The 72,089-nt window shown below is 41.8% G+C and overlaps 3 protein-coding genes across 3 annotated transcripts; 2 read left to right on the forward strand and 1 right to left on the reverse strand.

Moving 5' to 3' along the window:
• The first annotated feature begins 3,736 nt into the window (after positions 1–3,736).
• Positions 3,737–9,150, forward strand: LOC139422410 (E3 ubiquitin-protein ligase NEURL3-like). The gene is made up of 4 exons (XM_071173600.1): positions 3,737–3,758; positions 7,964–8,467; positions 8,583–8,756; positions 8,999–9,150. The coding sequence occupies exons 1-4, from the start codon at positions 3,737–3,739 to the stop codon at positions 9,148–9,150; spliced, it is 852 nt and encodes a 283-aa protein (XP_071029701.1).
• Positions 9,151–17,778: 8,628 nt separating this feature from the next.
• LOC139422901 (uncharacterized) lies at positions 17,779–53,185 on the forward strand. Its single transcript, XM_071174363.1, has 6 exons — positions 17,779–18,204; positions 28,436–28,866; positions 28,986–31,350; positions 42,379–43,776; positions 44,848–44,962; positions 52,441–53,185. Exons 1-6 carry the CDS (start codon positions 17,855–17,857, stop codon positions 52,636–52,638), a joined length of 4,857 nt encoding a protein of 1,618 aa, XP_071030464.1. The 5' UTR covers positions 17,779–17,854; the 3' UTR covers positions 52,639–53,185.
• Positions 53,186–68,766: 15,581 nt separating this feature from the next.
• On the reverse strand, positions 68,767–70,036 carry LOC139421938 (prolactin-releasing peptide receptor-like). Its single transcript, XM_071173077.1, has 2 exons — positions 69,585–70,036; positions 68,767–69,403 (listed from the first exon to the last, which is right to left on the reverse strand). The coding sequence occupies exons 1-2, from the start codon at positions 70,034–70,036 to the stop codon at positions 68,767–68,769; spliced, it is 1,089 nt and encodes a 362-aa protein (XP_071029178.1).
• Between the last annotated feature and the right edge of the window lie 2,053 nt (positions 70,037–72,089).

A 72,089-nucleotide genomic window follows, 5' to 3' on the forward strand; every position in this document is an offset into this window, starting at 1 on the left:
TGGAGCTGAGTTTACCTTTTTGCCCAAAATTTAATTTAAAGGTGCTATCATTCTTTATATAATTTATATTTGTGTCATACTATAGATTCTACTTATTTTTATTCAGCTTAGTCACATGATTTCTCAATTTGCAGTATGTTTTCCAACCAGTTGTGCAGCCAGACTTATTTCCTTTTTCCTCATCCCTCTCAACCAGCCATTTTTTAAATTTCTCATCAATCTAAGGGGATATTTAAAAAATTACAGTCATTTTCTCAATGGGTGCATGCTTATTTGTAACTGGAATAAGCAATTTCATAAATATGTCAAGTGCAGTGTCTGGTTTCTCCTCATTACACACCACAGACTAGCACATATTATTTTCATAACCAACATGGGAATCACTACAAAACTTATTGTATTACCTCTTATACACTATATTTGGACCAGCCTTTGGAATTTGGTTTTCCTAGATATGGCTACTGTCATTGTGATCACTACATCCGATGGATTTGGATACTGCTTTTAATCAAATCCCAGCAGCATTAGTAAAGATGTGATCAGTGCATGTTGATGATTTAATTCCTGTGCTGTTTCTAACTACCATGGTAGGTTGACTGATAACCTGGTTGCAGGCACTGGTTACAGTTTGAAGCTTTTTCTTGAGTGGGCAGCTTAATGAAAGCCAGTCAATATTGAAATCATACCTCTCTGTTGGTATCACATACATTACCAAGCATTTCACACATATATCCAGATAATGACTGTTAGCACTTGGTGGTCTATAGCAGCTTCCCACAAGAATGGACTTTAGGTGAGGCATATTAATCTGTAGCCATATTACTTCAACAGTATTTAGCAATCTTTACAGGAATGTGGTTCTGAACATAGACAGCAAAGCACTGCTAGAATTTCTGTCTTTCTGTAGATGTTATAACCATGTATTGCTGCCACTGTATCATCAAAGGTATTATCTAAGTGAGTTTCAGAGATTGTCAGAATGTGAATGTCATCTGTTACTAGCAAGTTATTGATTTCATTAACCTTGTTTCTTAAGCTACATATGTTAATGTGGGCCCTTTTTAGGACTTTTCTGGGATGCTTGATTGTTTTCATTGCTTTATTGGGAAGCTTAGCAGAAGTAGACATGCTCATGTTATTTATGTTTGAGCTGATAGTGCAGGGTGAGTTGCACACAGTGGACTTCTTACTAGGGCACACCGCCTCAGTGCTAACTGTATAACTCTGGTTCATAGGCACATGATTACTGCATACAATAGCTGTAGGATCAATAGAGACATTCAGGGCAGTTAGAGGGACATAAATTAAGTTACTTACATTGTGTCTGCTAACACCCCTGGGACAATGTACTTTTGCAGCTGGGCTTGGGTCATTAATAAGTCATTGTCTCAATGCAGCCTTGAAATGTGTGGACAGAGTCCAGAAGCCAAGATGATTTGGATGGACTCTGTCATTCCTGTAGAGCATCTTCTGTTTCCAGAAGGTGATAAGGTTATCTATAAAAGTGATTCCAGCAGAGCTACAGTAATCTTTTAGCTAGGTGTGTAATGCCAGTAACCTGCTGAATCTTTCACACCCGGGGCCGAACAATGGTACTGGACCTGAAATAATTGGCAGCTTTTTGGAATCTTTCAATGCTAGAATCAGTTCTTTAAAATTAATTTTCAGAGGTTCCCAGCTAGCCCTCCTAATGTCATTTGACCCCACATGGACTACGACAGCGTCAGTTCCTGGCAGCTGTCGTAGAATGGTCGGAAGCAGCCTTGTAATGTCCTGTACTCGTGCTCTAGAAAAGCAAATGTTTTTTTTGCACCGGGAACCCTGATGTTTCTTAACATAGAACTGCCAATGACGACAGCTGGTGCAATAGCTGAGGAGGTCCTTACCGTTCTTACGCCTTGAGTGGTTTCGTAAACACCTTGAGGGCTTAAGGGAGTGGGGCTGATGGACCCGAGACAGCTGTAGTATCCATCTTGGATGATGAATGGGCTGAAGTCTCGGACAGCCTCACAGTCTGATGAGGATGGGAGCTCTGAGGATCTGAACATGAGGTAGAAGCCACCAAAGAGGGAGACAGAACAGAGGATGAAGGTGCAGGTACCTTCGGATTTGATCTCGAATCGGAAGCCCCCAGGGAAGGTAAGCCTACACCAATCACACAATTAATTGGATTTTTTATACATTTCACGATGTGGAAAATTAATGACGGTGTAGAGTATTATAACTCAGGCTAGTGAAACACGTTTCATCAACAACATACTCAGTGGTGCACTGAGCATGGTTAGGGTAGGGACTGACCATTCGCGCGGACAAGCATACACATGCCAACCCGCCTAGACACATGTCCATGTGGACGCATATCTCAATGCATCCACAAGACACTGGAAAAAAATGGCTGGCCTGAGCCATCTGAGTTGCCCAAACCATCCACCCGCAACGAAGATCCTTTGTTTTGTATACAGAGTGACCAGTAGATTGGCCAGACCACTCAGCCAGCACGAGCTGCCTGCACGTCCCAACACCCAGCCAGTATAGCTAGTAGCTCTCACCCCGACACTGTTTCATTCCCTCCTCTTATTTTTGTTTTTTTTCTACAGTTTCTCAAGAGGCCATGCAACAAACCTGTTCCATAGGCTCTGAAACTATTTCTGGGGATAAAATGATTGTAAGTGTGACAAGACTAAATGATGTTAGGCCATGCAGCAAACAGATTTACTTGAACTGAAGTACTTAGGCTTTTATATCACTAAAGCCAACTGATGTTTTATGGATCTATCTATTGGCACTGTTGCTTTCGTCATGCTGAGTGAATTCGAAAATGAAAATGAAAGGTTGAATCAACGTTGTATCAAGGTCATTTCAACCTAAAAATATATGTAAGGATTGTTGAATAAACGTGGAAACTGATTGGATTTGCAAAAAGTCATCAACATTTTTTTACCCAACTTTTAATTCCAATGACATGGTGAAACTATACTTTTTTTCACTTTGAATTCACGTTAAATGTAAATCAAAACTAGACATTGAAATTACTTCTGTGCCCAGTGGGATGTTTGATTATCATTCATTAATGACTCTGTAAGTGTTGATGCCATCTACAGTACAATACCTTCACCTGGCTTTGTGTCATGTTCAGTGAGGGGGCAAGCTTGGCTCTTTCATCTGAAGACAGGTACTTATTCTGTTGAACGGTTGTCTCAGGGTTCAAGATTTGATAGCCACTGAAGGTTGGTCTGGTGTGTTGAACTTTTCTGTCTGTATTGCTTCTGTCTCAGGTTAGAGAACAGAACACAGTAAACACATCATAATGGCCATTCATAGCTCCATTTACATTCTGTATCGCCCCATTTTATCTAAATAATGTATGCATTAAGATAAAACAAGTGAATTAAAAAATTATGTAAAAAATTGTTTAAAAAACAAAACAATTATTGTGGTATTCATAAACATTAATCCATGATACAACTCCTCTTCTTTACTGAATAAATAATAAACAAATTAACAGCATACATTTTGCAAAGTAATTTTGCTGAGCGGAGAAGAGTGGGTAGGTGAGGCTGTGTTTTCATACCCCTCCCCCAACCTTAAACTGAAGAGGTTGTTCTGTCTCAAAACAAAACTAGACACCTGTCACACTAACACAAGTCAACGTCACTGCTGCCCTGCTACTGTATCAGTCCAGTCTGTAGACTCCATAGATAATAACCACACCTCAAGACAGGCAAACCTGAAGAGAATGGGGAACAGTAAGAGCATTGGTAAGAATACAATATTAATATTATTCACATTCTGATGTGTTCAACAACAGATGTGTAGACAGATATAACACATGTACAGAAATGAAATATAATATAATTTAAACATAAGCATTAAGGTGTCTGTAATAGAATATACTTGTGAAAAACGTGTGAACACATTATTGAATACATTTTTATAGCTTCCCAATTTTTTTTTACAATGGCTTACTAAATTGCTCGGTGGCTTCAAAAGCCCCCTGTCTGTCATCTAGGGGGCATACACATTATTGGTAAAAACATAGCAAAAATTGCTATTCTAAAATGAAATGGTAATCTATTAATAACAAGCAAGGTTGGGGAGTAACGGATTACATGAAGGGATAAAAAAAACTGTAATCCGTTACCAGCAAAACTATTGTTATCAGATTACAGATACTTTTGAAAAACTAGAGATTACTTCGAGGATTACTTTTAAATTCAGAAAGGATGTTTGCGGAATTTTTTTTTTACACTTCTCAGTTTTTTTCAATGACATTCAATTCAGCATTGAAAAAAGGCGTTTACAACTGGATCGCGGGAAAAGAGCAGGAATAGGCTTTCGTAGGCTACAGTCCAAGCTATGTCTTCCAAATGTGCGACTGCTGTCGGTATCCAAAGATTATACAACTTGAATAAACGCTTGGAGGTAAGGATGACAGCAGTGGTGTAGTCTACGGCGATACGTTTATGATTTATTTTTTAAATCTACACCGCGCATTGATGTGAAGCACAATGTTGCTCTCTCATTGAACTATTTTCGGTTTACGGATTGTGGTTGTTATGGATGTCTGTTCACAAATCTAAATGTGTATTTGAACCCAATAATGGTTAAACTCAAGAAGTTTAAAACTGCCAATCAATCATTATTTTTTAAACCAGTGGACGGCCTGTGAAAAATGCACTCTTGTAACAGCTGCATAGTGCGGATCCAAGCCTATGGAATAATTTTTTTTTTATTGCTCAGTCTAATTCATGCTGATATATATTTTTTTTAATCCATAGGCCTAATGGACACATGCGCAAACTTGCACACTTTTGATAGACTTAAAAATAGGCCATCTGTAGTTGCTACATCCATTTGTGATTTCTAAATTATATACATATATACATATATGTATCCATTGATTCTGGTCAGTCCTTGCATCCATAGCTCTGTCTATTAATCTGAGAGTGGTTACATTTTTCCAGGGCCATTCCTCAGCTTTTTACCAAAACAGAGGCTGGGCGGCTGTTTTGTTATTGTTTCATCAATGGATTTGCCCTTTAAACAGCTGCATATTATCAAGATATCAAAGTGTCACCAAAAAAAAGGTAAACAATTGGCCTATAGCAAATGCAGCATATGGCATAATTTTTTAACATGTAAATAGCACTTTTCAGTAGTGCTCAAAGCTTGCCATTCCATGAGCGCAGCATTTATTTTTCAACTGGAATCAATGAGCCCAATCAGTCCTCCATGACAACAAAATCATAAACAACAGATTAGGGCTGGCTATTAAGTCCTTAGTTCTGGGGTCATGCTCAGGTAAAACAATTTGGCTAATCTATATTTCCAAGTCCTATTATTGAAGATCAAGGGGTATAACATGTATTGGAATGACTGGAATTCTGATAGACTTTGGTTTCTAATGTAAATGTATATTTTAATCATATTATTTATTATATGTAGTAGAAAGCGATGGGTTAGAAGAAGCCTACATAACCAACCCATAAAGTAACATTTTACAATTATATATGACCAACTTTAACATTAATTTATCCTGCAATAGCTGTCATTCAATTGGTAACATTCATTTTTGTCTTCTTCTAATGGGGAAAGTAATCTAAAAGTAATGGAATGTAATCAGGTTACTTTACTGACTTTGGCTAATCCAAAAGTTACGTTACTGATTACAATTCTGGACAGGTAACTAGTAACTGTAATGGATTACATGTAAAAAGTAACCTACCCAACCCTGATAACAAGACAGATTTCCATTGTTGTTTGTATATAGTTGGTGCAGGTATGAAAATGAACATCCAATTCTAAATCTGCAAATATAAATATATAAAGAGACCAATTATCAGCAAGTATCTAACAAATTATTTAATGAAAGCCAATGTGAAATGCACCCAGGTAATACCATACAAGCACAGACATTGGAATGTTTGTGGAGTCATAAAATGCCGTACACTAATTATAGGAGTTTAACATCCATTTCTGTAGGCCTATAGAAAACTTTCTTCCCACGGGATCTTCTTAATCATGTGCAGCAGGGTACCAGGAGGATGTTTCCTAGAAATGGTTTGCATACAACAATGTCAATAATCACAAAGAGATGCCTTCAAGACCGCTTAGCGGAACACAAGTATGTCAGAGGTAGGCAATGAAGACTAGGCAAGGCACTACAAGTCCCTACACCATGGTGACACTGCCTCCCTACAAGCTATGGGTGTTGATCGTGTTCCGGCCTGACATAGAAAAGGACATCATCTTAAACAGCTAAATCCAAGGGAAAGTTTTGGGATTTACAAACTACAAGCCACTAAGTACCCTGGTTTAAATGAAGATATGGATTTCTCACCTTTCCTGTAGAGTCTTAAGAAGTCCCTTTGCTGTCATCTAGCAGTAGACCTATTGTTTTTTTGCCCTCTGCTGTGTTTAGTCTCCTGCCTCCATGTTTGCTGTGATCTAGTGTACTGTAAAATATATTTTTCCCAGTCATTCAAGGTTAGAACTACTTTTCTAAGGATTCTGATGCTTCTAGCTTTGATTTGCATTTTGATAAAATACTGTATCTATACTGAACAAAAATATAAACGCAACATGCAACAATTTCAACGATTTTACTGATTTACAGTTCATATAATGGAATCAGTCAATTGAAAAAAATTAATTGGGCCCGAATCTATGGATTTCACATAATTGGGGATGGGAACAGCAATCGGTAGGCTTTGGAGGGCATATGTCCACCGACTTAGGAGCCAGGCGCACCCAATGGGAGCCAGGCCCAGCCAATCAGAATGAATTTTTCCCCACAAAAGTGCAGTTTCATCAACTGTCCAGGTGGCTGGCCTCAGACGATCCCGCAGGTGAAGAAGATGGATGTGGAGGTCCCGGGCTGGCGTGTTTACACATGTTCTGTGGTTGTGAGGCCATTAGGGTGTACCTCCAAATTTTCTAAAATGGCGTTGGAGGCGGCTTATAGTAGAGAAATTAACATTCAATTCTCAAACAGCTCTGGTGGACATTCATGCAGTCAACATGCCAATTGCACACTTCCTCAACACTTGAGACATCTGTGGCATTGTGTGTTGACAAAACTGCACATTGTAGAGTGACCTTTTATTGTTCCCAGCACAACGTGCACCTGTGTACTGATCATGCTGTTTAATCAGCTTTTTGATTTGCATCACCTGTCAGGATTATCTTGGCAAAGGAGAAATGCTCACTAACAGGGATGTAAACACATTTGTTAGAGAAACAAGCTTTTAATGCATATGGAACATTTCTGGGATCTTATATTTCAACTCATGAAACATGGGACCAACACTTTACATTTTGTGTTTATAGTTTTGTTCAGTATATTTAACTTTTTGATGTGTATAGCATTGCTTACTAGGTGTTGTCCTCTGATTTCTGTAACTAATCTCCCCTTCAAATCAGGGTTGATTGGAAAATGCTGTCAAAAAGAGGACATCATATTATCGTATCTTTGTACTCCCTGACTAAGGCCATGCAGCCAAAACGCGTCTGCGTTTGTAATCTTTGTTTCCATTAAACATGCCATACAAATAAAGCCATTTTAATGAACTATGTGAAGAGTGCCTTGGTCCTTCATTTTTGATGACCAATTTACCCCTTTTACTAAAGACGTTAATAATTAATATGTCATTTGGACTTTAGCAAGAGATAATGAAACTAAAGGATCAGTGAGATCTTTGCTATAAAACCATAAACTCAAGGACATTGAGGCTTAAGTGTAGTCAAGACCATAATATGAATAACAAAGTTCACTAATATTTTTTTATGGTACATGAAATGTGATGAAGGTATTAAGCACAGGAAACCCATAAACTTCATCTTCACACTTGTCTTGACTTGTCTGCAAACTGCGAGAATGTTTACACTTATCTTAAAGTTTTCTGAAGGAAAGTAGACTTGCCATTAGACCACCATTAAAAATAATCTTCCTCCCTCTCTTTAGAATTTTGTCCAAAACATGGGCGTCACTGTCTGGGGCCCCTGTTCTTCCATAAAGGGGTATTGGGGACCCAGGTGTGTTTGAGTCTGGGAGGTAGGCGTGTGGAGAGGAACAGGGAGACCTTCCGGAATGGTCTGACCTTCAGCAGTCGTCCAGTCAGGGTCCAGGAGAAGATACATCTGCGGGTGGAGCTTTGTGACCAGCACTGGAATGGAGCTTTGCGGCTGGGATTCACCTCCATACCCCCCTCCTCCTGTGGGCCACTCTTCCCCCCTGCCATGGCCATCCCTGACCTCACCACCACCGACCGGTACTGGGCATCCCCCGTGCCCTCCAGCCTCAACATGCCAGGGGCAGAGCTCCGCTTCTGGGTGACCCCTAAAGGGGTGCTGGTGTACGAGGGGCCAAATCATGTGAGGTACCTGCTCCTGAAGGGGGTGGATGTGAGAAGCCCCCTCTGGGCTATTATAGATGTCTACGGGCAGACCAGAGCTGTGCTCTTATTGGGTGAGGCATTTGGTGAATTTCTTGTTTAATCAAATGTAAAAATCTATTTTGTTCCAGATTATATCAAAATACTACTTAACTGATCTGTTCTTTATATTATTCTTCCATTCCTCAGGATCAAAACAAAAAGGATGCAATATGCGGAGGTCCTGCCCTGTCCCTCCTCCTCCCTCTGTGTCTTATGAGGACAGCTGCATGTGTGTGAACAAGGGTCATCCCAGATGCACCCCTCGGGGCAACCACCTCCCCACTGATCCTATCAGTACCACACAGATGGACTCCTCTGCAGGTTAGTAACCAACTGCATTATTAAAGTGTAGTCATTCAGGCTGGGGAGTGTAAAAGCAATAAAATTGATATGGTTACAAAACAGTTTAATTTCAATGTTTAGAATAATATGGATTTCTGTTGATCGTGTTCTTTAACGGTACTGTTGTCTATTTACCATGTAGTTCTCTTTGCAACTTCTGTCTTGGCTTGGTGATCATAATGTTTTTGTTGTTGTTGCTGTTTATCTATCCTACACTGTAGAGCGGGACTTGTTTGAAGATTGCGCTGTGTGTCTATCCTTGAGAGCTTCTGTGGTCCTATCCTGTGGGCACCGCTGCCTGTGTCAATGCTGCGCAGTGCGCGTCACCGCGGAGTTCGGAATCTGCCCGCTGTGTCGCCAGTCAATCAGATAGCGAGGACAGGTGGAAAGAAAGTTGACTGACAAAAATTGAAAGCACATTTTCTATACCAGGTGAAATCGCACATCATTAGTTCATTGTTATGGATGTGCCAAATAAATATCACTAGAAAACACCTTAGACAAATGCAGTTACTTTGTTATTACTCTGGCTGCACTGTTTGACGTGACCTTAAGTTCGCCATAGTTGGCTAGCTAGCAAGCAAGGGATAAGAACGTTGCCAGCCAGTATGGCAGTAGAACATTTAGATAGAACGACTGGGTCACGTCCATAGATACTGAACAAAAATACTTAATGACTGGGTCACGTCTCTGGCAACGAACCGATAGAAAGAATGACCTGCCGGCTTGGGTAGCAACACTAGGTTTGTGTCGGGACTATATGTTTCGGGGCAATATGTTGTGGAAGGATGAAATAGTGTGAATAAATTCATAAAAATAACATTTTCAATGAAAATATGTAAATAATTTGAATATGTTTGGTAACCCCTTGTATAAAAGTGATAATACCCTCGAAGCCGGTGTTTGGAGGATATATTGTCACTATTTGCAGGCCCTTGACTTCTTCTCGGGCCTAACAACACCCGTGCCAATATATCCTCCAAACACCAGCTTCAAGGGCACTATCACTTAAATAACAGGCCCAGGCTATGCTGTGTGAGATGAATAGGCTTTAGCCTACTACTTGATGTACTGTAGGCCTAGACTTTGTCAATGTACAGGTGTGTTAATAGTTTCACGATATAAATCCACATGTAAATAAAAGTGCATTTATCCTCAAAGGTACACCGTTCTTTTTATTTGTATTTTTACATTGTAGTTATTTAGCAGTCGCTCTTGTCCAAAGTGATTTACATCTTAAGATAGCTAGGTGGGAAAACAACATATCACAGTCATAGTAAGTAAATTTTTCCTCAATAAAGTAGCTATCAGCAAGGTCACTCGATGGGCCTAAGGACATTATATTCATAGTCTGGAAAAAACAGCAAGTTCATTTTGTCAAAATGTAACAAAGCAACAGTAAACATGTCGTCCACCACGAATGATTCTCCCCTCTCAGGCCAATTAGTGACGACGAAAGTAACTCGCTCATTTCAAAACAAATACAAACATTTATGTTAACAGATAGGCCTTTCCCATTACGGTATCTTATTTTCCCCTTTGGATTGTTTTAGCTTCATTCATTCACACATCCCGATGCTTTAGACCTAAACTGGAGACGCGCATGGGACGGAGTAGCAGCCTGTCACGTTCATGTGCTAGTCAGAACTAGGAAACTCGGAAATGTCCGACTTGCTAACGGACTGTAGTTATACTCGTGCCGTGTTTAACGAATCAACAAGTAGGACATTTCCAAGTATCCCAATTCCGACTGGTACATGAATACGGCATAATCACGCTTTGTAAGTGATCCCGCACGTCATCAATTTCCTAATTGCCTCAGGGTAGTCTCCCAACTAAGGGATTAGCCCCGGATACAGGTCGAGGTTCTTTATATTTGTCTTAAACTGTCTGCAAGCTTTTTTTGTCTGGGCATGTCAATGCAGGTGAGTTTAATTTTCGGTTTAATTTAAATGCACTATTCATATTTGGCAAATAAATAATTGTTGTATATTCCTTTGACATGTCTCTAATGTTGTTTTGACTACATTAGTTTTGTCCTTTTGAGTATTGTGCTATAAACAATAAGCAAAAGCATTTGTAAATCATGTGGGAGAGGGCAGCAGTTCAATAATAACAATAGTTTATTAGACAGACATTGGAAAAGCAATATCATAGGTCTACATTATTGTAAAATACTACAGGCATAAGGTTTTAACTGTACAGTATGTTATATATTACTCTAGTGTTTACCAGTAAGTCAACTTACTGACAGAGATACAATCTCTTCATGTACAGATGTTCTTGGGTGGAGGCTCCCTATCTCACAAGTGCAAGGGCGCTCAGCTGCCGTACCACCTCTCTTGCTGTATCTGCATTTGTCAGGTCACTGGATTTACTTAGCTTCATCTCTCCAGGTGCCTGATGACAGTGGTGACCCTGACTGGTGACCCTGACTGGCGAGTGGGTGATGTCATAATAGAGAGACTACTGCAGGGATCCTGCATGTGCAGGCTCAGAACAACATCAAGAGCTCCAGACCACAGCTAAAACTGCTCATACACAGGTAGGTAGGTTGGAGCCTCTCAGGGAGGTAGGCTACCACACTAATAGAGAATAGTTTTATATTCACTTCACATGACTATTTCAAATTGGGTTCTGTTCAAATGGTTTCTCCCTGTCCCTCCATCCCAGACCTAAATCAGTCTTTGGACTGACCAGAGGTGAAGCTCTTCTTCAGGAGTTAGTCTTCTCTTTACTGTATAGAGATCTATTGATATATATTTCTGATATTAATTTATATAAATATATGACTATGTGACTATACTCAATACAGATTGAAGCAGCTATAGGAAGTTTTGAATTATTTAATATTGTCTCTAGATTGTTGTAACGCAAGGTTTAAAAGCCAGTTGAGAGAGTAATGAGAACTACAGCAAACAGCAATATTCCAGTACAGCGCCTGTACAGAACATTCTGCCTAACTTGACTTCCATACCTAGACATGTCTCCCATGAATCTTGTGGTAAGGAAGACTGATCATATCCCCAAAATCAACAAGAGGTGACTGACTCAGGAGAGTAAATTGATTTTAAGGTCATAGCCAATATATTGTGATTAAAGTAGTTTTCTGCCCCCATGTGGCTACTCTGTATGCTGCCCCATGCAGGGACAGGTGACTCTTCCAATTACAGTTGCATTTGTACTAACAAAAGAGAAGACATCTGTATGTAGTGTATGACAAATGTAATAATTGCATAATTATTCTCCGCTCTTAGATATTTGTCACAGTTGTGATGTCCCCAGGCAGAGGCATCTTCTTCTGGACTCTGAGGTCTACCAGAGAATCCAGGGCAGGAGAGAAACAACCACAGACCCTCGCCAGTCCAACACCTGATACAGGAGGTGCTGGAGGAAGACTGTAGAAGTGAGTATTTCCATGTTACAATTTATAGAAAACTTATTTTACCCCTTTGGACATACTGAGAGCCAGGTTATCTTTAAGAACAGATATATGGATGAGCAATGCCAGAGCGGAACAGACTTAGATACAGTAGAATAGTATAGAATACAGTATATACATATGAGATGAGTTATGTAAGATATGTAAACATTATTAAGTGACTACGATACCGTAGCAGTATAGAAAACAGTATATACATATGAGATAAGTAATGCCAGATATGTAAACATTATTAAAGTGACTAGTGTTCCATTCCATAAAGTGGCCAGTGATTTATAGTCCATACCTACAGGCAGCAGCCTCTGATGTGCTAGTGATGGTTGTTTAACAGTCTGATGGCCTTGAGATAGAAGCTGTTTTTCAGTCTCTCTGTTCCAGCTGTGATGCACCTGTGCTGCCGTTGCCTCTGGATGATAGCGGGGGGAACAGGCAGTGGCCTATGTGTGTGTGATAGCGTGGTGAACAGGCAGTGCCCTGTGTGTGTGTTCAGATGCGGCCCTGCATACCCAAGAAAATCCATAGACACGGCCGCCCAGCAACCCCTCCTGTTGAGAGTGCAGATGTTCCACAGATATCAAAGCTGTGGAACTCTCATTTTGTAATAATAAGACTCTGCTATTGGTCTCAAGTAAAATATTAACTTTCTTCTCAGGGTGTGCCATGATATAGTCAGCAATTATTGTGTCACACGTATTTTTTTTAAACAACTTGTTGAGCTATTCCAGCGGATGCCTTCACACAGAGTTAATAGTCAACGTACAAACTGTCCAAAGTCAATGTAACATTGCATGCTGTACTGTATCATTCTGAGATCCATGCAGCTGGGTAAATGTTTGATCCTCTGTGCCATTGACTGTGATGGTAATGGAGTTCCTTTCTCTGTAACACTCAAGACGTCAAGATCAAAGAGGGGCATCACAGGACTGGATAAGCCTTACCAAGACCCAGATCTTTCTATCAGAACTACAACACAGCAACCATGGTTCTAACCTTAAGAGAAATCTAACATACTACTACCACCACCATCTCTCCACAGAATAGACACATTTTTACAATGATAACTCATAGGCTGCTTGTTGTCGGACCAAACCTAGGACACATGATGTGCTTTACTTGTGCTTGAGTGGGGACAACCTTGTCAAATGCCTTTATTGGTGTATTATATTTGTGTGCAGTAGGGGGCAACCTCTACACATTTGCTGCCTGAGTTAGTTTACTCAAAGTGTGTATGTAAGATCTTATTATGATCAAACTACATAATTTAATTATGTGTAACCATACTATGCATTTATTGTAGATATTGGGCTGTTATATCACATTGTTACGTAAGTGGTGATAAGTTGAGATAGAATGTTATTATGTAAATCAACATTAAAGTTAGACATTTGCATGAGATATATAAGAAAGCCCTGAAGGTATATGTGGAAGATGGACATTCAACATTCAGCAGGGGGCAGAAATCCAGAATGATTATAAACCACCTCTTTCAATACAGAATGCCTCAAGAATCAATCTTAACTGGCAAATGGGTTTCCAGGATAACACTGAGAAGATATTTATTGTACTGTGAGATAGTTTTAGAACTTAAACCATGATTGGATGTTTAGTTTTTTCCCAAAGAGGCAATTCAGTTCTCTTCCATAAGTCAAAATGAACCTTCTCTGATACAGACTTTTAAACTGGTCTAGCAGTGTCTTGAGTCAATTTCTACTAGAAAAATAATTGTTCTGATGTAAATAGAGATGGGTAAGGTACATTGGAGCCACATTATGGTGGCTGTGCAGAGATACATTTTATCTCCTCAATGCTCCCTAAAAATAATTGACCTTGAGTGACTGGATAGATATTGCCTGCAGGCTCATGGTTCACTAGACCTGTCCTGGTGAAGCTGGGTTTGACATTACAGACATGATGATTTGACTGACATACAGATGAAGTCAGAAGTTTACATACACTTAGGTTGGAGTCATTAAAACTAGTTTTTAACCACTCCACACATTTCTTGTTAACAAACTATAGTTTTGGCAAGCCGGTTAGGACATCTACTTCGTGCATGACACAAGTAATTTTTCCAACAATTGTTTACAGACAGATTATTTCCCTTATAACTCACTCTATCACAATTCCAGTGGGTCAGAAGTTAACATACACTAAGTTGACTGTGCCTTTAAATAGCTTGGAAAATTCCAGAAAATGATGTCATGGCTTTAGAAGCTTCTGATAGGCTAATTGACATCAGTTGAGTCATTTGGAGGTGTACCTGTGGATGTATTTCAAGGCCTACCTTCAAACTCAGTGCCTCTTTGCTTGACATGGGAAAACCTAAAGAAATTAGCCAAGACATCAGGAAAAAAATTGTAGACCTCCACAAGTCTGGTTCATCCTTGGGAGCAATTTACAAATGCCTGAAGGTACCACGTTCATATTTACAAACAATAGTACGCAAGTATGAACACCATGGGACCACGCAGCCCTCATACCGCACAGGAAGGAGAGGCGTTCTGTCACCTAGAGATGAACGTACTTTGGTGCGAAAAGTGTAAATCAATCCCAGAACAACAGCAAAGGAACTTGTGAAGATGCTGGAGGAAACAGGTACAAAAGTATCTATATCCACAGTAAAACGAGTCCTATAACGACATAATCTGAAAGGCTGCTAAGCAAGGAAGAAGCCACTGCTCCAAAACCGCCATAAAAAGCCAGACTACGGTTTGCAACTGCACATGGGGACAAAGATCATACTTTTTGGAGAAATGTCCTCTGGTCTGATGAAACAAAAATATAACTGTTTGGCCATAATGACCATCATTATGTTTAGAGGGGAAAGGGGGAGGCTTGCAAGCCAAAGAACACCATCCCAACCGTGAAGCATGGGGGTGGCAGCATCATGTTGTGGGGGTGCATTGATGCAGGAGGGACTGGTGTACTTCACAAAATAGATGGCATCATGGGGATGGAAGATTATGTGAATATATTAAAGCAACATCTCAAGGCATCAGTCAGGAAGTTAAAGCTTGGTCGCAAATGGGTCTTCCAAAATGGACAATGACCCCAAGCATACTTCCAAAGTTGTGGCAAAATAGCTTAAGGACAACAAAGTCAAGGTATTGGAGTGGCCATCACAAAGCCCTGACCTCAACCCTATAGAAAATCTGTGGGCAGAACTGAAAAAGTGTATGTGAGCAAGGAGGCCTACAAACCTGACTCAGTTACACCAGCTCTGTCAGGAGGAATGGACCAAAAGTCACCCATCTTATTGTGGGAAGCTTGTGGAAGGCTACCTGAAACGTTTGACCCAAGTTAAACAATTTAAAGGCAATGCTACCAAATCCTAATTGAGCGTATGTAAACTTCTGACCCACTGGGAATGTGACAAAATAAATAAAAGCTGAAATAAATCATTCTCTCTACTATTATTCTTACATTTCACATTCTTAAAATAAAGTGGTGATCCTAACTGACCTAAGACAGTGAATTTTTACTAGGATTAAGTGTCAGGAATTGTGAAAAACTGAGTTTAAATGTATTTGGCTAAGGTGTATGTAAACTTCAAACTTCAACTGTACATAGGTTAGCTATCAGGAACAGGTTGGTAGGAGATACTAATTCTCACATGTGTAAACCTATACTGTCCTGTCTTGGATTATATAGTGTTTTCATTAGTGGGTCTGATAAAATATGTGCATGTAAACTCAGCAAAAAAAGAAATGTCCTCTCACTGTCAACTGCGTTTATTTAAATTTTATTTTATATGTAAATATTTGTATGAACATAGCAAGATTCAACAACTGAGACATACACTGAACAAGTTCCACAGACATGTGACTAACAGAAATTGAATAATGTGTCCCTGAACAAAGGGGAGTCAAATCAAAAGTAACAGTCAGTATCTGGTGTGGTCACCAGCTGCTTTAAGTACTGCAGTGCATCTCTTCCTCATGGACTGCACCAGATTTGCCAGTTCTTGCTGTGAGATGTTAACCCACTCTTCCACCAAGGCACCTGCAAGATCCCGGACATTTATGGGGGGAATGGCTCTAGCCCTCACCCTCCGATCCAACAGGTCCCAGACCTGCTCAATGGGATTGAGATCCGGGCTCTTCGCTGGCCATGGCAGAACACTGACATTCCTGTCTTGCAGGAAATCATGCACAGAGCGAGCAGTATGGCTGGTGGCATTGTCATGCTGGAGGGTCATGGCAGGATGAGCCTACAGGAAGGGTACCACATGAGGGAGGAGGATGACTTCCCTGTAACGCACAGCATTGAGATTTCCTGCAATGACAACAAGCTCAGTCCAATGATGCTGTGACACACTGCCCGAGACCATGAAGGACCCTCCACCTCCAAATCGATCCCGCTCCAGAGTACAGGCCTCGGTGTAATGCTCATTCCTTCGATGATAAACGCAAATCCGACCATCCCCCCTGGTGAGACAATACTGCAACTCGTCAGTGAAGAGCACTTTTTGCCGGTCCTGTCTGGTCCAGCGACAGTGGGTTTGTGCCCATAGGCGACGTTGTTGCCGGTGATGTCTGGTGAGGACCTGCCTTACAACAGGCCTACAAGCCCACAGTCCAGCCTCTCTCAGCCTATTGCGGACAGTCTGAGCACTGATGGACGGATTGTGCGTTCCTGGTGTAACTCGGGCAGTTGCTGTTGCCATCCTGTACCTGTCCCGCAGGTGTGATGTTCGGATTTATCGATCCTGTGCAGGTGTTGTTACACGTGGTCTGCCACTGCGAGGACGATCAGCTGTCCGTCCTGTCTCCCTGTAGCGATGTCTTAGGTCTTAGGCGTCTCACAGTACGGACATTGCAATTTATTTCCCTGGCCACTTCTGCAGGCCTCATGCCTCCGTGCAGCATGCCTAAGGCACATTCATGCAGATGAGCAGGGACCCTGGGCATCTTTCTGTTGGTGTTTTTCAGAGTCAGTAGAAAGGCCTCTTTAGTGTCCTAAGTTTTCATAACTGTGATCTTAATTGCTTGAGCTGTTAGTGTCTTTACGACCATTCTTTAGGTGCATGTTCATTAATTGTTAATGGTTCATTGAACAAGCATGGGAAACAGTGTTTAAACCCTTTACAGTGAAGATCTGTGAAGTTGTTTGTATTTTTACGAATTTTCTTTGAAAGACATGGTCCTGAAAAAGGGACGTTCATAATATATTTTTTCCGAACACTATTTTGAATACCACCACTCTTTTTTATTATTATTGTTATTTTTTTTTTTACTGTACCATGATTTCAACCAATTTCATTGTTCAGCAGGAAATGTAAATTAAAACCAACTTTTTATTAATAGCTTACTACTTTAATATGACGTTTATACTATATTCTTCTAGTGGATAACGTTTCCTCATAATATGGGAGGTATATTTCTCAGCTCAGGCATTCGATCCAAAATCGAGCTCCGTTAATCTGGGGGAGTACCTTGGCTCAGCAAATGACCTGTCTTGCAAAAGTCTGCCGTACATCCTGTACAACATACCACGCCCACTCAGCTGTTTCCGCAACTTTCCATAAGTAAAAGGTTTTTCTCTGGCGAGGTACTCTAATGTATCTACTTAGCACACCGAAACGTTTCTAGACGGTATTGGTTTTCCTCGGGCTAAACCTCCGTAACTGTCAGCCATGTCTCTATCAGACCAGAGCCGACAGTGTTATCCAACCAGTGTACAGGTAACTGTGGTTCAGGCAAGAAGCCTGAGGATAAAGGGGAAAAATGGCACCAACGACGCATACGCCATCATGCAGGTGGCCAAGGATAAATTCGCTACATCGGTGGCAGAGAAGAGCGTGGCACCGGTGTGGAAAGAAGAGGCCACGTTCGAGCTGCCGCTCTTCCACAACGGTAACACAGAAAAGTGTACGTTGCACGTCCACGTAATGCACCGGGCTCTCGTGGGACCTGACAAGTTGCTCGGCCAAGCAGTCATCAACCTGTTGGAGCTCAGCGAGGTTAAATCCCGTAATAAGACTGAGTGAGTGTTCTCGTCTCTGTCCAGTAATAGTCACAGCCTTACTATTTCTAGATTGCTCCAGAAAGGGCTTTGAGTTCCACAATTCCCTTTAAAATGAATCACTGTAGTTGTTGAAATAGCCTAAGGCAATAATGGAGCGCCACAATGTCACCAATATTTGTCATCAATAGGGGTTGTAATTATACAAGAACAGGGACTGCACCATATTCCAATTGAGTAATAATCATCTGACTCAACATGTAACCAAAATGTTATAATGTAGTAAGTTATAAGAGCAGGACATAGGCCTAAAAATGTTGTCCTACAGTTTTACTGTCAGTTAATTCACCCAGCAGAGGTGCAACAACCAGTTGTTAGAGTGAAACAAGCCTATGGAATAAGTGCTTTCTCCCGTTGCTTTTTACTTCGCTCCTCTTGCCTTCACCTCCCATTGGGTGACACTGTTTGTTTTAGCAGCCTGGGCAAGTCTACTGATTTAGCCCAATCATAACAGTGGAGCTTGTGATGAGCACAACATCCCATTATGAGGGAGATTACCAAATATACACTTCGATACAGCTATGACTGGAAGTGACTTTGTCGTAGCAGGTTATGAGAATTAGTTTAAGGTTAGGAAAAGGGTTAAGAAAAATGTTCCTAACCTGCTATGAAAAGTGACTTCTGGACGTAGATGTATCGAAGTTGCGTGTTTTTAGGAAGTCCCCAAAGTCAATACCTCACTAATTGCCTCTCCTATGAGTCTTTAGTACATATCAGTGTTCTCTCCCTTTCTGAATATCTGTAAAGGAACTCATTGATTTTATTACAGGCCTCCTCTCCTAACCAATTAACCAATGGGTTTGCATTACTGAAGCCTCTGGCTGACCTTCCTCATTATTGCTCCTTGCTCAATGGTAGAATGACTGGGAAGGATTTGCTGGACAGTTTATTGCTGACACAGTCTAACTAACAAAAATATAAACGCAACATGTAATGTGTAGGCCACATCTTTCATGAGCTGAAATAAAATACCCCAGACATTTTTCATACACACAAATATATTTATCTCATTTTGAGCTCAAATTTGTTTACATACCTGTTAGTGAGCATTTCTCCTTTGCCAAGATAATCAAGCCACCTGACAGGGGTGGCATATCAAGAAGCTGATTAAACAGGTACACCTTGTGCTGTGGACAATAAAAGGCCACTAAAATATGTAGCTTTGTCACACAATACAATACAACAGATGCCTCAAGTTTTGAGGGAGTGTGGAATTGGCATGCTGACTGCAGGAATGTCCAGGAGCTGTTGCCAGATAATTGAATGTTAATTTCTCTATCATTAGCCGCCTCCAACGTCACTTTAGAGAATTTGGCAGTATGTCCAACCGGCCTCACAACTGCAGACCACGTGTACGTGTAACCACGTCAGCCCAGGACCTCCACATCCGGATTCTTTACTTGCGAGATTGTCTGAGGGGGTGCTGAGGCATATTTCTGTCTGTAATGAAGCCCTTTTGTGAGGAAAAACTCAATCTGTTGGGGAGCCAGGCCCTACCAGGCCCACCCATGACAGGGCCCTTGCCCAGTCATGTGAAATTCATAGATTAAGGCCTAATTAATTTATTTCAATTGACTGATTTCCTTATATGAACTGTAACTCAGTAAAATCATTAAAATTGTTGCATGCTGCATTTATATTGTTGTTCAGTATACATCCCACTAAGCTGTCTCTACGTCAATAGCTTATTTAGCTGCTATACACAACAGCAGGTGATGTGCACGCCAACACACTGATGTCTGGGAAGGGGGCACTCTTGAAAGTGAATATTGCTGGGTCTTTTGTATGTGTAAGGAGAGCGCTTCTTGGTTAGACTGTATTAGAGTATGTCTACTTTGGTTATTGTATCTTTCTGATTACCTTTATGGCTCAATATTTTTTGACAGAAATGGACAAATGTAACTAAGACTGGGAATGACAATCAAACAAGCAAGGGCAATGATCACAAGTCAGTCATAATGTGGCTAATAGGTTAGCGCATCTATTGATATAGCAAGCTAAAAACATGGAGCCTAACGTTAGCTAGCTGCTAGGAGGATGTCATGTCATTCGAGGAGTGGGTGAGTGACTGACATTTTGCCCCTCGTTGTTTTTCTATGGCTATACACAGCTAGAGATGCAGGTGTCATTTGGAATAGCTAGCAAGAACTTGAACAACTGTTATTCAGTTAGCATATCTCTTGCATTCGCAAATTCACTCTGGCTATCTATCTACTCCAATTTCAGAGCACTCTCATCTGAGTGTGCCAGAGCACAGAATAACTGATGAATTTACATATGCGCAACATCCGCTGATTATGGCCGGTGTCAATAAATGTAGGCAATGAAGTAATAGTTAGTCACAAACGCTCTAGATAACATGTAAACAGCCTAACCAACTCTGGTAGGGCGAGTAAAATGGTCAGAGTGAGGTGTTCTCTCATTTGTCTGGAAGTAGCTAGCTAGCCAACTTTAGCCAGTTAGCTTTGGGTGCTTGGTTGAGACAAGCATGCATTATTGTTGGCAGGCAAGCTGCAGAAGGACAAGTAGGCTACAATTCCCAATTGTTATCAGTGCAATTTTGAAGGCCAACTAGCTGAAAATGTTTGAGGGTTTATCTAATGTTCCTTTGTTAGATGTTAGCTCATCTTTCCCTGGCTAACATTAGTTGATATTTTTGTTGTTGATGTGCATAACTAAGGGAGAGAGAGCTTATTTTTTTCATGGTTGGATCAATAGGAATGTAAAGTTTGCAAATGTAAGTGGTATTGACATATTTACAGAAATCCATTCAAGGTGTATTTTTGTGGCTTTTGGCGAATGAGTCTTAATGATCTAATGTCGCGCTGTTGCAACTGTCTGTAAACACACAGTCCAATTCAAAGTGAATGATGGCAGGCCTGTGTGCAAATGGCTTGTTTGCATAAGGCCTACTGTAGTTCTGATTGGCTATGGTGCACCGGTCTGCGTATACTCCAGTCCTGGATGAGACAGATGTTTTATTTACTGTGGTGTCTATTAATTGTCCAAACGCATGGCCACTTTCCCACTCTATTTTGCTATAGAATTTCCACAAATTATTTTAGTATATGTAATTCCCAAACGTTCTAAGAATTTATGAAAACTTAAAAATGACCATATCTAATGCTCGCTTGTCAGATTCTTTTTACATTTTGTCATATTCTTCCTGGTGCTAAAATGCTGTCAGTTCCACTTGAAAGTGCATTCTCCATGATAGTAATTGGTCTCATGCAATCTGAGTAGGAGTCAGTCTGGAGACAGGGCTGAGGATCTCCACGGCTGATAGTCCTTTTTGCTGTGTGACAGTGATAGGTTCATCTGACATTATTGTTATCGTTGCCCTTTAGCTCAAATGCCAAACTTCAGCAGAACATGTTTTCTCAGACCTGAATTCTTCCCAGACCTACTTTCATATGCACTCCTCAAAGCCTCTCAAAAATGTTTTTCTTTTTCTGGTCAAAGGATATCCATGCCAACTCATACAACCTGGTTCATACACCTTAGCCATGGCATACAATGGCTATCAACGTTTGCAGCATCCCACAGGATTATCGTTTTGAGTGCTTCATAAAATATTATATAAAACCAATATACACACACTTTGAGCCATATTGAGGAAGTTTTCTCATAGTTTGTTCTGCTCTGATTTCTCATTGTTGACTGTGGTGTACCTGATTTCTGCGGGGCCCAAATCCAGACTTGGCCTCACATTCTGGAGTGTTTTTTGGTGAAAAACAAACACATTTTTGCCTCTGTGGTCTCCCTCCCTCTCAGGGGGTAGGGACTTGACTGTGGCCTTACCAGCTCCCACACAGACTGTATTATGTTTGACTTAAAGCAGATAACTGGTAATGTTTAAACAGCCTCACTGCCAATTCTCACTAGCTGCCAATTCTCAAGCCCTCCCTTAACTATTTTCTAAAGGGGGAACATGGACGATGGAGATGTCGGCCTCTGAAGGCCAGCATCCCGGAGTCGCCTCTTCACTGTTGACGTTGAGACTGGTGTTTTGCGGGTACTATTTAATGAAGCTGCCAGTTGAGGACTTGTGAGGCGTCTGCTTCTCAAACCAGACACTCTAATGTACTTGTCCTCTTGCTCAGTTGTGTACCGGGGCCTCCCACTCCTCTTTATATTCTGGCTAGAGCCAGTTTGCGCTGTTCTGTGAAGGGAGTAGTACACAGCATTGTACAAGCTCTTCAGTTTCTTGGCAATTTCTCTCATGGAATAGCCTTTGTTTTTCAGAACAAGAATAGACTGACGAGTTTCAGAAGAAAGGTCTTTGTTTCGGGCCATTTTGAGCCTGTTATCGAACCCACAAATTCTGATGCTCCAGATACTCAACTAGTCTAAAGAAGGCCTGTTTTATTGCTTCTTTAATCAGAACCACAGTTTTCAGCAGTGCTAACATAATTGCAAAATGATTTTCTAATGATCAGTTAGCCTTATTAAAATGATCAAATTGGATGGGATAACACACCTATGTAGATATTCCATTAAAAATCATATGTTTCCAGCTACAATAGTCATTTACAACATTAACAATGTCTCCACTGTATTTCTGATCATTTTGATGTTATTTTAATGGACACAAAAACTAGGACATTTCTAAGTGACACCAAACTTTTGAACTGAAGTGTATATATTTGCAATTCTTCAAAGTAGCCACTCTTTGCCTTGATGACAGCTTTGCACACTATATTCTCTCAACCAGCTTCATCTGGAATGCTTTACCAACAGTCATGAAGGAGTTTCCAAATATGCTGAGCACTTGTTGGCTGCTTTTCCTTCACTCTGTGGTTTTACTCATCCCAAACCATCTCAATTGGGTTGAGGTTGGGTGACTGTGGAGGCCAGTTCTTTAGATGCAGCACTACAACACTCTCCTTCTTGGTGAAATAGCCCTTACACAGCCTGGAGGTGTGTTGGGTCATTGTCCTGTTGAAAACCAAATGATAGTCCCACTAAGCACAAACCAGTTGGGATGGCATAACGCTGCAGAATGCTGTTGTAGCCATCCTGGTTAAGTGTGCCTTGAATTCTAAATAAATCCCTGACAGTGTCATCAGCAAAGCACCCACACACCATCACACCTCCTCCTCCATGCTTCAGGGTGGGAACCACCCATGCGGAGATCATCCGATCACCTACTCTGCGTCTCACAAAGACACACCGGTCTCAAATTTGGACTCATCAGACCAGGACAGGTTCCCACTTGGCTCAAGCAAGTCTCTTCTTATTGGCATCTTTAGGAGTTGTTTCTTTGCAGCAATTTGACCATGAATGCCTGATTCACGCAGGCTCCTCTGAAAAGTTGATGTTGAGATGTCTATTACTTGAACTTATTTGGGATGCAATTTCTGTGGCTGGTAACTCTGATGAACTTATCATCTGCAGCAGAGGTAACTCATGAGAGCCAGTTTCATCATAGCGCTTGATTGTTTTTGCGACTGCATTTGAAGGTTTTTTAAAAATGTATTTTTAAAATGTTCCTCATTGACTGACCTTCATGTCCTAAAGTAATGATGGCATGTCATTTCTCTTTGCTTACCTGAGCTGTTCTTGCCATAATATGGACTTAGCCCTATTTGGTAAAATACCATCTTTTGTATACCACCCCTACCTTGTCACAACACAACTGATTGGCTCAAACACATTAAAACCTCTCTGGGATATGTGGGACGGTAGCTTCCCACTTGGCCAAAAGCCAGAGAAAATGCAGAGCGCCAAATTCAAATATATTCCTATAAAAATCAAACTTTCCTGAAATCACACATGTAAGTTACCAAATTAAAGCCACACATGTTGTGAATCAAGCCAACATGTCAGATTTCAAAAAGGCTTTTCGGCGAAAGCTATTATCTGAGGATAGCACCTCCATAAACAAGAGAGAACATTTCAACCCTGCAGGCACGACACAAAATGCAGAAATACAAATATAAATCATGCCTTACCTTTGACGAACTTCTTCTGTTTGCACTCCAATATGTCCCATAAACATCACAAATGGTCCTTTTTTGTTCGATTAATTCCGTCCATATATATCCAAAATGTCCATTTATTTGGCGCGTTTGATCCAGAAAAACACCGGTTCCAACTTGCGCAACTTGACTACAAAATATCTCAAAAGTTACCTGTTAACTTTGCCAAAACATTTCAAACTACTTTTGTAATACAACTTTAGGTATTTTTTAAAGTAAATAATCAATAAAATTGAAGACGGGATGATCTGTGTTCAATACAGGAAGAAAAGAAACTGAAGCATGCTTTCTGGTCATGCGCCTCTATCAAACGGTACACATCAAGTGACCCTCGTTCAAGATGGCCGTACTTCTTCATTACACAAAGGAAGAACCTCAACCAATTTCTAAAGACTGGTGACATCCAGTTGAAGCGGTAGGAACTGCAAGCAAGTCCCTAAGAAAACTGTATTCCCAATGAAAACCCACTGAAAAGAGGGTGACCTCAAAAAAATAATAATATCTGAATGGTTTGTCCTCGGGGTTTCGCCTGGTACATACGTTCTGTTATACTCACAGACATGATTCAAAGTTTTAGAAACTTCAGAGTGTTTACTATCCAAATCTACTAATGATATGCATATCTTATCTTCCGGGGATGAGTAGCAGGCAGTTGAATTTGGGCATGCTTTTCATCCAAAATTCCAAATGCTGCCCCCTATCCTAGAGAAGTTAAGAAGGAAAGAAATTACGCAAATTAACTTTTAAGAAGGCACACCTGTTAATTGAAATGCATTCTAGGTGACTACCTAAAGATGCTGGATATAGGGGGCGCTATTTTTATTTTTGGATGAAAAACGTTCCCGTTTTAAACAAGATATTTTGTCACGAAAAGATGCTCGACTATGCATATAATTGACAGCTTTGGAAAGAAAACACTCTGACGTTTCCAAAACTGCAAAGATATTGTCTGTGAGTGCCACAGAACTGATGTTACAGGCGAAACGCAGATAAAAATCCAATCAGGAAGTGCAAAATTTTTTGAAACCGCCTCATGCCAATGGTTCTTTATATGGCTGTGAATGAGCTACGAATGAGCTTACGTTTTCCACGCATTCCCCAAGGTGTCTACAGCATTGTGACGTCTTTTTTGGCATTTCCATTGGAGAATGGCTGTAAGGGACCATATATAGCGAGTGGTCACATGGTGTCTCCCGGAGAAATCTTGCGTAAAATACTGAGGTAGCCATTTTTCCAATCGCTTCTTATGAGAAACCAATTGCCTCGACAGATATATTATCGAATACATATGTTAAAAACACCTTGAGGATGGATCCTAAACAACGTTTGCCGTGTTTCTGTCGATATTATGGAGCAAATTTTGAAAAAAGTTTGGCGTTATAGTTGAAGTATTTTTCGGTCGATTTCTCAGCCAAAACTGATGAACAAACGGGATCTTTTTCGCCTACAAAAATATTATTTTTGGAAAAAAAGAACATTTGCTATCTAACTGGGAGTCTCCTGAGTGAAAGCATCTGAAGTTCTTCAAAGGTAAATTATTTAATTTGGTTGCTTTTCTTATTTTCGTGAAAATGTTACCTGCTGCCAGCAGAGCCTAGCATAGCATTATGCCATGATAAACTTACACAAATGCTTGTCTAGCGTTGGCTGTAACGCATATTTTGAAAATCTGAGATGACAGTGTTGTTAACAAAAGGCTATGCTTGTGTTTGAATATATTTATTTCATTTCATTTGCGATTTTCATGAATAGGAAAGTTGCGTTATGGTAATGCACTTGAGGCTATGATTACGCTCCCGGATACGGGATTGCTAGTCGCAAGAAGTTAAGAGAATGCCAAGAGTGCGCAAAGCTGTCATCAAGGCAGCTTTGTGTGGCTACTTTGAAGAATCTCAAACATAAATAAATAAAAAATATATTTTAACTTTTTTGGTTACTACATGATTCCATATGTGTTATTTCATAGTTTTTTATATATTCACTATTATTCTACAATGTAGAAAATAGTAAAATAAAGAAAATCCCTTGAATGAGTAGGTGTGTCCAAACTTTTGACTGGTACTGTAACTACTCAGCTACTACAATATAACAGTTGACTGCTATCCCTTTTGTGAAGTGTTCCAAAAACACATGTTTTCATATGATCACATGTGAAGTTAATGTGGCAACATGTAAGCAACATGTGACATCATGAAACTACATGTGAAAAATGTTGTCATGTGAAGTGTTCCAAAAACACATTTTCACATGATTTCTCATGTTAAATTTAATGTGAAGTTGTGATTTTCCACGTCATGTCGTTTTTCTGTAAGCGATGTGACCCCTAAGTAAATTCCAGGAGCAGGCATGTCTTTCCCTGACGTTCTGGCTCAGTATTCCACACACTAGCAGGGAGGAGTAGAAGGACAGGATGAGTATTTGGGGGGAATTCAGTCACTAAGTAACATGAAAGGAGGGTGTGTGAAGGTGCCTAATATTCCATGCTGGATAAGTATTTTAGACTCAATGGGAGAGGTGTTACATAAACAAATGACTTGTTTACTCATGGACACACCCACATTAAGTGAGGACTGAGGAGGTGTGTGTGTGTGTGACATCTTTCACATTTCTCTCATACAGTCTCCATTGCATGTTCATTGTCCATTTTGTTTTTGTAACCTCCAAGAGGGTACTCATTGACACACACACACACACACACACACACACACACACACACACACACACACACACACACATCCTAACCTTGCAGATCTAAGGCCCCTAGCTGTCTCTTCCTGTCCTTTTTAATTTCCCTCCAGACTTCAACTGGGTTGTTTTTTCAGGAAAGAGTTTTCGAGGAACAGACAACCTCAGGCCTTATGGGTTTTGCTTGGCAGAGACTTTTACTGCTGCCTCAGCTCTTAATTGTTCAGTTCCAAACTATAAATCAGTGATTGTTTTGACAGATGTGTGTACCTTCTAGAATAACATAATAATGACATGTAGAATACAAACAGATAAACTAACCCCTCTTGTTTGATGTTTTATACAATAGTGATTTGTTGAGGGTCATTGAACCAGTCAACATGAAGAATTCTAACCTCTAAATGAAACAGATTTTAGGCATAGAGGAATTATATTTCTGGTATTCTGATTTTATATTTTGTGAACTACATTCATAAATAGACAAGTGCCTGGGGATTTCTAAAGTCATTATTTAAACATGAACCTAAATTGATTGGAATTGACAGCGACAATATTTAGCATGCATACCCTGTAGCAGGGGGGACATGGGGTGGAAAAAAATCACTCTCAGAACCCTCCAATGTAATCTATCAATTAAATTTTACATTGAAAAATTATTTCACTCCTGGAACCCGGTTCCCCCTTAAGTTGCCTTTTATGGTACATTAGTGTTTTAATGCATGATATTCAATCTTAACAGAGTAGTGACAACAATTTATTAGGACGGCACAGTGATAGAAATAGAATGAAATACATAATGTTCCTGCTGGTGAACATTTAGTATGAATCATTATTGCCCAAACACTGACTCTCCAGAACACTCACCGCATCATCAGTCATTTCCACTGGTCCCTCCACCCGGCCAATTCAGAGAGAGCTACTGTACTGATCACCGTTTCCATGGAGAAACTCTAAACAGTAAAAGGAAAAATGGCATCAGCCCCTACTTACTGGAATTATTCACTTGGTTATGATAAACCCTTTTTTCACTGTCTCACACCCACTTGGAACCCTGTAACAAAAAGGGGACAAAATAGCATCCTTAAATAAAGCTATGCTAGGGGTGAAAGCATTCTTTATTTGTGAAAAGCTATCACCATGTAGACACTGTCTTTTTTTAAAGCTGGAGGGGGAGGCCCAGAGGCAAGTGAATATACGTTATTGGATCCTCAGCCTTCCTCTGCTTATGCAGACTGGGATTGTTCAGACAGATCAGTCTGAACAGTGTGTGTTTTCTGAAAAGAAGTGGTTAATGCCTACATATGTCAAGTTATTTCTGAGCTCACTTACAAGTTATTTTCAATGGCCATGAACCCGTGGAGGAGACGGCAGGCATATAATATTATGTTGATTATTTTTTTCACTGTCTCACATTCATTAACACCTTTAGTTCTTGTGACATCTCTTGGAGAAGAACAGCATTTGTTTTATACCAGTTATATTCGGTTGAAGTGTTTTGATAAATAATACAGATTTTCTCTCGACAGATGGCATAAACTGCTGGACAAGGCAGGCAAGCCAGACAAAGACCGGGGAGAGGTGCAGGTGGACATCCAGTTTATGAAGAATAACATGACAGCCAGCATGTTCGACCTCTCTGCTACAGAAAAGCCGCACTCCCGCCTGGGAAGGTTCAAGGACAAGGTGCGAGGCAAAAAGGAGGGTCTGTCGGACACTGCGTCTGCCGTGGTACCGTCCTTCATCCAGGTTCTGACGGACAGCGAGGGGGAGGGAGAGGGGGGTACAGACAAAGGAGAGAAAAAGAAGAAAAACAAGCTGAAGTCTCTGTTTTCTCCCAAGTCTAACCTGCAGCGTCACAGACTGTCTCAGTCTATGTCTGTCCTGGGCCCTCTGCCTGAGAAGAACTCCTCATTGAGTGGCAGCCGCTCCACAGGCCTCAATGTGGACTCCTCTGAAGGTGAGGATCGTCATAGGCTGTAGATAATATAGCAGCATTGTCTATTAGAAAATGCTTATGTTATACAGTATGTCTTTGCAGATCTAACCTTTCCCTGTTTCTTTCTTTCTCATCCAAAGGTAAAAATAAATTCAAGTTTCAGACCCATAAGCGCACAAGCAGTTCTCTGTCCCTAGGGCGCTCTAAGATTCCTGCCCCGCTTGCAGAGCAGAGTAACCTGTGCATCAACGGCACTCACATGTACACAGAGGAGCCCCAGCCCCGGAGCGCCCGCACCGGCTCCAACTTTAGCCTGGCCAGCTCAGGCCATGGCTCCATGGAAGACCTGCGCAAGGCCCAGGGTCGTAAGAGCTCCGGCACCTCCATGGACTCCTTCAGGGCCCTGAAGCAGCCTTCGACCTGGGCAGAGGAAGAAGAGAGGGCTATGTTGGATGAGGAGAGGAAGAAAAAGGAAGAGCAGGAGAGGAAGAAGTTAGACGAGGAAGAGAGGATAAGGAAGGAGGAACAAGAGAAAAGCAGGATTACGGAGGAGGAGGGGGAAGAAATGAGGCTAGAAGAGGAACAGGAGGAGAGGAGTCTGAAGGTGGAGGGAGAGAACAGCATTTGGAAGGAAAAGTGGAGGTTAGAGGAGAAAAGGAGAGAAATGGAGGAACAAGAGAGGTGGGAAGAAGAGGAAAGAATTAGGAGAGAAGAACATGAAATAATGAGGAGGGAGGATATACTGAGAAAGGAGGACGAGAGGAAAATGAGGGAGGTGGAGGAAAGATTGAAGAGGGAGAAAGATGAGAGGATAAAGGAGGAAGAAAGGATTAGGGGAGAACAGGAGGAGGGTATGCAAAGAAGAGAGGAAGAGGAGAGGAAGATGAGGGAGGAGGAAGAAAGACTAAGGAGGGAACAGGAGGATATACTGAGAAAAATAAGGGAGGAGGAAAGGAGGGGTAAAGAAAGAATAAAGAGAGCGGCTGAAGAAAAAATGAAGAGAGAGGAAAACAGAGTGAAGGAGGAGGAGGAAGAAAGGAGGAGGTTTGAGGAGGAGGAAGAAGGAAGAATGAAGAGAGAGGCTGAAGAAGGAAGAATGAAGAGAGAGGATGATAGGCTGAAGGAGGAGGAAGAAGAAAAGAAGGGGAGGATTGAGGCGGAAGAAGAAAGAATGAAGAGAGAGGAGGACAGAGTGAGGAAGGAGGAGGAGGAGGAAGAAAGGAGGAGGTTTGAGGAGGAGGAAGAAGAGAGAATGAAGAGAGAGGAGGACAGAGTAAGGAAGGAGGAGGAGGAAGAAGAAAATAAGAGGAGGATTGAGGCGGAAGAAGAAAGAATGAAGAGAGAGGAGGACAGAGTGAGGAAGGAGGAGGAGGAGGAAGAAAGGATGAGGTTTGAGGAGGAGGAAGAAGAGAGAATGAAGAGAGAGGAGGACAGAGTAAGGAAGGAGGAGGAGGAGGAAGAAAGGAGGCGGAGGTTTGAGGAGGAAGAAGGAAGAATGAAGAGAGAGGAGGACAGAGTGAGGAAGGAGGAGGAGGAGGAAGAAAGGAGGAGGTTTGAGGAGGAGGAAGAAGAAAGAATGAAAAGAGAGGAGGACAGAGTGAGTAGGGAGGAGGAGGAGGAAGAAAGGAGGCGGAGGTTTGAGGAGGAAGAAGGAAGAATGAAGAGAGAGGAGGACAGAGTGAGTAGGGAGGAGGAGGAGGAAGAAAGGAGGATGAGGATTGAGGAGGAAGAAGGAAGAATAAAGAGAGAGGCTGAAGAAGAAAGAATGAAGAGAGAAGAGGATAGGCTGAGGAAGGAGGAGGAGGAAGAAAGGAGGAGGAGGATTGAGGAGGAAGAAAGAGTGAGGAAGACCGCAGAGGAAGATTGGCTGAGAGAGGAAATGGGGATAAAGAGGATGGAGGAGGACAAAATAATTAAGAGAGAAGAGGAGGATAGGCTGAGAAAGGAGGAAGAGCTGAGGAAGATTAGGGAAAAGGAAGAAAGGCTAAGGAGGGAGGAAGAGGATGATATGCGTAGAAATGAAGAAGAGCAGAGGAAGATGAAGAATGAGGAGGAAAGGAGAATAGAGCAGGAGATGTTGAGAAAGGAAGAAGCAGAAAGAACGAGGATTGAAGAGGAAAGGGAAGAGGATAGAAGAAGAGATGAGGAGCAGGGAAAACTGATGGAGGCGAAAGAGAGGTTTAGGGTGGATGTAGAAAATATGAAAAAAGAGGATTTGAGAGGACAGGAAGAAGAGATGACAGAGAAGGAGAAAAAGAGGAATGCACAGATGGAGAAAAAGCGAAGGCATGAGGAGGTGAGAGTAAAGTTGGACAAAGTTGAACAACCGATGAAGCAGAATAGAGAGGCAGAATCCATCGTGTGCAATAATCCTTTTGAGGAAGTCTCTCCTACCACTTCATGTGATGACAACTCTTCAAATATCCTGTTTGAGGAGACCCCCACAACCTCTCCTACTGGTTCCATCAGCTGCCGAACAAATAAAGTATCAGCAGTCAAGCAGAGGTCAGTCCCACTCCCAAACCACACACACACACACACACACACACACACGAACACACACGCACTCTCACACATGCACACTCCATCACTGTCTCGGTTCCCCAGAATTGTGTTACCCCTTGGGTGTTATAAATTATGGATGCACTAGTTATTTAGCCTGCAAAAGCAGTAGGTGGTCTCCACAAGTTTCTCTTGCTCTGTCTCCTCATCCACACACACCTACTAACGTCCCTGTCTCGTATCCTCACTGAACTCTCATTCAGATATCCTCTTTCATCTTCCAACAGAACTGTGTAAATTATGCTAACATTCTCTTTTCCTGTGCTGTCAGTGAAGGGTGGCACAAGTCTGATTAGAGTGGAAAACCTGCCAATTTGTCTGAGAATACTTTTATACAACCAGTTAATCAGGTCAGGCAACAAGCCTGATTTATGGATGTGGGACAGTCAGTAAAGCTGCTTGTAGAAACTCAGCAGGATGCAATTGGGAGGATTTTATTGGATCTGTACAGCTGTGGCACAAAATACAGATTTGAGCAGAAAACCTGTCGCTTTATCAAAGACTTTAGTACAGGAAAGTGTTCTGTCTAATATATTAAGTCAATTGAAACGCTTGGTAAGAGTTAGATCTCAGTGTGTTGGTGTCTTGGGCATTTGGTGTGAAGGGAGTGTGTAAGCTAGATATCATGGTATGTTTGTCTGTGTGGCGCATGACACTACTCCAACATGCACATCTCATTAAAGCACAATCCCCTAAAGCAAAGATGGGCAACTTTGATAGGGGTGGGGGCCACCAAAAAATCTAAACTCATCATGAGGTGCTGCAGTTGTTCGCGGTTCTGCGTACCCACAAACATATCATTTTGTCATGGGGCGGAGAGAGGAAAATAAGCTGTTTTACAGCTACATTTCCTGCAATTCTAAACATTTTTCCATAGGGTGGAGAGAAATGTTTCAATTTTCAAAATGATATCTGAGTGTAAGTGACAAAATCAATTGGGGCCCCCCAGCCAGTAATTCGACCATGATAATTAGATAGCCGGCTACTAAACTAACTTAGTCAATTTTTTTAGATTGCTATCAGTAAAACTGCTGATCCACAATCAAATTTCAAAATTGCACCTTATGTAGTCTACTATTCTAACTCGCAACAGTAAGTTGAGACCCTGACTAAGTTCCAAAAAATGTATAATTGGGAAATTGATCCCAGGGTCTTCAAAAAGTGGGCCGCAGGCCACCAGTTGCCCATCCCTGCCCTCAAGTAATCTAATATCTTCATGAAAATTGCAGTGCTGTGGCTGTGTTTACGCAGGCAGCCCAATTCTGATATTTTTTTCACTAATTGATCTTTTGACCAATCAGATCACATCTGATATTTTTCTGAGCTGAAAAGATCTGATATGATTCTTCAAAGACAAATTAGTGGAGTAAATATCAAAACTTGGCTGCTGTGTAAACACATCCCATGTGTCTTCGTATTGGAAACCTTTGGCTAAACTGAGATTGGCTGCGCTTCCCATGAATCAATTGTACCTTGTTATAAAGAATCTACAGGTGTCATATTAAAGGTGTTACAGAGAGACATAAAGCATTAGGTGATTGCTCAAGTTTTTAACTAGGGCGTTGATGTTGAATGACTCATGCGAATCAGTATCCTGATGAGGCTGGACCAAAGAAACCATCCAATAGGATGACATGACTCAGTATAGTCAAGGCTAGTCTGTTTGGTCATGTGAACAGGGAATGGTTCAGAGGCTACAAGCATTACCTTTTATATTGATCATTTACATTTGTTTTATTATTTAAAATCTACATGTATAACCTTTCTGTTCCCTAGTGTGTTTGTGTAACTAACCTAACCATTATAACTAACCTTCATGTCCCTCCATAAAGACCTAATAAAATGAAATGGCATCCTTTCTCCCATTGTCTTGTCTGGTGAATTAGTCCCACCCTAGTAACAACTTTGTTAGGATGTTAGGACACCTCCTCTGTAGTTTGTGTTGTCTACCTCTCTGCTAAATGTTTGTGTGTGTGGATTCCAACAATACTTTTGTTTTTGATAAAAGTAAAAATAACACTTTCAATTTAATTCAACATTAGTTTATTTCATGACATTGCATTATTTAGTTTTATAAATAAATCATTTTTTTCTTCTATACAGTACCAGTCAAAAGTTTGGACACCTCATTTTCAAGGTTTTTATTTTTACAATTTTCTACATTGTAGAACAATCGTGAAGACAAAACTATGAAAGAACACATATGGAATCATGTAGTAACCAAAAAAGTATTAAACAAATCCAAATCTATTTGAGATTCTTCAAATAGCCACCCTTTGCCTTGATGACAGCTTTGCACACTCTTGACATTCTCTCAACAAGCTTCATGAGGAATGCTTTTCCAACAATCTTGAAGGAGTTCCCACATATGCTAAGCTCTGCTGCAGAGGATAAGTAGACTGTTTTTTCCCCACACTCGGGACTCTCTATTGGTTACACAGACTTTTGGCATCCCATTCTATTCTAACCACCTCTTGCCGGCTTTGTATTCATGTTACCTAATGAAATTGCTGTATAATATGATCTTGTTGCCATCTAATACACATTCAAATGTCATAAATCAACACTGCAGAGCTCTCCATGTCCTCTAACATGCCTTGATTGTATTACTGTTGATGATATCTGGAAATGTGCATGTACACCCTGGCCAATCTACTGTTGCTAGCCCCAATTCTGACTTGTGCTCTGATATCAGTTTCACTGATTTCTGCTCTCGTAAAAGCCTGACTTTTCTGCACGTTAACACTAGAAGCTTATTACCTAAAATGGACTAATTGAAGGTGGGGTTCACAGCTACAATCCAGATGTGTTGGTCATTACTGAGACGTGGTTAAGAAGTGTTTTGAAAACTGATGTTAACCTTTCTGGTTATAACCTTTTTCGGCAAGACCGATCTTCCAAAGGTGGGGAGTGGCAATCTTTACCAAGGATCACCTTCGGTGCTCGGTTGTCTCCACAAAGTCTGTCCCCAAACAATTTTATTTGCTGGTTTTAAGCATTACACTTTCAAATAGCTCTTTGTTGACTGTTGCTGGGTGTTTATTGTCCTCAATCAGCACTGGACTGTACCCTACCTGCCCTAAGCTCTCTCCTGGCCCCTTACACAAAGTCTGAATTTATCCTGCTAGGTGACCTAAACTGGGTCATGCTTAAACCACCTGACCAAGTCATAAAGCAATGGGACTCCTTAAATCTTTCTCAGATTATTACCAGTCCCACAAAGTATGACTCCAAACACCCAGAAAAGGCTACTCTCCTTGATGTTATCCTCAGAAATAATCCTGATAGGTATCAGTCTGGTGTTTTCTGTAATTACCTAATTGATCACTGTTTTACAGCCTGTGTTCGTAATGGCTGCTCAGTGAAACGACCTGTCCTGATTTGTCATGGACACTTGCTAAAAAACTTTAATGAGCAAGCCTTCCTTCATGACCTGGCCTCTGTAAATTGGTACAGAATGAGCTTGATCCCCTCTGTCGAAGACTCTTGGACCTTCTTTTTGGATATTTCCAGTGATATTGTTGAAGGAAAAAGGAAACAGCACACTGCACCTGACAGTATCACTGATATTTAATAAGCTTACGTATCGGCCTCACGGCCTTCGTCAGAGCTTTTGTGAATTGGAAATTTGCACCCTTATGTAGACCTAGCCCCACCCACATCCATTCCACACATCGAAGGGGGTTGGAGGCAAAGGAAAAACAAATAAGTGCTACCAAATATAACAATATGCGTTTCACAAATATTGCAAAAGTGTATAAACAAGACATATTAAACACGTCTGTAAAACCACAATGAGGACATAGCAAGTTTTCATTAGTCATTGGGTACATGGTGCGAAAAACATCAGAATAATCTTAAATAGGCATATAATTCATGTTCAAATTCACAACATAACATACATAGGCATTTCATCATTAAGTCCCTTAGGAAATAATGTCTGGAGGGTGAAAATCCCAAAACATTCTCTTTTATTCAGAGTATCATCAATATCACCTCCCCTGTCTGGTATCTTAACTTTCTCTATGCCACAAAATCTAAAGGTAGAAATGTCATGCTTTAAGTTATTAAAATGTACTGCGACTGGATAATCCCTGTCGTTTCTCCTGATTTAACTTTTATGTTCACTAATTCTCTGTTTGAGAGAGCGGAGGTTTTACCGACATAGCAGAGCCCACATGGACATTTAATAATGTAAATAACATGGGTGGTGGAACACGTAATAATGTCATTTATTTGGAACCGTTTTCCTGTGTGTGGGTGGCAGAAATATTCACACTTCATCATATTGTTGCACTGTGCGCATCTGCATTTATAGCTACCATTTGTTAGAGGGCGTAAAAGAGCCTGGGTGATTTTCTTTTGTGGCTGGCAGTTGGCATGAACCAATTTATTGCGTAAATTGCGACCTCTCCTATACACAATAAGTGGTGGATTTTTAAATTCAGCCGGCAGAGCTGGGTCCGATGATAAAATATGCCAGTGTTTCTTGAGCACACCTCCCACTTTTCGTGAATTCAAAGTATATGTGGTTGTGAACCTTACGGAGTGTTCTTTAGCTTTAGCAGGTCTTTTTTGTAACAGTTCATCTCGTGTTTTTCCCAATGCCAAATTAAGAGCTTCATCCACACATAGTGGCGAATAGCCTCTTAGAAACCTAATGCTCATCTCCGCTGCTGTTTCTAGATAATCCTCTGTGGAGTGGCATATACGGCACAGTCTGAAATACTGGCTTCTTAGATGTCCTCTTTTTAATGGCTCAGGATGGAAGCTGTCCCCCTGTAATAGAGTGTTTTTGTCCGTGTCTTTTCTATACAGAGTTGTAAACTGGGTTCCATTTTTGATTTCTCAATCCACATATCGAGGTAATGAACACGTTGAGTGTCATGTTCAATATTGCTAAAAAACTTTCATGAGCAAGCCTTTCTTCATGACCTGGCCTCTGTAAATTGGTACAGAATGAGTTTGATCTGTCGAAGACGCTTGGACCTTCTTTTTGGATATTTCCAGTGATATTGGTAAAAAATAAAGAAAGAAAATGAGAATTAAAAACAGGTTCACCCCCTGGTTCAAAAATGATCTTCAGAGGTACTCCACCTCAATAATTGCACTCTACAAGTAACACTAGACTCTATTATTATGGTGGGAGATTTTAATACGGTTTTACATGCCTCTATGGACAGTAAATGAAATCGCACTACAAACTGTCACCTTCAGGCACTTAAGGAAATCATGAATGTCATGGATATATTGAAATTCGTGGAGGTATGGAGGCTTGAATACCCTGACCTAGTGAGATATACATGGCGGAGGCTTAATCAAGCTAGTCGTCTTTATTACTTTGTGTCATTCTCTCTGGCACAAAAAGTTAGTGTTGACAAAGGAAACATATTAACAAAGGAAATTGAAGGACTAACAGTACAGATACAGTTGAAGTCGGAAGTTTGCATACACTTAATTAGTATTTAGTAGCATTGTCATTAAATTGTTTAACTTTGGTCAAACGCTTCCACAAGCTTCCCACAATAAGTTGGGTGAATATTGGTCCATTCCTCCTGACAGAGCTGGCGTAACTGAGTCAGGTTTGTAGGCCTCCTTGCTCGCACACGCCTTTTCAGTTCTGCCCACACATTTTCTATAGGATTGAGTTCTGGGCTTTGTGATGGCCACTTCAATACCTTGACTTTGTTGTCCTTAAGCCATTTTGCCACAACTTTGGAAGCATGCTTGGGGTCATTGTCCATTTTGGAAGACCCATTTGCGATCAAGCTTTATCTTCCTGACTGATGTCTTGAGATGTTGCTTCAATGTATTCACATAATTTTCCTACCTTATGATGAAGTGCACTAGTCCCTCCTGCAGCAATTCACCCCCACAACATGATGCTGCCACCCCCATGCTTCACGGTTGGGATGGTGTTCTTCGGCTTGTGAGTCTCCCCTTTTTCCTCCAAACGAGGATGGTCATTATGGCCAAACAGTTATATTTTTGTTTCATCAGACAAGAGGACATTTCTCCAAAAAGTACGATCTTTGTCCACATGTGCAGTTGCAAACCGTAGTCTGGCTTTTTTATGGCGGTTTTGGAGCAGTTGCTTCCTCCTTGCTGAGCGGCCTTTCAGGTTATGTCGATATAGGACTTGTCTTACTGTGGATATAGATACTTTTGTAATCGTTTCCTCCAGCATCTTCAAATGATCCTTTGCTGTTGTTCTGGGATTGATTTGCACTTTTCGCACCAAAGTACGTTCATCTCTAGGAGACAGAACGCGTCTCCTTCCTGAGATGTATGATGGCTATGTGGTCCCATGGTTTTTATACTTGCGTACTATTTTTTGTACAGATGAACGTGGTACCTTCAGGCGTTTGGAAATTGCTCCCAAGGATGAACCAGACTTATTACTAGGATAAAATATCAGGAATTGTGAAAAACTGAGTTTTAATGTATGTAAACTTCCGACTTCAACTGTATAAAATGCCTAGAATATTTCAATTTTGGAGAATCTCTCTCTTGCTCTCTCTCGCTCTCTCTCTCTCGATAAATAGATACATATATATATATATGTATGTATAGATATCTAGATATCTAGATATCTATCTATCTATCTAGATATCCATCTATCTATCTATCTATCTATATAGATAGTAACCCTAGGTGTAAAATAATAAATAATGGCTACATCTCAAAGTTTAAACTGTCATGAGTGTTAAAACAAGGTTGTCCACTATCGGCATATTTATTTATTATCGCCATGGAAATGTTAGCTGTTAAAATTAGATCCAACAATAATATTAAAGGATTAGAAATCCAAGGCTTGAAATCAAAAGGTGCCTTTGTACGCTGATTCATGTTTTCTTTTAAAACCACAATTAGAATCCCTCCACAGACTCATAGAGGTTGTAGATACTTTTTCTAACTTCTGGATTAAAACCAAATTATGATAAGTGTTGGATCACGTATTGGATCACTAAAAAAAATCAACTTTTACATTACCGCGTAGTTTACTAATAAAATCGTCTGACGGGAATGTGGACATACTCTGTATACATATCCCAAAATAAATAAATGATCTGACTCCAAAACATTTTTATAGAAAGTTAGCAAAAATAGATCAGATCTTGCTACTGTACCATGGAAAGGAAAATACCTGTCTATTTGTGGAAAAATCACCCTGATTAACTCTTTAATCATATCACAGTTTACCTATTTGCTTATGGTTTTGCATACGCGTAGTGACATGCTTTTTAAATTATATGAACACAAAATATTACATTTTATTTGGAATGACAAGCCAGACAATTAAAAGGGCCTATTTATATAATGAATATGAATTCGGAGGGCAGAAATTATTAAAGCATTAAACCTCTCATTAAAGGCATCAGTCATACAAAGGTTATGCTTAAATTTGAAATGGTTGTATAGTAAATTAGTAAGACTGTCTCACCCCATGTTCAAGAAAGTCCTTTTTCCCTTTATTCAGATTACAACTGGTAACTTTTGGTTATTTGAAAACAAAATAATCTCCAAAATATCGTTATTTTTTAAACAAGCTTTAAAAAGTTGGTTGCAGTTTGTTTAATCCACCTGAAAAGACAGAACAAATAATACAACAAATATTGTGGTTAAAATCAAATATATTAATCGATAAAAAAAAAATAATGTTTTGATAATACCTTTCTTTTTTTTAAAAAATGTTATCTTTGTAAATTATATCATACATATGACTGGTGGAGGTGTATCACACATGCTCCTAACACAGATATGGAAATGTCTGCTCTACCCAAAATTACAACAGACTAATTGCAGCATTGCCACAAAAATGGAAGAGGCATGTGGAAGGCGGGAAAAGTAAAGAACTTGTCTGGCGGCTCTGCATTAAAGACCAAAAAATGGTTAAAGACAATTGTGATAAATAAACATGTATGTATGCATGTATGCATGCACTGCTCCAAAAAATTAAGGGAACACTTAAACAACGCAATGTAACTCCAAGCCAATCACACTTCTGTGAAATCAAACTGTCCACTTAGGAAGCAACACAAAAAGCTTGAGACGGAGTCTACAACCCACACAAGTGGCTCAGGTAGTGCAGCTCATCCAGGATGGCACATCAATGCGAGCTGTGGCAAGAAGGTTTGCTGTGTCTGTCAGCGTAGTGTCCAGAGCATGGAGGCGCTACCAGGAGACAGGCCAGTACATCAGGAGACGTGGAGGAGGCCGTAGGAGGGCAACAACCCAGCAGCAGGACCGCTACCTCCGCCTTTGTGCAAGGAGGAGCAGGAGGAGCACTGCCAGATCCCTGCAAAATGACCTCTAGCAGGCCACAAATGTGCATGTGTCTGCTCAAACGGTCAGAAACAGACTCCATGAGGGTGGTATGAGGGCCCGACATCCACAGGTGGGGGTTGTGCTTACAGCCCAACACCGTGCAGGACGTTTGGCATTTGCCAGAGAACACCAAGATAGGCAAATTCTCCACTGGCGCCCTGTGCTCTTCACAGATGAAAGCAGGTTCACACTGAGCACATGTGACAGACGTGACAGTCTGGAGACGCCGTGGAGAACGTTCTGCTGCCTGCAACATCCTCCAGCATGACCGGTTTGGCGGTGGGTCAGTCATGGTGTGGGGTGGCATTTCTTTGGGGGGCCGCACAGCCCTCCATGTGTTCACCAGAGGTAGCCTGACTGCCATTAGGTACCGAGACGAGCTCCTCAGACCCCTTGTGAGACCATATGCTGGTGCGGTTGGCACTGGGTTCCTCCTAATTCAAGACAATGCTAGACCTCATGTGGCTGGAGTGTGTCAGCAGTTCCTGCAAGAGGAAGGCATTGATGCTATGGACTGGCCCGCCCGTTCCCCAGACCTGAATCCAATTGAGCACATCTGGGTCTCGTTCCATCCACCAACGCCACATTGCACCACAGACTGTCCAGGAGTTGGCGGATGCTTTAGTCCAGGTCTGGGAGGAGATCCCTCAGGAGACCATCCGCCACCTCATCAGGAGCATGCCCAGGCGTTGTAGGGAGGTCATACAGGCACGTGGAGGCCACACACACTACTGAGCCTCATTTTGACTTGTTTTAAGGACATTACATCAAAGTTGGATCAGCCTGTAGTGTGGTTTTCCACTTTTAATTTTGAGTGTGACTCCAAATTTAGACCTCTATGGGTTGATAAATTTGATTTCCATTAAAAATTTTTGTGTGATTTTGTTGTCAGCACATTCAACTATGTAAAGAAAAAAAAAAAAAAAATGTAATAAGAATATTTCATTCATTCAGATCTAGGATGTGTTATTTTAGTGTTCCCTTTATTTTTTTGAGCTGTGTGTGTTTGTATATATCACACTGCTATATACCAGTTTCATTTACAGACCAAGCAATTGACAGCTGTGCCATATAAATTGCAAAATAGTTGAAGAGATTTTCGATGAACCGATTCCATGGTCTATGAATTGACACGCAAAACGACGCCGTATTCAAAAATGTGATTTTTTTTTAATTTAAAATGTTATACATAATTCTTGCAACCAATAGAATATTATTAATATGGGGGATACAATCTTCCCAGCTCTGCAGATTTTGCTGTGAAGAGGCAGAGTCATTAGATAATTTATTTTGGTACTGTCCATATGTAGCTCATTTTTGGTCACAGGCCCAGGAATGGCTGAAGTATTGCAACATTTACCTAGAACTAAAGCTGCAGAGAGCAATACTGGGTGATTTGATAAGTCATAGTCAATCGATCAATAATATAATTATTTTAGCAAAAATGTTTATCTTTAATTTACAATCAGTAGAAGCTATGCGAGTAGAAAGGTTCAATACTTTTGTGAAGCATCACAGCACAGTTGAAAAATATATGGCAAATAGAAATCAAAACTGAATGGTGATAAGAGATAGATGGGAGGGGTTGAATGGAGCTGAAGGGTGGGACTAGTAACAACAAGTAAACAAATGTAAAACATACAAGGTCTGTAAAATGTATATGTATATAGGTCTGTAAACCCTTTACAATGAAGATCTGTGAAGTTATTTTGATTTTTACAAATTTTCTTTGAAAGACAGGGTCCTGAAAAAGGGATGTTTCTTTTTTTGCTGTGTTTACATGCATACACTTTTATTTTTAGAATGTACCTTTATTATTCCCTGCAAACCCTACCACCCCTCCCCCAATTTGAGTAAACTAATAAACAATAACACCCAGGCTTCTATCTTCAGTTTATACATACTATAGACGTTTTACATGCACAATCTATTTTACAATAGTTATATTTTGTTTGTATTTAGTCCTGTTCTTCCTCTATTTCTGATGTCCATCCAGTTCGATTTCAATTTTTAACTGCTATTTGACAACATTTCTACTGTTTCCCATGCGTGTTCAATGAACCATAAACAATTAATGAACATGCACCTGTGGCACTTGAAGAAACTTTAAAAGTTCTTGAAATTTTCCGCATTTACTGACCCTCATGTCTTAAAGTAATGATGGACTGTAATTTCCGTTTGATTATTTGAGCTGTTCTTGCCATAATATGAACTTGGTCTTTTACCAAACAGGGCTATCTTCTGTATACCACCCCTACCTTGTCACAACACAACTGATTGGCTCAAACGCATTAAGAAGGAAATAAATTGACTTATTCATGAAGCTGGTTGAGAGTATGTCAAGAGTGTGCAAAGCTGTCATCAACTTTTTTGGTTAATACATGATTCCGTATGTGTTATTTCAGTTTTGATGTCTTCACTATTATTCTACAATGTAGAAAACAGTAAAAAAATATAGAAAAACCCTTGAATGAGTAGGTCTGTCCAAACTTTGGACTGGTACTGTATATATATATTGTTTATGTGTGGTAGTTAGACATTGTCATCAGCCAAGTTCAAATGTGTGAAGCCAACCATTTTATACAGCTGTAAAGTGCAGATTTGTTTTCTCTTACTGCATCCTCCATATCCCTCTTCTTCCAGACCCTCTTCATGTGTGAACCCTTCTCAGCCTAGTGTGTCTTCCAACCCCTTCTTATCGTTCTTGTCTCCTGAAATTGAGATTTATATGGACTCCCCTAGAGGCGATTGGGAAACCAGAGGCACCCAGGACCCGTCTACTGATATAATGGAGAAGAAAGACCCTGCCCCTCTGCCCCTCAACCAGCGCTGGGCTCGTATGGACAACTGGCCTAGCAAGGGCAACGCTCAATCTGTCACCGTGAATCTCGCCCGAACAAAGCCAACAAAACAGCCACCTCCTCCAATACGCCAATCTTCCACATCACTGGTGGGATGCGGGGATAACCAGGAGAGTGTTAGTGGTCAGGACCATTCCAGTATCAGGATGGACAAGGGTCCTGCTCCAGATAGACCAAGCCAGGCTCCAAGCCAGACACAGAGGGACCAGAGTATGACTAGAGTGAACCTGGGACATAAGGACATAGGTGCCTCCATGTCCAAGGTCTCTCAACGTGTAGTACAGATTATCACACCACTGAGATTTTCCTCCACAGCTACAACAGAACACACAAGTGGAGGCCAGAGCTCTACCCACCATGGGAACCAACCAGAACAAGAAATGCCATCTGCCACTGGGGGGTTGAGGGTGGCTAAACACAATAAAGGTCCAGCACCTTCTAGGCCCCAGTACCCTCCAGGGAAGACAATGCCAAAAGTTGATGTAATAGATAAGCAATTGAATACTGAGGAACATGACTCTTTGGTTGAGTTTGATCCAAATAATCCCTTTGCAGAAGACTGCAGAATGGAGAAGTCCTCTGGACATGGTGAAGAACAGAGACTAACTGGTGAATATCAGGAGAGCCTAGACTCTCCCAATCATCAGAGTTGTACCTCCATAGAAGCAAATCCAGGTTCAATGCAGAATAGTGTGGTTAGGGACTCAATGGAGCTTCCAACGCCAGATGTTCTGCTAGCTGAGGATGGCTTCCGTCCCATCAAAAACTCATTAGCAGAGCTGGTCTTTGTTCCCTTGCTTCCATTGAAGAAAACATCCATCTCTAGAGAGGAGGATACTGGTAAACAGAGTTCTGTAAAACTACAAACCCCAGGGGCTTCCTCTTTGAGTAAGCTTTCCTCAAGTATCTCAGAAAAACTGCAGAATCGAGGTGTGGGTATGGCACTAACTTGTGTTACCATTGCCCAGCCCCCATGTGTACCCTCACCTGCCCCCGCCATCCTAACCCAACCCAAGCCCCTGAAGGGATCAGGGGGCAGGAGTAACTGTCCTCCCCAGACAAGCTCTCTCCCTGGCCAGAGGACCCTGCTTCAGGCTAGAGCTATGTCCTCCGTTGCAGAGCATTGCAGTGGAGAGGAAGCGGGAGGGAGAGGGGACAGGCCTACCTCAAGCACACGCAGGTGAGAGAGAGATTGCAGCCTTTTACTGTAGTGTGTAGCAGCTTTGTGCTCTCTACGAAACCTCTCCTGTACTGTAGTCAGATTCACTAAACCTTTCCAATCGCTTTGGTGGATGCGTTGTTCGAGAACACTTCATGAATGTGACCCTTGTAAAATCATTTTACTCTCTTATAAAATGTTTAATTTCACTTTCCTGAATTGAATCAATGGAACTTCTGACCAAGTTGTTTTTGCAATACTTTCAAAAGTTGTACAGGACATCATAGCTAGTTCTATTTTTTAATAATGACTATATCATTCTGTAGTTATTATTAACATAGTTTAACGTAAAGCAACATGAACATAGCTCCCCAGAGAAATTAACACTATATTAAGTAATCAAAAGAGCACTTACTAATTACTGCAAATTTAATTTTGCTCTGCAAGTTATTTAATTGCGATGTCATTCACACAATCCCCTCGGCACAGTATGAATCATGGCTATAGAAATGCCAGCCTTTGCAGCTTTCATTGCTTTTTGTCAAGTTATTCTCCCTGTAGAATCTCAGACAAATCTCAGTGGCGCCTGTAAAATGCCATTGCTCAGAGTGTGTGTACACTGTGGCTCCTCTGCAGTCTAACCTTATATGAGAGGGAAAGAAGAGATACGCTTGCCACTGTGTCACGTATGATGGGAATCAGTCAAGAGGGAAGAAGAACCCATGCTCGCTTGTCATGTCTAACTCTGTCCGTTTTGTTTTGCATTGATTTGATTTATTTTTCAATCCCAGCCCCCATCCTCACAGGGGAGGCCTTTTGCCTCCTCTTGCCAGGCCATCATTGTAAATAAGAATTTGTTTTTAGTTGACTTGACTAGTTAAATACATTTTTGTTAATAAACTGATAAGGTCCACCTGATTGAACAAATTATTTCAAGCTGTTGGCAGCAATTACACTTGCTTTCTGAGAAAATGTCATTATCCGCATATCCCCCATATCCACCTGCTGCATCTCCTCAAATAACACAACACTTCAGGAAAGTTTGAGCCGCTCTCATTTTTACTGTCTCTGTCTCCGTCTATCTCTATTCAGGCCCCATCCAGTAAAGCCTTTGAGCTCCCTGGAAAACCAGCCAGCCTCCAACATCCAGGAGAGGCAGGCTGGCATATCTACAGGAATCCTCGGTGTCCTTCAAGAGAAGATAAAGGTACTAATGCAATATGCCATGAGGGCAATGGAAACAGTATTGAGTGAACTGATAAACACCAGCAGCAGATGAAAGAGCTACCTACAGGTTCTCTCACCAATCACCTGTCAACGTAGATCTGCTTTAGGCAGGAGGTATGTGTACTAAATAATCAGACCTCATTGTGTCTACAGTCTATTTTGGGAAAGTGTGTGCATGTTAATATGCTTAGCCTTATGCCTTGTAATATGCACAGCAGGGGCTCTTCTTGATAATATTATCATAATAATCTTATGCAATTAAGGTACCAGGATATCTTTGAAACCATTCCCCCAGGCACCTCATGAAAATGCCCTCTGCTGCTGTTTCAATTAATCCTACCAGTTCCTTGATGCATGCACAGTTGTTTTTTATTAAAACCTCAGTGCAACATTCCCATTCTTGCTGCGCGCACGCCGACACACACAGTGCACACACACACACACACACACACACACACACACACACACACCCCTGGGCCAGACTTCACTCAATCGTAGGACCTACTGGGTCTTCAGTAAAGACTTAAAGGTCGTGACCGAGTCTGTGTCTCTCACATGGATCGGCAGACCATTCCATAAAAATGCATCTCTATAGGACAAAGCCCTGCCTCCAACTGTTTGCTTAGAAATTCTAGGGACAATAATGAGGCCTGCGTCTTGAGACCGTAGCGTACGTGTAGGTATGTACGGAAGGACTAAATCGGAGAGATGGATAGGAGCAAGCCCATGTAATGCTTTGTAGGTAAAACCTTGAAATCAGCCCTAGCCTTAACAGGAAGCCACTGTAGAGGCTAGCACTGGAGTAATATGATCAAATACTGGGTTCTAGTCAAGATTCTAGCAGCTGTGTTTAGTACTAACTGAAGTTCATTTAGTGCTTTATCCAGGTAGCCAGAGATTAAAGCATTGCAGTAGTCTAATCTAGAAGTGACAAAAGCATGGATTAGTTTTTCTGCATCATCTTTGGACAAAAAATGTAAGATTTTTGCAATGTTACGAAGATGGAACAAAGCTGTTCTTGAAATATTCTTGATAGGTTTGTCAAAAGAGATCAGGGTCCAGAGTAAATCAAATCAAATATATTTATATAGCCCTTCTTACATCAGCTGATATCTCAGTGCTGTACAGAAACCCAGCCTAAAACCCCAAACAGAAAACAATGCTGGTGTAGAAGCACGGTGGCTAGGAAAAACTCCCTAGAAAGGCCAAAACCTAGGAAGAAACCTAGAGGAACCAGGCTATGAGGCGTAGCCAGTCCTCTTCTGGCTGTGCCTAGGTCCTTCACAGTTTTATTTGAGACGACTGTACAACCATCAATATTAATTGTCAGATCCAACACCAGATCCCTTTGTTTCTTGGACCTAGAACTAGCATCTCTGTTTTGCCTGAGCTTAAAAGTAGAACATTTGCAGCCATCCATTTCCTTATGTCTGAAACACAGGCTTCCAGGGTATGCAATTTTGGGGTATCACCATGTTTTATCGAAGTGTACAGCTGTCGTCCGCATAGCAGTGAAAGTTTACATTTTGTTTCCGAATGACATCACCAAGAGTTTGAATATATAGTGAAAACAATAGTGGTCCTGAAACTGAACCTTGAGGAACACCAAAACTTTGTTGATTTGTCAGAGAACAAACCACCCACAGAGATGAACTGATATCTTTCCGACAGATACGATCTAAAACAGTCAAGAACTTGTCTGTGTAGACCAATTTGGGTTTCCAATCTCTCCATAAGAATGTGGTGATCGATGGTGTCAAAAGCAGCACAGGTCTAGGAGCACGAAGACAGATGCAGAGCCTTGGTCTGACGCCATTAAAAGTTAATTTACCACTTTCACAAGAGCAGTCTCTGCTATGATGGGGTCTAAAACCAGAATGAAGAGTTTTGTATACATTATTTGTCTTCGGGAAAGCAGTAAGTTGCAACGGCTTTAAGGGGAAAAAAATGAGAGGAATGAGAGATTCGATATAAAGTACCAGTAAAAGTTTGGACACATCTACTCATTCAAGGGTTATTCTTTATGTTTTACTATTTTCTACATTGTAGAATAATAGTAAAGACAACGCAATGAAGTAACCAAAAACGTGTTAAACAAATCAAAATATATTTTAGATTGTTCAAAGTAGCCACCCTTTGCCTTGATGACAGCTTTGCACACTCTTGGCATTCTCTCAACCAGCATCACCTGGAATGCTTTTCCAACATTCCTGGAGTGGTTTCTACATATTTTGAGACCTTGTTGGCTGCTTTTCCTTAATTCTGCTATCCAACTCATTTCAAACCATCTCAATTGGGTTGAGTTTGGGGAATTGTGTAGGCCAGGTCATCTGATGCAGCACTCCATCACTCTCCTTCTTGGTCAAATTGCCCTTACACAGCCTGGAGGTGTGTTGGCTCATTGTCCTGTTGAAAATCAAATGACCCACTAATCGCAGACCAGATGGGATGGTGTATCGCTGCAGAATGCTGTGGTAGCCATGCTTGTTAAGTGTGCCTTGAATTCAAAATAAATCACATAGTGTCACCAGCAAAGCACCATCACACCACCACCTCCGTGCTTCACGGTGGGAACCACACATACGGAGATAATCCGTTCACCTACTCTGCGTCTCACAAAGAAACGGTGGTTGGAACCAAAAATCTCAAATTTGGACTCTTCAGTCTGAATAATAGATTTCCAGTAGTCTAATGTCCATTGCTCGTGTTTCTTGGCCCAATCAAGTCTCTTCTTCTTATTGGTGTCGTTTAGTAGTGGTTTCTCTGCAGCAATTCGACCATGAAGGCCTGATTCATGCAGTCTCTTCTGAACAGTTGATATTGAGATGTGTGTTACTTGAACTCTGTGAAGCATTTATTTGAGCTGCAATTTTTGAGTCTGTTAACTCTAATGAACTCATCCTCTGCAGCAGAGGTAACTCTGGGTCTTCCTTTCCTGTGGCAGTCCTCATGAGAGCCAGTTTCAGCATAGCGCTTGATGTTTTTTGGTGTCTGACCTTCATGTCTTAAGGTACTGATGGACTGTTGTTTTTTCTTTTTTTGATCTGTTCTTGCCAAAATGTGGACTTGTTCTTTTACCAAATAGGGCTATCTTCTTTATACTACCCCTACCTTGTCACAACACAACTGATTGGCTCAAACGTGTTAAGAAAAATAAATTCCAACATTTGTATTTTAACAAGACACACCTGATAATTGAAATGCACTCCAGGTGACTTATTCATGAAGCTGGTTTAGAGAATGCCAAGAGTGTGCAAAGCTGTCATCAAGGTAAAGGTGGCTACTTTGAAGAATCTCAAATCTCAAATATATTTTTGTTTAACACTTTTTTTGGTTAACAAATGGTTCCATATGTGTTATTTCATAGGTTTGATGTCTTCACTATATTATTCTACAATGTAGAAAATAGTAAAAATATAGAAAAACCCTGAGTAGGTGTTTCCAAACTTTTGACTGGTACTGTAGGCCAATAGTTTTCTTTACATTTTCCTGGTCAAGGTTGGGCTTTTTCAAGAGTTTTGTACACATCCGGTGGATAGGGAGCCATTTATTATGTTCAACATAGGAAGGCCAAACACAGGAAGTAGCTCTTTTCAGTAGTTTAGTTGGAATAGGGTCCAGTATGAAGCTTGAAGGTTTAGAGGCCATGACTATTTCCATGAATGTGTCAAGCGATACAGGATTAAAAAACTTGAGTGTCTCCATTGATCCTAGGTCCTGGCAGTTCTGTGCAGTCTCAGGACAACTGAGTTTTGGAAAATTTGCAGATTCAAAGAGGAGTCCGTAATTAGCTTTTTATGATCGTGATCTTTTCATCAAAGAAGTTCATGAATTCATGACTGCTGAAGTGAAAGCCACCCTCTCTTGGAAAATGCTGCTTTTTAGTTAGCTTTGCGACAGTACTGTCTTTCCAAGCTAGTCGGAAGCTTGCTTCAGAGCTCGGGTATTTTCTGTATACCAGGGAGCAAATATCTTGTGACAAATGTTTTTTTGTTTTTAGGGGTACGACTGCATCTAGGGTATTACGCACTGTTAAATTTCGATCCTCAGTTATTTAGGTGGTTAACCAATGTTTGTACTCTTACGTCCTTGAGTAGGTGGAGGGGCATCTAGGAATATTTGTTGTCCTAGAATTTATAGCACGGCTTTTGATGATCCTTGGATCGGGTCTGAGCAGCTGATTTGTTGCGATTGCAAACGTAATAAGATGGTGGTCCGATTAGTCCAGGATTATGAGGAAAAACATTTAGATCCACAATATTTATCTCACGGGACAAAACTAGATCCAGGGTATGACTGTGGCAATGAGTAGGTCCGGAGACATGTTGGACAAAACCCATGATGATGGCTCCTAAAGCCTTTTGGAACAGGTCTGTGGACTTTTCCATGTAAATATTAAAGTCACCAAAAATGTTAATGTTATCTGCCATGACTACAAGGTCTGATTTAGGAACTCAGTGAGGAATGCTGTATATGGCCCAGGAGGTCTGTAAACAGTAGCTATACAAAGTGATTGAGTAGGCTGCATAGATTTCATGACTTGAAGCTCAAAAGACAAACGCAGTTTTTTTTTTTTTTTGTAAATTGAAATATGCTGTCGTAAATGTTAGCAACACCTCTGCCTTTGCGGGATGCGTGGGGGATATGGTCACTAGTGTAACCAGGAGCAGAGGCCTCATTTAACACAGTAAATTCATCAAGCTCAAGCCTGTTTCAGTCAGGTCAATCACATTAAGATTATGATCAGTGATTAGTTAATTGACTATGACTGCCTTGGAAGTGAGGGATCTAACATTAAGTAGCCCTATTTTGAGATGTGAGATATCACAATCATCTTTCAATAATGACAGGAATGGAGGAAGTCTTTATTCCAGTTAGATTGCTAACGCATACACCGCCATGTTTAGTTTTGCTCAACCTAGATTGAGGCACAGACACGGTCTCAAGGGGATAGCTGAGCTGACTACACTGACTGCTAGTGGCAGACTCCACTAAGCTAGCATGCTGGCTAACAGGGTGCAGGCCAGGCAGCAGGCGATCTCATTGTGCCACTAGAGGACTTAGAGTCCTGTCTATGTTGATAGATGACACCTCCAGCTTGGATGGAGTCCATCACTCCTCAGCAGGTCAGGCTTGGTCCTGTTTGGGGGTGAGTCCCTGAAAGAGGGGCCAATTATCTACAAATTCTATCTTTTGGGAGTGGTAGAAAACAGTTTTCGACCTACGATTGAGTTGTGATATTCTGCTGTAGAGCTCATCACTCCCCCTAACTGGGAGGGGGCCAGAGACCATTACCTGATGCCGACACATCTTTCTAGCTAATTTACACGCTGAAGCTATGTTGCGTCTGGTGACCTGACTGTTTCATCCTAACATCGTTGGTGCTGACATGGATAGCAATATCCCTATACCAGTGGAAGCTGGTGACTTGAACAATTGAGGAGGATGGGAGACCCACGGTATAGGTGCATAATGCACAGAGATGACAGTGTGTTTAAAAAAAATCATAGACTATTCTAACCTAAAGCATTTAATAAAGACATTTATAGTACAATATTATGGGAATGAGAGGGCTACTTACACCGTGTGGGAAAGGGATCACAGCAGTGATTGAATGAGGGTATGAGGCATGAGTTGAGGTGTTCAGAGGCTTGACCAGTGCAGGATAGGATTTGACGGGGAAGACAAAAAAAGAAATAACACAACACACTACACATTTAGACAAAATAGCCAAGATTTAGTTAGTCCAAGCAAGGAGTAAAATCGTTGATATGTGATTGTGTATGTGATTGACTTTACATACAGGAATGAGATCATTTATAGGGGTACTTACCTATCACTTTTCATTCTTAATTTCTATCCAACAATGTCAAAATCCAACAAGTTCTCAACACATAGAACCCCCATAATGCTCTGTGGCACAATCCCAATACAACTCAATAGTTAATTCTCTAATCCTAATTATATGATTGGATGGATAGCATGTCAGTTCATACTGCAAAAGCTTTGATTGGCTGGAGAACTTCCTCTGGAAGTGGTCATAATTAACATGTATGTCTATGGAAGGGGGTGAGGCCTACGAGCGTCCTACGTTTTGTATTGAAGTCAATGTAGCCAGAGGAGGATGGAAGCTAGCCGTCCTCCGGCTGCACCATGGTGCTACCCCAGACAGTGCTGTTGAAGTTACTGTAGACCTTCATTGCAAAAAAGTGTTATTTAACCAATTATTTGGTGACATATGAATATATTTAATATAGTTATCTAAAAATAATAACTTTTAATGTTTCACCTTTTTATTTTTATGAAATTTCACTGAGGGTGGTCCTCCCCTTCCTCCTCTGAGCCTCCACTGCCCTATACTCTACACTCTACAGTTTTAGCCTTACCCAGTACCCTCTTCAGATTAGCCTTTATGTCGGTAGCCCTGCCCCCTGGTAAACAGGGTATGATCGCTGGATGATTCTTTTTAAGTCGAATGTTGGGGGTAATGTAGTCGCAATGGCTCAGACCCCGTAACAGGTGAAGGAGAGACCTGAGAAGGCTCGGCCTCTGACTCTGACTCGTTGCTTAATGGGGAGAAACGGTTGAATGTTTCTTTCAGTTAAATGAGTGACACAGGTTGAGTGTGCCAACATAATTTATTTTCCAGAAGCCTTGAGATAATTGTCCTGCAAGGACTGTGTGGGGGGGGATTTATACTACAATCTGTACTTACTGGTGGCGCAGACGCTGTTTCATCCCTTCCTACATTTAAATTGCCCTTGCCTAACGATTGCATCTGAAGTTGGGCTTGTAACACGGCTATCCTCACAATAAGGAGAAAGTTGTCTTGTATATTAAGAGTACAGCGACTGCAATTAGAAGGCATGGTGTTAATGTTACTACTTAGCTTTTTCAGCTGTTGGAGGTCCTGTAGAACCATGTCCAGATAAAGCGTCCGGGGTGAAAAAGTTGAATGAAAAAAGTTGAGTGAGGAAGAAACATAGATATTGGTAAATGTGTTAAATGCTGATTTTGATTAAACTGTTAATAAATGTAAAAACAGGTAGCCAAGTAGCAACAGACAGCACAGCAACACGGAGACAAGTTCAGAAGTAACACTTCCAATTCCTCCAATCAGGAGTTAGAGAGAATCATGTGTGGGACGTCATAGGCTCCATGACCCCTTAGAAATGAGATCTGGTTGACAATACACCCAAGCATGCCATCCATTACAAGTGTCTGAAAGCTAGAACTTTTTTGTGCATCGAATCCTTTCTGCTTATGTAAAGAAACAAAATACAGGAGCCTTGGTTGGGTGCTTAAAGTTTAGCAATATTTTTGAAGGTGCTCTTTGTAGGGGTTCATGCACAGACTAAACATTCCTTAATGGATAATGCATGGCATATCTTTGGAGAATTCTATGGAAACATAAATGGCACTGACTCATACCACCTCAATTCCCCTCTTTCCTTCTAGGTCAAAGACACAGGGGTCAAAGGTCAGTACTCCCAGCTGACCCAGGAGGAGCTGATCTCCCTGGTGGTGAAGCAGCAGGACCAGCTCTCCAAGAGGGACAACAAGATCAAGGAGCTGGAGCAGTACATTGACAACCTGCTGGTGCGCATCATTGAGGAGCAACCCAGTATCCTGATGTCCATGAACTCACTCAAATGAGACGTCTAGAAATATATATTTCTCCATCCTGTTCCTAATCATTCAGAGCAAGGCTTCCTAGATGTTTATCTCCCTCAATGCCTATGTGTTAGGATGTTTGAAGAATTCCTGCTTGCCTCCCAAAGAACGTTTCATTCACCTATGTATAACATACCAAGCACTGGCTTTGTCTATTCCTATTGAAAAGATGCACTTTTGATTGTTCATTAACATTTTGAATGTTGTCTAAACTCTGAATAATCGTATCTTAACAACTACTAGGGTGGTAGTGTGCAAGGCTCTATGGTGTGTGTGTATTAAGACCGTATAAGAACATGAACCAAATCCACACAGGCCTGTTGGGAGGTGCTGTACATTTTTGGCAGTTGATTTGTCTTTCTATTAATGTTTTGATGTGCTTGTAAGGAGGAGTGTGATATGAAGGCAACAACACTGAAGAAGGAATTGAATAGTAAAAAATTCATTAATAAAAAAAGAAAGCAACAGAACAGTGACACATTGAGTTTGTATATTCCGTAACACTATGCAGACAGACCGGTATAATAGGGGTCATGCTTATGACAAGTATTATCATTAATTACAATCACATTATAATGAGCTATATCTGTCGGTAAAGGGTTACTTCATATTATTGGTTGTCTGTGAACTAACAAAAATAATGTGGATATTATTCCCTGTTACTGAATAACTTATGTATATGTGTTGTACATATTGAGATGTCCTTTTCTTATATTGTAAACTTTATGTTAAAGCACTTTGAAGAATAAATAATAGAAAAAATTGTAGTCTAAAGAAACATGGATTAATAATTAAAACAATTTAGACTACCGATAAATCAATTTAGACTACAGACAAACCAGGTTTAGACGACCACTATGCCTTTGGATGAATGCACTCTCAATTCATTGCAATCACCCTGACAGGTGCAACTCCACAAGCAAATTGCAAGGGTGTAACATATGGACATTTTCTAAAGGGGCATTTCCTTGTGAAGAAAGCTATTGTTTTTATAGGTAGATAGCAAGATGTCTGCCTTTGGTCATAGGAAGGATTACTGTATAGTTGGGTGAAAGTCAGAAAGTGTCTTCTGTCAACTTATTGCCTATTTTTTACAATTATGAAATAAATACTTATTTTCTATTATAACATTTATTTAGCCTCTGGTTGGAGTAGACCCACACCTCTCTTTGACTATTACTTCATGAAGCACTTTAAATCACGTTTTCACTGTTCACACTATGAATATAGCAGCTATATTATGCTGTTCCAATGGGAATGTTGCAGTTGCTTTCAAAAGCAGAACTAAGGTAAAGGTGGTAGTGTGCAAGGCTCGATCGAGTTTTGGATTATGAGATGGAGTTTCTTTGGAATGCCGCAAGCAAAGTCGGAAGAAGAGGAATACCGGGACAGGAGCACAGAAAAGTGGATTTGTGAGGAGGAATGGAGAAGGAAGAAGAGGTCAATGAGAATGAGGAAAGCCGAGGTTGGATTTGAATTTGAGGAAGATGGAGATGGGGTGTCAAAGAAGATGCAAACAAAGTGAGCCAAGCACCAAACCGAATTCTGGAGGTGAAATGGAAGTGAATGAGGGTGAGTTCTGGAGGTGAAATGGAAGTGAATGAGGGCGAGTTCTGGAGGTGAAATTGAAGTGAATGAGGGCGAGTTAAGTGAGGTGGAAGGTGTGGCGAAGAGCTCGGAACCTGAGCTTGGCATCAATGGACATAAAGAATAAACTGTTCTAGTATTATGAGATTTTTGGAAAAAGTAGATCCTTGCCTTTTGGGGCATACATGTGTGGTTTCAGGGTGGGTGGGAAAGGAGTTGGGTGCAGTTGAATCAGTAACCTGTAGTGAACTTGGGTGATTCTTCTGCCAGAGGGAGCGGGTGCTCCGTGTCACTCAACTTGGGTCAGCTTGCTAGTCAGGGTAGTGCAGAAGGTGTTGTATGCTGAGGCAGTGAAAAAAGTAGAGGAGGATGGGTCAAGGGTGAGGGATCTGGAGAGGATCCCTGTGAGTTGTAGATCTGTGCCAGCACAGAGGGATAGGCCAATGAGTGATATATGCTTCTGTAAGGTTGGCTTCTTAGTGTTCATAGCAATGGTTATTAACTGTAACGTAAACAACAGAAAATATATTTTGTGGTGGCAGATGCAGAGAAGTATTTGGGTATATGAGATTTGACTTCAGAAAAGTTAAAGGGTGTTATGAGTGGCGGTGTCCCGTCCTCTCGGGTCATTGGAAACCTGCAGGAGCAGAAAGGGTCAAGGTAGTGGAATGGGAGAGTGGATTTTTATTGAGTGTAGGGTTTAGTTGGAAGGGGATTTTATTATTATACATTATAAAATATATGTATTATTATTTTTTGTTTATGAAAAAGTTGTATAGGTGTAGGGATAGTTGGTGGTGCAATTTGTTGCTTTCCCCGCCTTCCTTTTTATTTTTGTATCACAACATATAACGTACTTGACCACACACTACCGCACAGTAGGTGGCGGCATGCACAAAATAAATGTGTGAACGCCATGATACCAAAGAAGAAGAAGAAGAATTCAAACCTTTAATTTGTCGTTCACAGCACATGAATAATAACTGTAAGTGTTGGCTGGCTCACAATCATATGTTTTGCTAACTAAAATAGCTAGCTACATTTAGCCTGCTATCTATTTAATGTTAAGATAGCTGCTATCTGTCAGAAGTGAGAATAGGCATCGGTCTGAAGCTGAAAATACATGAGCGCCACAGTGCCTATTTCACCGATGCTCTACCAAGGTTTTCCAGCACACACCTTTGACCTACTACAGTAGCTATGTGTAGCCAGGTTGCTTAGGATACAAATTCTCTCAAACAGCCTAATTCATACTCTTAGAGGAGGTGCTGCCAAAATAATGTGATTTGTACCACATGCAAGCTAAAGTATTGGATTCCTTACACACCACCAATATTATCCCATTATGCTAACTTTTCATGCTTTTATTGTTAAATGAAAGCAAACTCTAGTAATGGTTTCTTTTCAGCAATTCGACCATGGAGGCCTGATTCACGCAGTCTCCTCTGAACAGTCCGGCGCCGACAGAGATGGCTACTGGATATAAGAGCAACGTCAACTCACCATCATTACGATCAGGAATACGACTTTCCCGAAGCGGATCCTCTGTTTTTCCCACCACCCAAGACAATGGATCGGATCCCAGCCGGTGAACAAAAAGAACGACGCAGTAAAAGGGCGAAGCGGTCTTCGGTTCAGGCTCCGGAGACAGGCACAACGCGCACCGCTCCCAAGCATACTACTCGCCAATGTCCTGTCTCTTGACAGCAAGGGTGATGAAATCCGAGCAATGGTAGCATTCCAGAGAGACATAAGAGACTGTAACGTTCTTTGCTTCACGGAAACATGGCACACTCGAGACATGCTATGGGAGTCGGTACAGCCACCTGGTTTCTTCACGCATTCTTCACGCATCGCGCCGACAGAAACAAGCATCCCTGTGCAACTGGGTCCTGGACTTCCTGACGGGCCGCCCCCAGGTGGTGGGGGTAGGTAACAACATCTCCACCTTGCTGATCCTCAACACTGGGGCCCCACAAGGGTGCGTTCTGAGCCCTCTCCTGTACTCCCTGTTCACCCTCGACTGCGTGGCCATGCACGCCTCCAACTCAATCATCAAGTTTACAAACGACACTACAGTGGTAGGCTTGATTACCAACAACGACGAGACGGCCTACAGGGAGGAGGTGAGGGCCCTCGGAGGATTGTGTCAGGAAAATAACCTCATACTTAACGTCAACAAAACAAAGGAGATGATCGTAGACTTCAGGAAACAGCAGAGGGAGCACCCCCCTATCCACATCGACGGGACAGTAGTGGAGAGGGTAGTACACATCACGGACCAACTGAATTGGTCCACCCACACAGACAGTGTGGTGAAGAAGCCGCAGCAGCGCCTCTTCAACCTTAAGAGGCTGAAAAATTCAGCTTGTCACCAAAAGCCCTCACAAACTTTCACAGATGCACAATCGAGAGCATCCTGTTGGGCTGTATCACCGCCGGTAACTCGGATGAATTAATTCTCTGCAGCAGAGGTAACTCTGGGTGTTTCTTTCCTGTTGCGGTCCTCATGAGAGCCAATTTCATCATAGCGCTTGATGGTTTTTGTGCTGAGCTGATCTCTCCTGCGCTCTAGTAAGACGCAAGCAGCAGTAGCTAAAAAGTAGTAAGTAGTTGAAAAGTTGCTAATTAGCTAAAATGCTAAAGTTGTCTGTGATGAAATTCAAACTAGCAACCTTTGCGTTGCCTTAAGTAACCATCTGTCTTTTGTAACCATACCAAAGTTAACATATCATACTAAATGGAGCATCACAGATTTACATACAGAATAATACAGAATGCTTTGAGACCAGGTTGCACCTACACACTTAGTCAATGGGCCCTATAGTGGGCGCTATAGTCTTGTTTTAATATGACGTCTAGAATTTGAGCTAGGTAGGAGAAAAAAATCCTCTTAAAACTCAATTGCTAAAGACCCTGTTAAAAATTCTGGTATGTGCATCTTGGTAAAGGTAGGATGACGAGAGGTGGGATTGTGTTGTGTACCTCTAATCAAGTTGATTTGTGAATTTTTATTGAGATTGGTGTCATATTGATATGATGATAGGGAGATTTGAATTTAACACTAAGCTTCAACCAATGCCTATAATAGACGTGACTATTGTCGGGTCTATAATGTGTAAATTGTGGCACTGTGGTATCTGAAGTTCTATTCACCACATGATGTTGGTGGCACCTTAATTTGGGAGGACGGGCTCATGGTGATGACTGGAGCAGAATGGGAGGAATGGTATCAAAGACATTTATTCCGTTTCAGCCATTAATATGAGCCGCCCACCCCTCAGCAGTCTCCACTGCTACTCACCACCACCTGAAGTGAAGACACAGGGCGCAGGTAGCTAGTTAACTAACTATGGTTTATCTGTCATCTTCTTAGCTAAACGATGTATGCAGCTGCCTATAAGAATGTGCTTTTTTTCTGAATGTTAGTCAGTAAGGCTTGAGTCTGTAAGGCCATTCAACATCTTTGTCAAACATCATTGTTTGTGACTGTGATTTAGCTAACTGAATACTTTGTTTGTGTTTCCTTGTCTGCTTGTTTTGCTCCTGTAGATGTCAGATACAGGAATTGCACAGAAGAGGACAAGACGCTATGCCGGGATCAAATAAAAGGTAGGAACGGCAGTTTCCCTGTAGAGAACTACTTCTACTACTGTTTCCTTCAACTTGCTGTTGAACAACTGACGCAATGTGAGGGTTGGATATGACAAAATACTGTGTCTTTTAATAATGTTTGGCTGACAATACTGTATCACTTCTTTAAAACAGGCATACACCTGGTGCGTGCTTTCTGTTGCATTCTTAGACTTACCTTTCTCATGGAAGAGACTGCAGAGACCTATTTGAAGCAGTCCAATGAGCACCTTAACTTAATCCTGGTCAGCCTGCAGAAGAAAGAGGCTCTGGTGGGATTCTGCATTCTGGCCCATCACAATGGGTACCATGAGTTGTCTCATCGCAATGGGCACCATGAGTTGTCTCATCGCAATGGGATCCATGAGTTGTCTCATCGCAATGGGCACCATGAGTTGTCTCATCGCAATGGGATCCATGAGTAGTCTCATCGCAATGGGCACCATGAGTTGTCTCCTGGAGACAAACTCCAGGCTGATAGGCGTGGTCTACCAGGAGATGGGGAAGACTCTGAAGATAATGGCTCCCCCACCACTATCAAATCAAATCAAATTTATTTGTCACATACACATGGTTAGCAATGTTAATGCGAGTGTAGCGAAATGCTTGTGCTTCTAGTTCCGACAATGCAGTAATAACCAACGAGTAATCTAACCTAACAATTTCAAAACTACTACCTTATACACACAAGTCTAAAGGGATAAAGAATATGTACATAAAGATATATGAATGAGTGATGGTACAGAACGGCATAGGCAAGATGCAGTAGATGGTATTGAGTACAGTATATACATATGAGATGAGTAATGTAGGGTATGTAAAACAAAGTGGCATAGTTTAAAGTGGCTAGTGATACATGTATTACATAAAGATGCAGTAGATGATAGAGTACAGTATATACATATACATATGAGATGAATAATGTAGGGTATGTAAACATTATATTAAGTAGCATTGTTTAAAGTGGCTAGTGATATATTTTACATCAATTTCCATCAATTCCCATTATTAAAGTGGCTGGAGTTGAGTCAGTGTGTTGGCAGCAGCCACTCAATGTTAGTGGTGGCTGTTTAACAGTCTGATGGCCTTGAGATAGAAGCTGTTTTTCAGTCTCTCGGTCCCAGCTTTGATCAAATCAAATCAAATGTATTTATATAGCCCTTCGTACATCAGCTGATATCTCAAAGTGCTGTACAGAAACCCAGCCTAAAACCCCAAACAGCAAGCAATGCAGGTGTAGAAGCACGGTGGCTAGGAAAAACTCCCTAGAAAGGCCAAAACCTAGGAAGAAACCTAGAGAGGAACCAGGCTATGTGGGGTGGCCAGTCCTCTTCTGGCTGTGCCGGGTGGAGATTATAACAGAACATGGTCAAGATGTTCAAATGTTCATAAATGACCAGCATGGTCGAATAATAATAAGGCAGAACAGTTGAAACTGGAGCAGCAGCACAGTCAGGTGGACTGGGGACAGCAAGGAGTCATCATGTCAGGTATTCCTGGGGCATGGTCCTAGGGCTCAGGTCCTCCGAGAGAGAGAAAGAAAGAGAGAATTAGAGAGAGCATATGTGGGATGGCCAGTCCTCTTCTGGCTGTGCCGGGTGGAGATTATAACAGAACATGGCCAAGATGTTCAAATGTTCATAAATGACCAGCATGGTCGAATAATAATCAGGCAGAACAGTTGAAACTGGAGCAGCAGCACGGCCAGGTGGACTGGGGACAGCAAGGAGTCATCATGTCAGGTAGTCCTGGGGCATGGTCCTAGGGCTCAGGTCCTCCGAGAGAGAGAAAGAGAGAAGGAGAGAATTAGAGAACGCACACTTAGATTCACACAGGACACCGAATAGGACAGGATAAATACCAGCATAAATACTGGAGGCTGAGACAGGAGGGGTCAGGAGACACTGTGGCCCCATCCGAGGACACCCCCGGACAGGGCCAAACAGGAAGGATATAACCCCACCCACTTTGCCAAAGCACAGCCCCCACACCACTAGAGGGATATCTTCAACCACCAACTTACCATCCTGAGACAAGGCTGAGTATAGCCCACAAAGACCTCCGCCACGGCACAACCCAAGGGGGAGGGGGGGGGGGCGCCAACCCAGGCAGGATGACCACATCAGTGACTCAACCCACTCAGGTGACGCACCCCCTCCAGGGACGGCATGAGAGAGCCCCAGTAAGCCAGTGACTCAGCCCCTGTAATAGGGTTAGAGGCAGAGAATCCCAGTGGAAAGAGGGGAACCGGCCAGGCAGAGACAGCAAGGGCGGTTCGTTGCTCCAGAGCCTTTCCGTTCACCCTCCCACTCCTGGGCCAGACTACACTCAATCATATGACCCACTGAAGAGATGAGTCTTCAGTAGAGACTTAAAGGTTGAGACCGAGTTTGCGTCTCTGACATGGGTAGGCAGACCGTTCCATAAAAATGGAGCTCTATAGGAGAAAGCCCTGCCTCCAGCTGTTTGCTTAGAAATTCTAGGGACAATTAGGAGGCCTGCGTCTTGTGACCGTAGCGTACGTGTAGGTATGTACGGCAGGACCAAATCAGAGAGATAGGTAGGAGCAAGCCCATGTAATGCTTTGTAGGTTAGCAGTAAAACCTTGAAATCAGCCCTTGCTTTGACAGGAAGCCAGTGTAGAGAGGCTTGCACTGGAGTAATATGATCAAATAGCAGCCGTATTTAGCACTAACTGAAGTTTATTTAGTGCTTTATCCGGGTAGCCGGAAAGTAGAGCATTGCAGTAGTCTAACCTAGAAGTGACAAAAGCATGGATTAATTTTTCTGCATCATTTTTGGACAGAAAGTTTCTGATTTTTGCAATGTTACGTAGATGGAAAAAAGCTGTCCTTGAAATGGTCTTGATATGTTCTTCAAAAGAGAGATCAGGGTCCAGAGTAACGCCGAGGTCCTTCACAGTTTTATTTGAGACGACTGTACAACCATTAAGATTAATTGTCAGATTCAACAGAAGATCTCTTTGTTTCTTGGGACCTAGAACAAGCATCTCTGTTTTGTCCGAGTTTAAAAGTAGAAAGTTTACAGCCATCCACTTCCTTATGTCTGAAACACATTCTTCTAGCAAGGGCAATTTTGGGGCTTCACTATGTTTAATTGAAATGTACAGCTGTGTGTCATCCGCATAGCAGTGAATGTTAACATTATGTTTTCGAATAACATCCCCAAGAGGTAAAATATATAATGAAAACAATAGTGGTCCTAAAACGGAACCTTGAGGAACACCGACATTTACAGTTGATTTGTCAGAGGACAAACCATTCACAGAGACAAACTGATATCTTTCCGACAGATAAGATCTAAACCAGGCCAGAACTTGTCCGTGTAGACCAATTTGGGTTTCCAATCTCTCCAAAAGAATGTGGTGATCGATGGTATCAAAAGCAGCACTAAGGTCTAGGAGCACGAGGACAGATGCAGAGCCTCGGTCCAATGCCATTAAAATGTAATTTACCACCTTCACAAGTGCCGTCTCAGTGCTATGATGGGGTCTAAAACCAGACTGAAGCATTTCGTATACATTGTTTGTCTTCAGGAAGGCAGTGAGTTGTTTCGCAACAGCCTTTTCTAAACTTTTTGAGAGGAATGGAAGATTCGATATAGGCCGATAGTTTTTTATATTTTCTGGGTCAAGGTTTGGCTTTTTCAAGAGAGGCTTTATTACTGCCACTTTTAGTGAGTTTGGTACACATCCGGTGGATAGAGAGCCGTTTATTATGTTCAACATAGGAGGGCCAAGCACAGGAAGCAGCTCTTTTAGTAGTTTAGTTGGAATAGGGTCCAGTATGCAGCTTGAAGGTTTAGAGGCCATGATTATTTTCATCATTGTGTCAAGAGATATAGTACTAAAACACTTGAGCGTCTCTCTTGATCCTAGGTCCTGGCAGAGTTGTGCAGACTCAGGACAACTGAGCTTTGAAGGAATACGCAGATTTAAGAAGGAGTCCGTAATTTGCTTTCTAATAATCATAATCTTTTCCTCAAATAAGTTCATGAATTTATCACTGCTAAAGTGAAAGTCATCCTCTCTTGGGGAATGCTGCTTTTTACTTTGATGCACCTGTACTGACCTCGCCTTCTGGATGATAGCGGTGTGAACAGGCAGTGGCTCGGGTGGTTGTTGTCCTTGATGATCTTTATGGCCTTCCTGTGACATCGGGTGGTGTAGGTGTCCTGGAGGGCAGGTAGTTTGCCCCCGGTGATGCATTGTGCAGACCTCACTACTCTCTGGAGAGCCTTACGGTTGTGGGCGGAGCAGTTGCCGTACCAGGTGGTGATACAGGATGCTCTCAATTGTGCATCTGTAGAAGTTTGTGAGTATTTTTGGTGACAAGCCAAATTTCTTCAGCCTCCTGAGTTTGAAGAGGCGCTGCTGCGCCTTCTTCACGATGCTGTCTGTGTGGGTGGACCAATTCAGTTTGTCTGTGATGTGTACGCCGAGGAACTTAAAAACTTACTACCCTCTCCACTACTGTCCCATCGCTGTGGATAGGGGAGTGCTCCTTCTGCTGTTTCCTGAAGTCCACAATCATCTCCTTAGTTTTGTTGACGTTGAGTGTGAGGTTATTTTCCTGACACCACACTCCGAGGGCCCTCACCTCCTCCCTGTAGGCCGTCTCGTCGTTGTTGGTAATCAAGCCTACCACTGTAGTGTCGTCCGCAAACTTGATGATTGAGTTAGAGGCGTGCGTGGCCACGCAGTCGTGGGTGAACAGGGAGTACAGGAGAGGGCTCAGAACGCACCCTTGTGGGGCCCCAGTGTTGAGGATCAGCGGGGTGGAGATGTTGTTACCTACCCTCACCACCTGGGGGCGCCCTGTCAGGAAGTCCAGTACCCAGTTGCACAGGGCGGGGTCGAGACCCAGGGTCTCGAGCTTCATGACGAGTTTGGAGGGTACTATGGTATTAAATAGTGAGCTGTAGTCGATGAACAGCATTCTCACATAGGTATTCCTCTTGTCCAGATGGGTTAGGGCTGTGTACAGTGTGGTTGAGATTGCATCGTCTGTGGACCTATTTGGGCGGTAAGCAAATTGGAGTGGGTCTAGGGTGTCAGGTAGGGTGGAGGTGATATGGTCCTTGACTAGTCTCTCAAAGCACTTCATGATGACGGAAGTGAGTGCTACAGGGCGGTAGTCATTTAGCTCAGTTACCTTAGCTTTCTTGGGAACAGGAACAATGGTGGCCCTCTTGAAGCATGTGGGAACAGCAGACTGGGATAAGGCTTGATTGAATATGACCGTAAATACACCAGCCAGCTGGTCTGCGCATGCTCTGAGGGCGCGGCTGGGGATGCCGTCTGGGCCTGCAGCCTTGCGAGGGTTAACACGTTTAAATGTTTTACTCACATCGGCTGCAGTGAAGGAGAGTCCGCATGTTTTGGTAGCGGGCCGTGTCAGTGGCACTGTATTGTCTTCAAAGTGGGCAAAAAAGTAATTTACTTTGCCTGGGAGCAAGACATCCTGGTCCTTGACGGGGCTGGTTTCTCTTTTTGTAATCCATGATTGACTGTAGACCCTGCCACATACCTCTTGTGTCTGAGCCGTTGAATTGCGATTCTACTTTGTCTCTATACTGACGCTTAGCTTGTTTGATTGCCTTGCGGAGGGAATAGTTACACTGTTTGTATTCGGTCATGTTTCCGGTCACCTTGCCCTGATTAAAAGCAGTGGTTCGCGCTTTCAGTTTCACACGAATGCTGCCATCAATCCACGGTTTCTGGTTTGGGAATGTTTTAATCGTTGCTATGGGAACGACATCTTCAATGCACGTTCTAATGAACTCGCACACCGAATCAGCGTATTCGTCAATGTTGTTGTTCACCGCAATGCGGAACATATCCCAGTCCAGGTGATGGAAGCAGTCTTGGAGCGTGGAATCAGATTGGTCGGACCAGCGTTGAACAGACCTCAGCGTGGGAGCTTCTTGTTTTAGCTTCTGTCTGTAGGCAGGGAGAAACAAAATGGAACAACTGGAGACACACTGTCAGACGTAAGTGTGTAATCATTCACCTCAACTGTAAGCATTAGCCTTGATTGCCTGATAAATACATTTCCTGACTAAGTACATATTGTTGTTATTAGGCAGACATTTGATGCTTATTGGGCATTTCCATGGTAACGGAATTACACTTTGACTCAGATGACGGCTGATTTTTTATGGAATATCTACTTAGGCATACAGAGGCCCATTACTCCTCATCAGCAACCATCACTCCTGTGTTCCAGTGGCACGTTGTGTTAGCTAATCCAAGTTTATAATTTTAAAAGGCTAATTGATCATTAGAAAACCCCTTTTCAGTTATGTTAGCACAGCTGAAAACTGTTGGGCTGATTAAAGAAGCAATAAAACTGGCCTTCTTTAGACAAGTTTAGGATCTGGAGCATCAGCATTTGGGGGTTCGATAACAGGCTCAAAATGGCCAGAAACAAAGACCTTTCTTCTTAAACTAGTCAGTCTATTCTTATTCTGAGAAATTAAGGCTATTCCATGTGAGAAATTGCCAAGAAACTGAAGTTCTAGTACAACGCTGTGTACTACTCCCTTTAAAGATCAGCGCAAACTGGCTCTAACCAGAATAGAAAGAGGAGTGGGAGGACTCGGTGCACAACTGAGCAAGAGGACAAGTACATTAGAGTGTCTAGTCTTCCAACTGGCAGAAACTGGCAGCTAAATATTGCCTCACAAGTCATCAACTGGCAGCTTCATTAAATAGTACACGCAAAACACCAGTCTCAACGTCAACAGTGAAGAAGCGACTCCGGGATGCTGGCCTTCTAGGCAGAGTTCCTCTGTCCAGTGTCAGTGTTATTTTGCCCATCTTAATCTTTTATTTTTATTGGTGAGTCTGAGATATGACTTTTTCTTTGCAACTCTGCCTAGAAGTCGCTCATAAAAATCCCCAGTTTAAAAATACAGAAATCATCCCCGTACTATGTATTTTGCAGCATATGATACAAAGTGCAGCATCATGTGAAGCAAAATGCATCATACGGGGAACATGTATATATTTTGAAAGTTACATATATTGAAAACTTGATTACTGACAAGTGAAACATTTTGGGACTATGTCAACAATGGACTAATTAATTAAATACCTAAATATAGTTTTTGGGTGGAGTTTTCCTAAGATATAATTTTTTTGCATTGGATCCACTGCATCCGCCAATGTCACGCTTCCGCATCTGCAGTGAAATGTGACAGAGCAAGAACAGAGTTTGTCAGACCATGAGACATCCTGAAAATCGGTCTTCCCACAAAACTGTCTGAAGCGTCCGAACGGTTGAGACTCTCATGAATATGATGGTGTTCTCCATTTTGCTCTATGACCCCCACATTTGTCTTGGGACTCTGTCAACTTCTGTCCGAACAGTCCGAACAGTTTGGCTATACACTAATATGACCCCTCTTTGGAAAGGTGAGACTCTGTTTTGCTCTAGGACGCCCACAGGCCTCACAAGACTCTGAACACAGACTTTCAACTCCCTCTAAAGATTTTCTATGGGGTTGAGATCTGGAGACTGGCTAGGCCACTCCAGGACCTTGAAATGCTTCTTACGAAGCCACTCCTTCGTTGCCCGGGCGGTGTGTTTGGGATCATTGTCATGCTGAAAGACCCAGCCACGTTTCATCTTCAATGCCCTTGCTGATGGAAGGAGGTTTTCACTAAAAATTTCACGATGCATGGCCCCATTCATTCTTTCCTTTACACGGATCAGTCGTCCTGGTCCCTTTGCAGAAAAACAGCCCCAAAGCATGATGTTTCCACCCCCATGCTTCACAGTAGGTATGGTGTTCTTTGGATGCAACTCAGCATTCTTTGTCCTCCAAACACGACGAGTTGAGTTTTTACCAAAAAGTTATATTTTGATTTCATCTGACCATATGACATTCTCCCAATCTTCTTCTGGATCATCCAAATGCTCTCTAGCAAACTTCAGATGGGCCTGGACATGTACTGGCTTAAGCAGGGGGACACGTCTGGCACTGCAGGATTTGATTCCCTGGCAGCGTAGTGTGTTACTGATGGTAGGCTTTGTTACTTTGGTCCCAGCTCTCTGCAGGTCATTCACTAGGTCTCCCCGTGTGGTTCTGGGATTTTTGCTCACCGTTCTTGTGATCATTTTGACCCCACGGGTGTGAGATCTTGCGTGGAGCCCCAGATCGAGGGAGATTAGCAGTGGTCTTGTATGTCTTCCATTTCCTAATAATTGCTCCCACAATTATTCTTCAAACCAAGCTGCTTACCTATTGCAGATTCAGTCTTCCCAGCCTGGTGCAGGTCTACAATTTTGTTTCTGGTGTCCTTTGACAGCTCTTTGGTCTTGGCCATAGTGGAGTTTGGAATGTGACTGTTTGAGGTTGTGGACAGGTGTCTTTTATACTGATAACAAGTTCAAGCAGGTGCCATTAATACAGGTAACGAGTGGAGGACAGAGGAGCCTCTTAAAGAAGAAGTTACAGGTCTGTGAGAGCCAGAAATCTTGCTTGTTTGTAGGTGACCAAATACTTATTTTCCACCATAATTTGCAAATAAATTCATTAAAAATCCTACAATGTGATTTTCTGGATTTTTTTTCTCCTTTTGTCTGTCATAGTTGAAGTGTACCTATGATGAAAATTACAGGCCTCTCTCATCTTTTTAAGTGAGAGAACTTGCACAATTGGTGGCTGACTAAATACTTTTATGCCCCACTGTATATATATATATAATAGTCTTTTTTTTTTGGGGGGGGGGGGGGTTAATTTGGACAGAAGTTGTGTGTTGGTCTTCTAGATTTCAGCTCTCTATAGGCTGCTCACTACAGGCAGACCAATTCTGATATTTTTCTCACTATTTGGTCTTTTGACCAATCACATCAGATCTTTTCGCATCAGAACTTTTTCATAGCTGATCTGATTTGATTAAAATACCAATGAGTGAAAAATGATCAGAATTGGATTTCCTGTGTAAACGCAGCCTCAAAGTCATTGTTGCTGAATCCACATTGTTCTCAAGTGTGTTTGTTGCTCTCTATGGATTTATTTGGATGCTATTGGGTGGTGTGAGGATTGTTACCGCATAGGCCTAACACATTAACAGAATATAAAATCCCTAATATGTGACCATGGCAACCATACGTGACCACAGCAACCAAAGTGTATATGAATCAGTCCTGTGTAAATATTGTTCTGTGCTGTAATTTGAGTTAATTAAGTTTTTAATGATTTAAGACATTTGCCATCTGTAATGCATTAAGCTTATTAGCTTTTTTTTTCAATCAGCAATTGGCCAATTCTCAGTGTTTGTTTATTCAGAATTTTACACATAATTGCATGCAATCACTTAAGGACAGACATTTTATATGGCATGACACAAACCACAGAAGGCCATTTATTAGGCACCATGACATTTCACTAAATGTATTGAAAGTGGGGAAGGTTTTTTGTGGTTGGTCTAAAAAACCAATAAGAATCAACACCTCAGTTAAACTATAATGCAGTCATTAATGCAAGCATGAAGTGGGAAGCATGACCTCAGCAAATGCCTAACAAACACCTAATTACATTTGAGTTTTTTCAAATGTTATACCCTTTTTCGCCCTAATTTCGTGATATGCAATTCCACAACGGGCTAGGGGGAGGCAAAGGTCGAGTCATAAGTCCTCCGAAACATGACCCGCCAAACCCGCGCTTCTAAACATCCGCTCGCTTAACCCGGAAGCCAGTTGCACCAATATGTCGGAGGAAACACCGTTCAACTGACAACTGAAGTCAGCCTGCAGGCACCCGGCCCGGCCACAAGTAGTCAATAGAGCGCAATGAGTAAAGCCCCCTCACCCCATCCAAAACCTCCCCTAACCCGGACAACGCTTGGCTAATTGTATGCAGTCCTATGGGACTCCCGGTCACGACCGATTGTGACACAGCCTGGGATATAACCCTGGCAGTAGTGATGCCGCAATACCGCGATGCAGTGCCTTTGACTGCTGTGCCACTCGGGTAGCAAACAATTCTAAATGACTATTTTCAGAAGCGGTGTACGTTCCCCAGAGACAAAGATGGGTAACAGACTGATAAAACTGCAATAAAAATAGGGATGTAACCATGGGGGAACAAACACCACCTACTGTTTTATTAAGCATGTTTATTCACAGAGTGGAGACCGAGATTATATCTGTATTCATGTCACTAAGCATGTCATCCACTGCCAAACACCAATCTGGGGACCAAACCTGCATTGACTATTTACATTGACATTTTAGTCATTTCGCAGACGTTCTCATCCAGAGCGACCTACAGTTAGTGCATTAATCTTAAGATAGCTAGGTGGGACAACTACTACCCTCTAACCTCAGCAGACAACTGTCCACCTGGAGTTATGGGGGATATCGCGTATGTAGAAGCAACTATTGTGTGAACAGTGCTTAGCTGCCTTGAAATTATCTACCAAACCTCACATTTTTGGCAGATGAATCTCCTGCTTGCTGATGTATCCTGGTGTTAAACATTGACTGTGGCTGTGCATAATGGCATTCAAAATAACATTTGTTTGGTGTTCCTGTCACCTCGCCTCCTCTTTCTCCCTCTCCTTCCCTCTCCCTTTATTCTTTCTCTTGCTTTTTTCTCTCTTGTGTTACCTTCATATTATTGGCATTCAATCAGTTCATTCATTCTTTCCAGGCAATCACCTCATGCATGTTCAATTGATTTGTTCATCGAAAATTACTAGGGAACCACCTAATATCTCTGTTATCAGCTGTAATTCACAATTAACTCTTGTCTTATCCACATTAGGTCAATAGCAAATAATCAGAAAATTGGACCTAAAACATCTTTACACTGGTATCAGAGATCTTCTGTCTCTTCTCTCTCCTTGTCCCTGCACAGTCACAGGGCCACGCTGGCTGTCGCACAGTGGTTGGCAGGGATGCCGATGCGACGGTGGCAGGTGAACATCTTCCTCAGTTCGGCGCGGAAACGGTCGTGCAGCCAGGCGTACAGGAAGGGGTTACAACAGGATGAGCTCATGGCACACAGATGGCACATTAGTTGGATGAGCAGGAAGTGGCGCTTGTTGATGAGGCGGATGTCGATGTCACGCAGTACGTTGAATACGTGAATGGGCAGCCAGCACACCCCAAAGGCCGCCACAACCAGCGCAACCAGACGGAAGATCTTCCGCTTCCGGGCTCGCTGTGCCTCTGCCTGGTCCCGGGTCCGATGTCCCGGTGCCACACAATTCCTCAGCTTGACAGAGATGCAGAGGTAGGAGACACAGACGGCAGAGAGTGGCAGGACGTAGGTAACCAACAAGGTGCTGTAGGCGTAGGCTAGCCTCTCCTTCTCCTGCCCCAGCCAGAACTCCTCACAGATGGTGAGGCCCTCCTCTCTGAATTCCACATGGTAGGTGTGGGCCACAGCTGGAGCCACCAAACCACAGGACAGCAGCCAGATCCCTGACAGCACATAGGCACAGGTGGCCACCGAGGTGCGCTTCTTCAGAGGATGCACAGTGGCATAGTACCTGGCAGGGACACAGAGGGACAGTAATATTGATTTATTCATTGCTTTGAAAAACATTTTCATAAAGATCAATAATTACAATTTTATTATTTTACATACTTTTTGGTATTTCAGTTAATTTGAAACTATCCAGTCAAAACCGAAGGGCTTTTTGTTATCTCAAGTCAGAGGGACCCACCCACCTGTCGACAGCAATGGCGGTGAGGGTGAAGACAGACACGTAAACTGTGACTGGCTGGATCAGGAACACCAGGTAGCACATAAACCTTCCAAACACCCAGCCACGGGGGTTGAAGGCATAGGCCAGGGTGAATGGTACACAGGTCACACACATCAGCATGTCTGAGAAGGCCAGATTCCCGATGAAGAAGTTGGAGACATTGTGCATCTTGCGGGTGCGGCAGATGACGTAGAGCAGCAAGTAGTTCCCCAAAACACCCACCACCACCACCAGGGCGTAGCATGGGATGATGAGCAGCTTGAAGCTCTGCAGCAGAACCACGTCTGCAAACAGGGAGCTGTGGTTGGCCAAGCCGTTCTGGACAGCCACCTCAAAGACTGAGTGCTCCTTAGTTGCCTCTTCGCCTACAGAGGGCAGCAGACCTCCAGTCCATCCAGTGCCACTGCCTTCCATACTGTAACCGATTAACTACACAGCAGTAGGGAGCCCTGGGTACCAGCCACTTAGCAGCTTACCATGGAAGAGGCAAAGCACAGGGGTTGGGGAAGTTTTAGTGACAAACAATGAGAATAAAATGCTCATAACTGGAAAACAATGACATTCAAACAAGTGAATGATGTAGATCCTAAATTATTGTACACTGAACAAAAATGTATAGGCAACATGTAAAGTGTTGGTCCCAGGTTTCATGAGCTGAAATAAAGGATTGTGCGGCCTGTACAGGTATTAAAAAGTGCCACACCTTCAGAACATTCGTCACAAATAAAGAATACACCATCAATAGATTAATTACATGTCGATCTAACAATGTAGTGCATCTACTGTCTTGTCCATACGCTCAGACAACTACAGTTACGCATCAATAAGCAATGCATTACTATCTGAAGAAATTACCTAAAATCACCAGTGGCCAAACATTTTCAAGGGCCTAATCATGCTGTGACTGATCTTAAGTTCGGTGCCATTGACCATGTTTGGTCAAGCCACAGATGCCGCAATACGAATGAGCGCCTACTCCAGTGGGAAGCGAGATGGATCTTCTACTTAAAAACTCTACACCCCAAAGGGCTTAATGAGGAATTGGACCTCGTATGTTTCCAGTAGTGTTGTCTACACGCACCAGCAGTCTCTCCCAGTATGTCATATCTATTGCTTCTGATATTGCTATGTAGCCCAGACTGTTGTCTCTTTCCAATTATATGTGACATTTGAACTGTCCAATTTTGATACTGTTCTATATATTCCTTGTTAATATGCATTGACTCCCGATTCGCCAGTCTCTAATTAACTATCTGCTTGCACCTGTTGCACCTGTTACACACATCAGGTGTGTCTTCTTAAGTACGTGTCTTCTTAATGTGTTTGTACAGCACTGATGAAGGCATAAGTCCAAAACGTATGCTCCTTCCTTTTTATTTGTTACAGTATATAGCTCCTTGCACTTTCACGCTTGTATTCTTTCGAGCATGTATTAAATTAATGATATTATTTTTGCATCTCGGACTCCTTGGGTTAATCCTCTTCACGGTTTTGAGTGAGAGTACTTTTTTAACTCTATAGATATTTTCACTCCCACGCACCCGCCGACATTTCATTCTTACCTGAGCCTAAACCTCATACTGGCTTTCTACTGAAGTAAACGATCCCAGAAATTTTCCATAAGCACAAAAAGCTTATTTCTCAAATGTTGTGCACAAATTTGTTTACATCCCTGTTAGTGAGCATTTCTTATTTATCAAGATAATCCATCCACTTGACAGGTGAGGCATATGAAGAAGCTGATTAAACAGCATGATCATTACACGTGCATCTTGTGCTGGGGACAATAAAAGGCCACTCTAATATGCAGTTTTGTCGCACAACACAATGCCACAGATGCCATTCATCCGCCGCCATCACCTCATGTTTCAGCATGATAATATACAGCTTTATGTTGCAAGGATATGTACACTATTCCGTGAAGCTGAAAATGTCCCAGTTCTTCTGTGGCCTGCATACTCACCAGACATGTCACCCATTGAGGATCAACATGTACGACAGCGTGTTCAGTCATTGAAGAGGAGTGGGACAGCCTTCCACAGGCCACAATCAACAGCCTGATCAACTCTATGTGAAGGAGATGTGTCGCGCTGCATGAGGAAAATGGTGGTCACACCAGATACTGACTGGTTTTGTGATCAACGCCCATACCTTTTTTTAAGGTATCTGTGACCAACAGATGCATATCTGTATTCCCAGTCATGTGAAATCCATAGATTAGGGCCTAATGAATTTATGTCAGTTGACTGATTTCCTTATATGAACTGTAACTCAGTAAAATCATTGAAATTGTTGCATGTTGCGTTTATATTTTTGTTCAGTGCACATGAGGTTGGTGGCATCCTAATTGGGGAGAACAGGCTTGTGGTAATATCTGGAGCAGAATAAGCAGAACAATATAAATATATGGCTTTCTCCTTTCCTTCTTTTCTTTAAATGCAGCATGATTGGTTGTGGACCGCAATGA

The sequence above is a fragment of the Oncorhynchus clarkii genome, chromosome 12 (genome assembly GCF_045791955.1).
Source record: "Oncorhynchus clarkii lewisi isolate Uvic-CL-2024 chromosome 12, UVic_Ocla_1.0, whole genome shotgun sequence".
Lineage (NCBI taxonomy): Eukaryota > Metazoa > Chordata > Actinopteri > Salmoniformes > Salmonidae > Oncorhynchus > Oncorhynchus clarkii.

Coding starts and splice junctions, on each gene's coding strand:
- LOC139422901 (XM_071174363.1), top strand. CDS start 17,855: ATGTCTCTATCAGACCAGAGCCGACAGTGTTATCCAACCAGTGTACAG. Junction 18,205..28,435: donor AAATCCCGTAATAAGACTGA/GTGAGTGTTCTC, acceptor TTCTCTCGACAG/ATGGCATAAACTGCTGGACA. Junction 44,963..52,440: donor TCCTTCAAGAGAAGATAAAG/GTACTAATGCAA, acceptor CTTTCCTTCTAG/GTCAAAGACACAGGGGTCAA.
- LOC139421938 (XM_071173077.1), bottom strand. CDS start 70,036: ATGGAAGGCAGTGGCACTGGATGGACTGGAGGTCTGCTGCCCTCTGTA. Junction 69,404..69,584: donor ACCGCCATTGCTGTCGACAG/GTGGGTGGGTCC, acceptor TGTCCCTGCCAG/GTACTATGCCACTGTGCATC.
- LOC139422410 (XM_071173600.1), top strand. CDS start 3,737: ATGGGGAACAGTAAGAGCATTG. Junction 8,468..8,582: donor CAGAGCTGTGCTCTTATTGG/GTGAGGCATTTG, acceptor TCCATTCCTCAG/GATCAAAACAAAAAGGATGC. Junction 8,757..8,998: donor ACAGATGGACTCCTCTGCAG/GTTAGTAACCAA, acceptor CCTACACTGTAG/AGCGGGACTTGTTTGAAGAT.